Source organism: Camellia sinensis, chromosome 10 (genome assembly GCF_055761805.1).
Source record: "Camellia sinensis isolate YWXY chromosome 10, ASM5576180v1, whole genome shotgun sequence".
NCBI lineage: Eukaryota > Viridiplantae > Streptophyta > Magnoliopsida > Ericales > Theaceae > Camellia > Camellia sinensis.
Genome location: NC_138970.1, coordinates 72681520 through 72753608, shown reverse-complemented (window position 1 = coordinate 72753608; position 72089 = coordinate 72681520). Strand labels below are relative to the sequence as shown.

Below are 72089 nucleotides of genomic sequence, written 5' to 3'. Positions count from 1 at the left end.
GTAACACAAAAGGTGCCCAAGAAATCATAGCAACTAATTTAATGAAATCGGTAGAATGATAACACATAAATATATATATATATATATACTCGGAAATATGTATGGCAGTGAAAAACATTGAAAATCAAGAATTTTACACATATATAGATGAAAAATAGAGTCAATAATGTCTTTGGCAATCTTTGTTTACAATAGTTTCAGTTTTGAAGAAGGAATGAGAGAGAGAGAGAGCATACCAATTGTGACAATAATTAAACCAACACAGACAATATTATTATTATTATTATTATTATTTTTCTTCGTGCGTTTTGAAAATGATAAGACTCTTCTTTTTTTTAATGGATTTTGTTATGATTTTTTAGAAGGAAGATTTTTTTTGGGGTGTGGAGATGTGCATTTAATAGTTAGAATGCTTTAAAATAATGTTAGGCCTCATTTGGCAAGTGATTTTTTTAGTTAAAAAGTTACTAAAAAAATCAAAAAGCCAACAACCTATACCAAAAAGTCAAAAATTCTTTTTTTTTTCTATTTTTTGCATATCTTTTCATAAAAAATTAAAAAATCATCCTAAACATATTAATTTTTTTACATCATATTTTAACTAAAAATTTAAATAATTACTAAAAAAAGCATGTTCACAGAGGAAAGAAATTTTAATTTATAAATAAAAGGGCAAATTACATATACACCCCTCGAGGTTTGGTTAAATTACAGATACTCCCCTGAGGTTTCGGAAATTACATCCCGCCCCCTGAGGTTTGTATTTTCATAACAATTTACCCCCTGAGGTTTATATTTCATAACAAATTACCTCCTAATTTCTTATGCAAATATAGCATTCAGGGGAAATTCGTAATTTCTCAAACCTCAGGGGTATTTGTAATTTAGCCAAACCTCGAGGGGTGTATATGTAATTTGCCCTAAATAAAATCCAAAAAAAAGAGGTGCAAAAAAATTCAGGGCCCTTAATGGCATCACTCTTTTTTAATTTACGGGTGATTTGGTTTCCTCTTTCGCAACCAGTTCTATAATAATAAACCCTCTCTCTCTCTCTCTCATCGTCTGCCTTCTCTCTTCTTCCTTCTCTTTCCAAGCTCTCTTGCTGCTCGGTTGCATCTTTGTTCCCACTGGGGTTTATCAGTAATTCATAAACTCTAACATTTTCACCAATACCCCTCTATAAATCTTCACTCCAACCATTGAAATCTAGATCTCTCCTTCTCCTGTCGCTCTCTCTCTCTCTCTCTCTCTCTCTCTCTAGGGTTTTTCAGCTCCTTACGATGCTCTCATTTCACTTGTTTCATGCCCAATCAACGGTTGTGAGATTCACTTCATAGTCCTTCAAAAATCACTGGTAAGTCTTCATGTTCTTGCATTAACATAGTGTTCTACGTGTCGTTTATATGCAATTCAGTTCTAGGGCTTGTATATTTGTGAATTTTTGTTATGCGAGAGACGGTTTGTGAGGTCAAAATTGGGGTTTTTTTTGCTCAAAGCCCTAAATGATACGCGGGTTTGAATATGAGCGATGGAGGTAAAGTGGAGAGCAAGAGAGAGAAGGAAAATGGAAGCCACGCACTGAAACGAGCCAATGCCGATGAGTTTGGCCGAGCTGTTTCGAGGATTGCCGTGGCTCAGATATGCGAGAGTGTTGGGTTTCAGAGCTTCAATGAGTCTGCTTTGGAGGTTCTCACTGATATTGCGGTCCGATACCTCTGTGACTTAGGAAAAACTGCTAGTTTTTACGCTAATTTAGCTGGTAGGACTGAGTGTAATGTGTTTGATGTTATACAAGGATTGGGGGATTTGGGTTCGGTTAATGGGTTTTCGGGTGCTTCAGAGGTCAGTCATTGCCTAACTGTTTCGGGTACAGTGAGGGAAATTGTTGAGTATGGGGAGAGTGCTGAGGAAATTCCATTTGCTCAACCAATTCCACACTTTCCGATCATGAGAAATCGGAGTATGACCCCGAGTTTTATGCAAATGGGTGAAATTCCAACATTCAAGTACATTCCATCTTGGTTGCCGGCCTTTCCCGATCCTCACACATACATACACACACCCACATGGAATGAGAGGGAAACAGATCCTCGTTCGGACAAAATTGAGCTAGCTAGGCAAAGGAGGAAGGCCGAGAGCTCTTTGTTGAGTTTGCAGCAGCGGTTGTTGTGCAATGGTTCTGCATCGTCTTCCATTTCAGCAGATGTGTGTAATGATGATAAGGTTATACAAGTTTCCGAAACTAAAAACCCATTTCTTGCTACACCTTTACAAGCAGGAGAGAAAGATGTTTCTTCAGTTCCCCTGCCAGTTAAGCTTTCTGATGAAACTGTTGTTGAAAACCATGTTTCTGTGTTAGAAACATTCGCTCCTGCTATTGAAGCAATGAAGGGTGGCTTTTGTGATTCCGGAGACATTGATAAAAATGTTCTTCCAGACAAGAGACCTGCTGTTCATTTGAATTTCAAATCTGGCAAGAAACTATTAGGTGAATCTGTGGATTTGAGACTTTGGAATAAAGGTTCTGGGAAAACGGCACCTTGGATTGGTCGGGATGATGAGAAGGATGACAAGAAACGGAGAGCTGAGTTAATTCTTAGACAGTCTATGGAGAACCCACAGGAACTCACTCAATTGTAACTTGATTCACTGGATCCCTTGCTTGATGGAAGTCATTGCATTCTTCACTACATTAGGGAACTCAAAAGTTTAAGTCCATATTGTCATGCAGTAGTAGTTATAAGAATACAGTTGGAAGACCCTTGTAGTCCCAGATGAATACAATTTTTTAAGGTATGCTAATGCATGTTTCAACCTGGCTATGGCTTTATTCTGCAGATAATTCTTTGACAAATGTAGTTTCTTCTTTTTATCTCACTCACAAATGTTGAACGGATGCTTATGAACTTTATTCTCGGATATCATATATAGCCAATTGATTTTACTTTTTGTCATGCTTTTATTTGATTAGCTCAAAGCTAATTGACTTGGTAGAATATATAACTAATACTATGCACATAAAATAATTATTACTATTTTTTTTAAGAGTATAGTCAGGTACACCAGTGATGAGGTAACTACTGTGTTCTGGCAAAATTTTAATCATTCAACTAGTATGAGAACAAGAAGGAGCACAACTCTGAATAATTTTGGCATGAATGTATATAAGTAAATTGAATTACTTAAATCATTTAACTTTTCCACAAGTCCTAAAAGAAATTCCAACTTACAGCAATAAATCTACATTAAAAGGCTGAGCACCTAATGATGAGCAATGAATTCAGATTCAGTTGACCTCAGTCAACATAATTCAAGGGGTGTAGCAACAAACGGACCAAACATTTTTTACCTAACTTTTTTCATAAAGTAAAAAATCAATTTTGTGGCGGCAAAAATATAATTTTCATCTTATTTCTTTTTTGGTTTGTTTGATAGTACAAGTCATTCAAGTATTTTTTTTGTGCTGTCATTGTATTAATTATTTTTGTGCACTAAGCGGCTGCATGGTATGTTAGCTGATGAGGGTATGGTATGGGTGAGAAACATTGGGAGCAATTGGGACAAATATTGATGGGACCCTTTTAATTGCACTGGAAGCAGCCTAGGTGGTCACCTCTGAGTGAATGTTAAAAATGACATTTATGTCTGTAACGTTTTCAAAGTCATTTATTGGAATCTTTAGACTCCTGTCACAAAATGGTTAATAAGCTATGAAGCACGGGTACGGATACGAGTACTGGTATTGGTACGATACGGGTATGTCGATACGGTAAAATTCAAAAAAAAATAAGGTACGCGTACAGGTACGGCTCGGTATGCTTGTAAAAAAATATTTATTTTTAATTTAGGGTAATGCAAAAATTAATTAAATGGTTTAATTTGTTAAGGTCCAACCTATAATTAACATTTAATATCAAAAGTAAAAGTATAAATCAAAATTAAATGTCAATATATTAAATAACTTACAAATGATAGTTTAATTTTAAAATCATACTAAGCATAAAATAAAAAATAAAAAAAAAATCTAGTGAAATGAGTTTTATCTCTATAGTAGAAGGAAAATATTGTTTCAACTGAAGTATGGTACGGCTTGAATATATACTAAGTACGTCAAAAATTAAGAAGAATTGGGTACGTATTTTGTGTACCCGGTACATATGCAGAAGTACCATACAATGTATGGTACGCCGGTAAGTACTCGGTATGGGTACGGCAAATTTTTCAAAGTACCCATGCTTCATAGTTAATAAGATATTCCAAAGATTTTGATAGCCTTTTCACACATAATTATCTAGTTGGAGAAGGGTAGCACCTAGATGGGAGCTTCTAATATGATTTTTTCACGTGTTACTGTTGAAGTGAACAGGTGATCTACAGTTAATTTTTGTTTCATTCTGAAGTAGTGGTAATCCTTTGGTGGTGTTATTGCTGTTCAAAACAATATATATATTCCTTTGGTGGTTTTTTTTTTATCACCTCTTAAATTTTGTTTCATAGCTTGTTTCAATTTGTTTTGATCTTAATTTCTTATTGCAACTAGTATCATTGTCCAATTCTTTTATGCTCAATTATTGTTGCAACTGTTGCGCATCTCCGCTTGCAGCCATTGGTGAACTATGTTCCAATCTATGTTTCATGGACTTGGGTACGAGTATCGGATGCAGGTGCACATCTATAGGTCGGACGCATCAAATCTCAATTTAAAGGATATGCAGACTTGGCAAAAAATGATCATATTTTTATATTTTTAGTCTATTGTGTGAGATAAAATGGTGTTATATGTCACTTGTAACGTCAAAAAGACATTTTACTCATTTTTTTATAGCAATTACTCAACAATAAATAATTATAACGATAGTGTTAAATACAAATATATAAGAAGTGTCTAATGGAATGTATCAGACACATATCCCTTGTCCTAAGATCGACTGTCTAACACATGTATTTGATTTATTTTGAAGAATCCGTGTAACATAAATTCCAATTTTGTGCTATTTTATCAAATTTGAAATGTATGAAGTTTGACTTTCTCTTAATGATTAATGATGTTTGTAAGGAAAGTCTCGAATGGTATAGAGGTTTTAGGTTCTTCCTAGTATTATCCTGTTGGTATTTATCTTTCAAGTAATGGGTAGACGCAAAGGAAGACTTCCATGGGATATTTCCTTTTAGGTCTTGTTTGGCCTATTTTGAATGGCCAGACTGACTAAACCTTTTATAGGTTGGCCTTCTTATGGACACATTTCACTTGATTTTAAACCCCTTTTTGATTGGTCATAACTTCTCCTTCTGATTCAATCTGTGCATTGCATTATAGATCCACAATCTACTAAGTGGGAGTTTTTTGGTATATATGGGAATTCCAAACTCTCAATGGCACCTTGTTTTTTCTTCTCTAAAGTCTGGACTGGTTGGGACCGGGTGAGTTTTTTGTTTTTTGTTTCAAATAAATATTGAATGTGCTACTTTAGGACTCTGTTAAGGATGTGCTGCTTTTGCATAATGTTTTGGTGGTATTTGTGCCAATGTCAAGGATGTGCTGCTTTTGCACAATGTTTTCGGTGGTATTTATGCCAATGTCATTGATGGTGTACAGATAAGACCTTTCCTGGGAAATTGGGAATTCAGTCACCTTTGATATAATCGATTTATGATTCTATTTTTTCTTCAGTTGTTTCTTCTTTGTTGATACCTGTTCTAGGACTTTCTTTAGTCAAGACAAGGGCTTCTACTTGGGATTGATTTAAATTTGTTGTGACTATTGCCTGTCCAGGAAGTTCTTTTCCTCTTTTCATTGTTGGGTTTCTTTGTTATTGCCTTTTTTGACTTTCAATGTTGATTTTTTTTTTATTCTCATCGTCCTTGATAAGGTTTGATATCCATAATTGACAATCATGCGTTGATGATTAGGCAATTATCTGTGTCTACTGTGCTAAAATTCTCCGGTCTCCATCAAATCCCTACCATTAACCTGACCACCAGTTTCTTCAATTCTAGTTATCTTCGTCACTTCATCGGAACATATTGGCTAGCTTATCTATGGGGTTTTTCTCCTTGATTGTCTCTGTTGCATGCTTATGTTTAAAGTGTTCCCTGTCTTGACATTTACATTGTAGATTTTCCAATTTGGGAGGTAAGGAATGACAGTATGAGAATTCCTTCCTAGATTCATTCAATGCTGGACATTTTGGTGCTTTTGGGGGTTTATACTTCAAATTGAACATTGTTGGGTTAAAGTTACCCCCTTTTCATCTGCATGCATTCATTTCATGAGTGGACTGGAATCCCCCTTTTGAAGCTTTCTTAAAGTCTACTGGTGGTTGTTTGTCTCAGAAACCCAGCCCATTTAAAACTTGGAAGCAGTTGCGAGAAATGTGGGGTTTATAAATTCACCTTCTAGATTTATGGAGCACAGATATTGCTTCAAAGAAAAACTCCTTGTCTTTTTCCAAACCAGACAGTAATTGAAAGGGCTTTTCAGCTGCTATTTTATGTGATAATCAACCAAGTTTTTTTTAGTAATATTTTGATTAGAGGAGCGGATCATTGTGATACCATCACAGCCTTCTCCAAGCTAGTTGGATCTTGACATTCATGCTTGGCAGAACTGTCTGCCTTCAGATGGCAGCTGACGGATGCAATGGTAAGGATTTCCTATTCAATTCCAATGTAGAGAGCTTTTTGGTTTGGTTATTTGATTTACCTTCCTGACTCTCACTCTCACGTTGCAGAGAGCAAGCAAGGCAGCATTTGATTTAAAGACCAAGAATCCATACCTGATAGTTGGGTAATCTCATTGAAGTGTTAGGATAATTCAAAAATACTAGGTGTTTACATCTATCTTCAATGTTACTGCTATTCAAACATAGTCGTAGAGATTTACTTTTCATCCATCCTGCACATATGGAAGGAAAAATAAGGGAGATAATTTGCAGTAACTGATGGTTGCTTCAGGGATCCTCCCTGATGAATGGAGCTGTCTACTGAGCTGGAATCAAGTTCTTGTTAGGATTTTTGAAATGATAATATTGTTTCAAAGATGTTCCTGTGCTTTAGATTGACCAGTGAAGCAATGTCATTTCTGATGGAGCATCATCATCCCAAGCAAGGAAATCTAATTATTATTATTATTATTATTGTTATTTTTGCCGACGATGTTCATTTGATAAGGATTAGTGTGCACTAAAGATGTTAGCTGTAATGATGAATTTGTTCGTCCTTCCATTTATATTTTTTTAAACAAACCCAACCAGTTGAGCTTGACTTGTATTCGGCTTATTAAAAATTTGTTTGAGATTAACATGTTATATAAACAAGTTAAATTTTAACATATTTTAAAGTTCGTTATTAAATTTTTAAATCAAACTTGAACAACCACTGCTCAGCTCGATAAGTTTATATACACTATAAAGGATCATATTACTCCAGCTTGATTTATACTTGACTCATTAAAAATTGTTTGAGATTGGCCCGTTATATAAACAAGTTAAATTTAAATATATTGTGAAGCTCTTTAAGTTTTCAGGTTAAGCTTTAATAATATTATACCCGGTTCGGTTATTGTCCTATTTCCATTAGATTCATTAATTGACACCCCGTTTCAGATCTTAGAATTGACCTTGATATGCTTTCATGACAAGCTTTGTATTTGAAGGTTTGGGCAGTGATTTTTTTGACTAAAATATGAAGCGAAAAAAATTGAATTATTTGATTTTTTTTGTGTTTTATGAAAGAACTTTCAGAAAGTAGGATAACGTGGCAATATGGCTGAATGAAATCGGATTGGCTCATGTCTATCATTTAAGTTTTCCCTGTTTGGCAGGAGGGAGAAAAGAGGTTGAAGTTCTGCTCTTGAAAAATCAAGAGAAATGTTCTTTTTTTTGTCTGTTTCTTCAACATTTTGTAGAATAACGAGTTAAGCATGCATGGTTCTCACTTAGATCTCTTCCTACTGTGCTAGGAAGCAGAGAACACAATTGATTTTTGGAAGCAGAGAACGCAACTGATTTTTTTTTTTTTTGGGGGGGGGGGGAAGAGTTCTTCGTCAGTATAGAAATTATTTATATTATTTTTGTGTATCCCTAATCTAAGGAAATCGTCTTCCCTCCAAACGGAGAGACAGCAATTTTGACATAACTCGTACTGAACGCAATTTCGACTTACAAACAAAATATTATTTTCTGCCCATTTTTTTACTTCTTCATTTAAGAAAGGAAATGAATTAAAAGGGCTAGTATATGAGGACCTCTCTCTTTTGTAATGATTTCTGGAAAATGTTTTTAATTGGGGGTATTTTGTGACGTAATCGGTGGGATATCTTTCTTTACAGAGAGCAAAGAATTGTTCCTCCGTTTCTGCTTCGCCAAGTATTCCCCTCCAGAGTTCGTCTCTGTTTTTCGAAGGGCTTCTCCCCTTAGATGAAAATTCCCCCCATTCGACGAACTCGCCCCCTTTCTGTATATACTGTCGACTTGCTGTTGGCGAGTGGAGTTTTTCTATATTTAGATGGTAGATCCTCCCATTGCTTCCAGTGAAATCGAAAAATCTCGGGTTAGAGGTTTGGATCTTCTTCGTGCATTGAACCATGGCATGAAGGTGAGGGTTTCCATCTTCATGGAGCTCCCTTGCGACAAGTATGTAGTATGGCTGACAGGCTAGTTGGAGGAGAGATTGGAGGAGTTCTAAGAGTTGTTCTTTTGGGCATGGGCATTGTGGGTAGGTGAGGAAAACATTCTTGACATAAAAACGGAAAGAGGCTTGGCGAGGCATTATTTAGCTTATTTAGTGATTAACACTTAACTTACATTGGTATGAATGTTGTTTGTCGAGGCTTTATATAGAGGGAGGTCACACTAGCAGGGGGGGCGCTATATATAATATTACTAGCGCCCCCTGTTGAAATTGTACCCGATAGGCAATTTCATCCGTTGATGGACGTACGAATGGTGACGTGTAAGGTGTAGATTAAATCCGTACTCACACCAAATAGTAATCACTATTTGGTGTGAGTGGTGTGAGTATACGTGGTCGGATCCTGTCCACCCACGTGTCACGATCGTGGTGGTTTTGCTTGGAGAAAAAGCAAAGGTGCACAGAATTCCGCGTGAATGAACAGTAATGGGCGGGAATTCAAATTTTAAATTCCGAATCTCCGTGTTTACAGCTGTCTATATATCTGGGTCCAGCCTCAGATATTTGTCGGTGGAGAGAGATAAGAGAGATATGCTTTTGCAGTTGGAGAGTTATTACACTGAGGTGATTTTCTGGTACCTTGTTTCGTCCCTCCTTTTCTTTCTGCCAATTTTGTCAATTTATTTGGTATACAATGTTGAACTCCTTAGAAGAGTATCCTGAGAATTACGGGCAGTTCACTCAAATGTGTGTAGATCGCTTTTTGACGTGGCAACTAGGACTGTGGGAAGAGAGTCGGTGGAGAGCTCCGGTGAAGTTTGTTCCGGTGTACAAAGATCAGAGGGCAAAAATATCAAAGCTAAGGTGTCTGAACAGAAGGGTTAGCAGAGGTAACAGATCCTGTAGAAGTGTTCATATAAAAGATTTGGAGTTATTTATAAAAAATGGAAGGAATAGGAAGCAGCCATTACCGGACCCCCCTTGCGTACCGGAGGTCAAGGACACCGGCGGCCAGTGGATATAGGTGTAGTTACCGTAGTCGTGCACCTTTTAAAACCCAGTATGTTCACAGGGATCATTAAAAACATTTTCCAGGGATCATTACAAAAGAGAGAGGCCCCCATATACTAGCCCTTTTAATTCATTTCCTTTCTTAAATGAAGAAGTAAAAAAATGGGCAGAAAATAATATTTTGTTTGTAAGTCGAAATTGCGTTCAGTATGAGTTATGTCAAAATTGTTGTCTCTCCATTTGGAGGGAAGACGATTTCCTTAGATTAGGGATACACAAAAATAATATAAACAATTTATATACTGACGAAGAACTCTCCTCCTCCTCTGATAACAGGAACCAGAGCAGAGGCCCATCCGCCCAATCTCCCTCTACCTCGAAGGACCCTCAAGAACAGGCAAAACCGCCTGGGCCAGAAGCCTCGGACGACACAATTACTTCTCCGGCAGAATAAGCTTCAAGGACTACGACCAAGACGCCGTCTACAACGTCATAGACGACATCAAATACTCGACAGTCCCTACCGAATTAATAAAGAATTTAGTAGGCTGCCAGAGAGATTTCCATGTATTTGTTAAGTTCCAACCAGATCTCACTATTAGAGGAGGAATTCCTTGTATTTTATTAACAAATGGGGACAGTAGTTGGCTAGATGCAATGTCCCCAAAAATGAGAGAATGGTTTGATGTTAATGTAACCACTGTCATGATTAATGAAAAATTTTATTAATTTTATTTATGAAACCACTCAAAGTTTTATTTACTTACTACATTTCCCTTATCATCCACTATTACATCTTGAGCCACATCACTATTTTTTACACTGATGATTACATTTCGTAAAACATTAGAAAATTCTGCTGCATCCATAACAACTGATCCTCTACGATCAACTTCCTCTTTGCTAACACCAACCTCTGAAATCGACGGACCAGGATCAACATCACTAGATTCATCACCGCCTCTGCGTACATCAATCTCTGACAAATTCAGACGACCTCTGTGTTCATGAATGACTGAACCACTTTCCCCAAAACCTCCTAACAACAAATCTCTTCGCCTCTCCGGTAAACCAACAGAGTTAGTTCGTGTCAGAATCGGAATGGCCTTCGTTGGAGGACAATGCCAGACATCAACATTATCACTAGTATATTTTTTAGATAACACAACAATAGAGGGGGCCCTCATTTGCGAATCTTCTGGCATGTCACTCGTAGAATACTTCAGATACCCCTTCATTTTACAATACGTAACCCCCCTTTTAATAAAGAATTTAGTAGGCTGCCCCATGCCAGAAGATTTGTTGCCACGTCATTACCGTCTAACCTCCGATCATAAACATTTACTCTGACCAACCCACTAGCATTAGGTGCGCAAAGGGGGGAATATTTTATCAATATTTTATCAACCTTAATACTTTTTTGATTGTATCTTAACCTCAATTGAGAAAATAAATTAGGCAACGCAAGTTCAATACAACTAAAATCACTTGCCGAAATACCTTCAACAACCCCAGTTTTTATATCGTCCACCTCCATTAACCTGAACATTAAAAATAAAAATACATCAAATTACAATTCTAAACAGTTTTAAAGTACATTTGACTCCTTAAAGTAATTTTGCATTCCTTTCCACTAACAGTAGCAGCCACTAAATATATGGCACCCTTTTGAATGCTTCCAACATTTCCCAACAGCATATCTTTGTAGTCCGTCCAAACATCAACTGGGAAGAACCGATCTACAACTTCTATCCCGTGACGAACGTACTATTTGTCCTTGCCACCAACGAGCTTGAATCTCATTTTCTTTAGCATCCGAAAACGGTCGGACTGGTCAGGATCAACAATCCAGGTCTCAGGATTACCCTCACCAACTCCAATAAATATCTTGTCAGGTGTAGGGACGGAATCTGACGGACTATTATCACTGATGACAAAAAACAACACGTGGTGGACCACAGCTTCGTCCTTAGCATCCTGTCCCAATTGAACATTACCAATGAATTTGATACCCTTAACCACGATCTTGTCTGATTGACGGTCAGATCTCTTATTACCCAACTCAATACCATTAAGTAATCTCGCCACGCCTTTATTATCAAACTTAACGTCCCTTAATTGTTCATCGTATAGCTGTAATTTCCTTACTCCTCTCTTAGTCTTCTTAATAAATCGGGGAATATTCTGAACGTACCGTCTGCGAACATGCTGGGTCTTAAAAGGTGCACGACTACGGTAACTACGCCTATATCCACTGGCTACCGGTGTCCTTGACCTCCGGTACGCAAGGGGGGTCCGGTAATGGCTGCTTCCTATTCCTTCCATTTTTTATAAATAACTCCAAATCTTTTAGACGAACACTTCTACGAGATCTGTTACCTCTGCTAACCCTTCTGTTCAGACACCTTAGCTTTGATATTTTTGCCAACTGATCTTCATACACCGGAACAAACTTCACCGGAGCTCTTCGCCGGCTCTCTTCCCACAGTCCTAGTTGTCACGTCAAAAAGCGATCTACACACATTTGAGTGAACTGCCCGTAATTCTCGGGATACTCTTCTAAGGAGTACAACATTGTATACCAAATAAATCGACAAAATTGGCAGAAAGAAAAGGAGGGACGAAACAAGGTACCAGAAAATCACCTCAGTGTAATAACTCTCCAACTGCAAAAGCATATCTCTCTTATCTCTCTCCACCGACAAATATCTGAGGCTGGACCCAGATATATAGACAGCTGTAAATACGGAGATTCGAAATTTAAAATTTGAATTCCCGCCCATTACTGTTCATTCACGCGGAATTCTGTACACCTTTGCTTTATCTCCAAGCAAAACCACCACAATCGTGACACGGGGGTGGACAGGATCCGGCCAGGTTCAGTCATCAGACTCATTTAAGTCTCGTTTGACAACAAGTTATTTTAATAATTTTTTAACTTTTTGATTAAAATATATAGTGAAAAAAAATTAGTATATTTGAAATGATTTTTTGATTTTTTATAAAAAGATATATAAAAATAAAAAGAAGAGAATTTTTAATATAAGTTATTGACTATTTAATTTTTTTTAGGGATATTTTTTAGGGACTTTTTAACTTGTTAGTGTAGCTCCGAACAAGTTAAAAGTTGATATAAAAATTTGAATCTAAAAACACCTTCCATGTTACCTAATAATAAAAAATAAAAAATAAAAAATTATAGGAATTACTTTTGCCTCAGAAGAAGAAGAAGGTCCATTTAAACAATCTAGCACAGATTTTCAAAATGAAAAAAAGTTGCAAGTAGCTTCATAAACTATGCAAACAGCCCATCAAGATTTTCAAAATGAAAAAAGTTGTAAGTAGCTTCATAAACTACAGCCCATCATTATATTAACACAAGTGACTGAAATACCCAGACAAAATTGAAATTAACTTCATTAAAAATTATGACGTTTTCATTGTCAAAATAACAACCATGCAAAGGCCTAGTTCTAGCTTATCAATGGTTTTGATAAGTGGCATTAGAAGGTATCAATGATATTTACTGCCTGAGGTTCAACTCTTAAATATTGAGAAACAGGGCAAAGCCAGTAATCAAAGGACTCCTTTAAGTTTAAAGAAATGTAGAAAATAACAAATATCCCAAACATCAAATACAAGCTTCCCGTGCTTCTGTTTTTGCTTCGAACATAGACAGACCGGTTGTGACCTTCACAAAAAAAAATTGAAATTCATAAAAAATTCTGATAGTTTCAGTCAAAATAACAACCACGAAGGTCCCGTTCTCCGTATTGTGTCTAATATCCATTTGAATCCACAAGTACAGTATTTAGCTCCTTGTGGGTGATGCAACTTCACTAACGGAAAATATCAATCAGATTTATCTGTTAAAACGCCTCTAACTTCCAAAACTACTAGACAAGTGTCATTTTTTTGTTTCACTTCAACTTCATATCAAGGTGTAAAGGAAATGCTTTTCCACGATGGTTGAAGATCATGAAATCCATATTCGCAGGTAAAGATACTACCCTGCACTCAAGAAAACAGGAATTTGAAGTCATTATCCATTCATTTCCAGATCAATAGCAAAGCAAATATAATCATTTCTAAAGTTAAATCATCAGACAAAAAATAAACATAAAGGCTGAGAATTAGTAGTGCAACTCACTATTATAGACCATATACTTAACAGGTTCTACTGGTTTGAAGATTGTATATTAGCTTTCACACATGCAGCTAGGCTTGGTTTAACTTTTGGCTTCAAATACAGTAGATTTATTTTTCTCATATTCTAAAAAGATACAGAGGAAGAACAAAATTGGAAGAAAATAAAAAAAAAACGAGTCATTTGCATTTTAAGGAAACTTATCCTCGATTCCTCTCAATTTGTAATCTAATACACAAATCAATTGGTTCCGTCAAGCTAGCTATGTTGTGTATTATCAACAATTTTCACATAGAACACTCTATGGTCCTTCACAGGTGGCCCTTTTTGCTTAAACAGTTGTTTGGCATAACCTATAAAATATCATCATTCATATTTCATTAGAGTTAGCCGGTTAGCCTAAAATTGTTATCCATCATGCAAAATGACCTGACCATCTTGTGACGCAATTCAGCAGTTCACTCCTTTTGGAGTTTGTACAGTGCACCCTAAAGATGTTTGTGACTTTTTTTTTGTTCTTTTTCATTTTTAGCGGTATTTAAGGAGACTAGTTAAGAAGCAAACCCCCCCTCCCCACAACAATAAAATAAAAATGAGCTATCAATATATGCTAAAGATTGAAAGAGCTACTGGACTTCCATCACTTCCATAGTTTTTATAGTATCTCTAACTATATTCATGAAAAGATCTATCGGGACATGTCGAACAAAAAGCAAAAGCAGGATTTTTCTTTCATATAGTGATGAGCTAGCCCTGACTCTGACCCCTCTATATATAGTCTCCTCCAACTTCGTCTCCAAGCAAGCACAGGTTATAAGTTATCTGAATTTCAAAAACAATGTTGGAATACGTATTACAATATTAACAGGATAGACTATACATAAAAGGCTGGGGTCACCTATGTCGCAAGAAAAGTTTCTCGTAAGTAAAAACTTATTTCCAAACTAGAGAATTTTGTCAAAACACATGTACAGTGATATAGAGCTCTATTTGCTATTCATACAGGGAATTTCAAAAGACACTCTCTCATTAATTAATTCTTCCTAATTTTACTAATAAAAGAGTAAAATTAATTAAAACTTAGGTAAAAATAATGTTAGTAAATAGATGAAAATGTCAGTTCATTTGCCTTTGCTCAATTCACAAAGTAAAACTCATATGATTGTGTCCTGACATCGACAACAATGCCTCAAATGTGAAGATAAAAATATTCTAACAATGATAAGATGCATATAGATTTGCTTGTGACGAATACAAACGTGCTATCTCAACTATTTCAAGAAGTAGAAGCTCAACCTTTGTGGAGAAAATAATTGAGTCTTCATGATTTGAGGAATTTAAGAAACAAACTACCCATCCTATATCCTATGACAGATGAACATAATGAATACAATATAAGGATAGGGGGAAGCACAGAATCAACTTTAGTTATACAATCATCATGTAAAATTTTTAGTTATACAACCATCAAAATCAACTTTTTTCTTCTTTATTTTTTTTGTTGATAAATTACAACCTTCAAAATAAACTTCAACAGAATACATTCAAATTTTATATATTTCTAATCACATCGACAAAAGTAACTAAACTTGTCAAATTACATGTAAAAACAAAAATTAGGACATCAATACTCTTTTTCTTTCTTTTTTTTTAAGTAAAATTTACACTTGTCCTCGACAATTTTCATTTTTGAAAATCGCTAAATGATAACTTCATTATTTAAGTTATCAAACATTTCTTTTATGATATATGTAACCAAAAAATAAAAAATAAAACAATTCAACACTAAAAAACTCCAAAAAGCTCAAAACAAAATGCAAATGATTCTTCATATATCAATATATGAAAATTTGGCTACACATACATTTATAAATACCAACAATAGGTTAAATTGAATATGTTTCTAGGTGTGAGATATTTTGTTTCCCCAAGTCAATTTATAAGACACAAAAAGTTTGATTTTATGTGTTTTCTTTTTTTCCATTGGGGTCAATTTGCGAAACCCGTAAATTTGTTTTTATGTTTTTTTTATTTCACTGGGTTCACTTTGTAAATCTCAAAATTTTTGAATGAAATCTAAAAATATACTTTTTTTTGTTCACCTCAACATTCCCCACGTGCCTGTATCCGTACTTCTTAGTACATCATTATATTATGGGGTTGTTTGGGAAGTGTTAAATTAATAAATTTTTTTACTTTTTACAAAAAATGTGAAATGTGAGTTGAAATTAAAGTAATGTGGCAAAGAGGTAATATGACCCAAATAAGAAGTGATGTGATCCAAATAAGATGTGCTATTTTAGCACATGCCAAACAACATCTATATAAAGAGAGAACACCCCCGAGTTTTTTAAGGCCATGTAAATATTTTTCTTTCCTAAAAAGCCAATACTTCTATACAAGATTATTTGGTATTTTCCTATCCCTTGAGGGCATTATTATGAATTTTATACTACTTCAAACAATTTGAAATCAAATATCCACCTAATATGAAATTTTAAAAAGTATGTAACTGATTTTAGAGTGAAGTTCTAAGTGGGACAGCCTGTGGAGAGGTGGTAAATGAAAGAGATTAGGGCATCTCCAATCTTGACTCAAACTTATAACAAATTATATTTGGATAAAAATACTCAAAACAAACCCCACTTCTTACCCCAAACTTATGCCAAATGGAGTTTTACTCAAATTTTCCCCCAAACCAAGAGAGAGACAAATATTACCCTGTTTGGAAACTGACTATTTTAGTTGGCTTTTTACGAAAATATGTGCAGAGAAATAGAGAGAGTGATGTGATAGTTTATACCAAATGGCTTTCAAGGTATTTTCGTGATTCTCAAATCTACCACTCTGCTCTGCATATCAAATACAGCTTTTACTCAAATTTGAGTAAAATTTTGAGTTAGAAGGTCTGGAGATGGCATTGTACTATACCTAAATTACTGTGAGCCTTCATGGATCTCAATAAAACGCACAAACCCACCTTATTTATTGTTCTAATTGCTAATTGCAACAAAAAAACAACTTATTTATTTGAAAACCAAATTCAATAACCAACAGACATTACATTACCTGTTCTCCTCAGAATCGAGCAGTATCGAGAGAAATTTCCCTGGAACGATCAACGCAGCCCACATACACATAACCAACCCTAAAATCAGCTCACCAACCACCTGTATTACCAGAACCCTAGATTTATAACCATCACAAACCCATGAAAGTAAATCAATACTAGATATGGAACACAGAGAGAGAATTACGTTCATAGGTGGTCCAGAGAACTCGTCCTCGGTGATCTTCAGCAGAGACCTATCTGTAATTAAATCAAACGAGCCAATTGAGACGAAATTGAAACCCTAGTTTTGAATTTGAGAGAGAGAGAGAGAGAGAGGGGTTACACTGGATGGTAGAATAGGCTGAGTGAGAGAGGATCAAGACTCCGAGGACGCCGACGACGAAGCCCAATCCCATTCTCTCTTTGAGCGATTGCCGGAGATTGAACGCCTTCTTCTTGTTGTCGTCGTCACTCTTCAAATCTAACAAAATTGCCAATTGAGATGGTTTTTACAATTTTAACAAATTTTATTTTAATAAAATATATGTTATAGCTTCTCCAACTTTATATATATATATATATATAATTAGCACTCTAATTAGCACTCTATCTATTATTTTAAATTCCTCATTCTTTTAAATTTTTATTTATAAATTTTGAATTTTTTTTAAAAAAAATCTCCCTATAAATAATACTAAAATTATCATTCTAAAGATATTCAATTGAATGGATATCCCACACCCTAAAAAAAATCTCTCTTCCAAAACCTTTAACAAAACCCATAAAGAAGAAGAGCCGAATGTGATCACTGTCTCTGCCGTCTCATTCTTTTTTTCGAGTTGGTATGCTCCCTCTCTCTCTCGCCACATCCTTTTCTTTGATGATTAATATTCGGTAACTTGTTTCCAAACAAATAATAAATGTTCGGTTACCAGTTCCCGAACAAATAAATAATGTTCGGCCTATATTCCCAAATTTCAATCATATGTTCGAGAGTTCAGTCCCAAAAAAATGATGAACAAATTTTATTATATTTGTTATTTTTTTAAGGAACCTATTCTTACAAGGCCAATTTCCTCTAAGAGCACTATCAAAGTTATGAACTTCCTCTAACCTTTTATTGTTGTACTCCTCTCGTCTCATAGAGTTGTGGTCGCCGAAAAAAATTTCACTAATTATCATTGCCAGAGAAGTGCACGTAATCAAATGGTTATTACTATTACCGCTAGAATATTGCCGCCAAAAGGTTTTCAAGATTTTGAGGGTGGATAAGTTTTGAAGGTAGGATTTGAGAAGATGGATGAATGGTGATAGAGGTGGATGCTCTTATAAACCCTAATTCATGATGTAGTGCATGTGTGGGTTTAATTATGAGATGCAGTGTTTCAAAATTAATTATGTCCTTTTTAGTAATTTTATTTAAGGTTATTAGTATAATTAAAAAAGCTAAAAATTGAGGGGTCCAAAATAATTAATGGGTGCTAATGGTAGCACTCTTTTTTTTATCAAATTTAAATTTGATTAAAATATTTTTTAAAAAATCATTTCTAATTAAATCAATGGGAGTCATTTTTTTTTATTATTATCAAATTAAGAATTTATCAATTTGAATTTGATGAAAACTTTAAAAAAAATAATACATTGAAAAAAAAAATTAAAAAAAATTAATAAAAAATAAAATTTGGAGTAACAATGTAATCCTGTATTTTAATTTTTTAATTTTGTCAATTTAAATTCTAATTTTTTAATTTATTTTTAATCTAAATCATTTTCTTATTTGTATTAAATAAAATCAAGGGGAAAAAAAATTATCCATTAAATTCAATTTAAGTGTACATAAAATATATTTTTTCCGTTGAGTATGAATAAAATACAATTTTTTAGTTAGTTTTAGTTAATGAAAATATGCATATAGTTTAAATTGAAAATAAATTAAAAAGTTATGATTTAAATTGATAACATTATAACTTCAAGGCTTATTTTGTTAGAGCATTCGTATCAGGATCATCAAAATAACAAAAAGCTAAAATATAACTAATAAATCATCAAATTCTCTTTCCATCAGTCTCAATAAATTTTTTAAAAATCAACTTCTTGTTAAATTTGCTATAGTATCTCAACAACTTTGTTGAGGCACTTTGTTCATTCGCTATATGTTTTTTTATTATATTTTTCTGGAGCAAGATTGGGCCAAATCTTTAAACCAGATGTCGTCTCGAATGTCCCACTGAATGTCTCGTGAGTGCCTGTAGCAGAAGAAGAAAAATGCCAAAAATTAGACTAACCAGTCCACCGGTCAACAACAAATTTTTTTTTTAGGAATTATTTGGCGATTGCTCATCAAATTAATAAAATAAGAAAGAATAAAAAAAACAATAATAAAATAATATTTTAATAGGATTGAGTTAGAATAGAGAGTTTGATGCTGTGGATAACTAGCTAAAATAGCAAAATAAGTTTTTTAGCTCTAATTTGACTAAAAATTTGAAGAGGCTGGTGTGAAAGCTCTTACAAGGGCAAAATGTTGAGTTTTTTTTTTTTTTTTTTGTGTGTGTGTATGTGTGCAATTTACCAAAAAAGTTATGAATAAACTGGCAAAATTAGTATAAATGATGTGGGTAGTTCTAGAGTAATGATATATGAATAAAAAATTTATACATAATAATGCCGTTCATTGTAGGCTTTTTATTTCAAAACAAAATATCATTGAAAATAGATTTATTTACAATAATAACATTGTCACATCATTCTTGTGAATTTCTTGTATGTATAATTCTTCTTTTACTTGTACCATAAAATTAACTCCTTATACCCTTTTTTTACACCCTTCTTACAAATTTGAAATTTTAATCCCAAATAATTCTACGGGCGTTACACTAATTTTCTCGCTACACCCATTTAAAAAATTCAAAATTTTAATTTGTCTATTTACACTTCTCAATATACCAATCAACTATATCTTTATCCCTAACATTACTTTCCTCTCGTTATACTCATCTTCTTATTTTTCTCTTCTCCATCATTTTTCTTATTCTTGTCACCATTTTAAACTGTCATTGCAATCATCTCAGACCACCATCCCTAACTTTTCCCCACCAACGACACCGTCCAACCATCACCCTATCTACGATACGCTCCAGTGACAACACAAGCAACAACACCATCTTCTAAAATGCGGGTGTTTGAGAAATGAATTTTTTTGTAGGTTTTTTTAGTTGTAGGATATTATTGGAGAAATTTTTTTTTGTGTTTTGGAAGATAGTTAGATTTTTTTATAGTTAGATGTGATATTTGTGAGAGAAAAAGTGAAATGATTATAGGATTTGATGTGATATTTTGTTTGGATTTACTTTTTTTGGTTTTGTAAAACATATGTCCTGTAGTAAAAAAAAAAAAAAAAAAAAAAAAAAAAAAAAAAAACCCAAAAACCAAGTTCCCAAACACCCCCAATGATTGTTTGATATGTTTTTGTTTTTTAATTCATAACCATCTTGATATACTCTAGCGAATTTTTTTTTTTTTAATTTTTTTTATATTTTGTTTTATGTTTTTATTGATCCATATTTTACAAACAGTTACTGGTTCGCCAAACACATGACCTTTGCTCGGTTTTGTAGCTTACTTTTCATGCTCTTTTCAGATACGATAGCCTTACAGTTTGGACTTCCGTAATTCTGAATTTGATTTCACAAGTGCAAATGTGAAATAGATAAACACAAATGAGTCCAATTCCGACAATTCTTTTAAAAAATCGATTTTGAATCAAAATGTCAAAAATAGACTTCTTTGCTAGATTTTAGAGTCGCCACCTAAATATTTTTGAAAAATTAAAGAAACTTGAGACTCGTGCCAAAGGCCACCTATCCGTCATCACCAAAGTGTCTCAGCTTTAGAATTTAGGTATGAGAGAGAAAGGTCATGAATTGAGCACCCCACTCACCCGCTCAAAGATCGGTCTCTACTAATCATGATGTGATTCTTATTTATATTATATGCTCTTGTTCTGATTATTAGGCTATCTTTACTACGTGACGCACACAAGTATAAACTAATTCACAAAAGTTGGAACGCTTTGATTTCATGTTTGTTTTTTGAAAAGTGTTTAAATATGTACCACTTGAAAAAGTGATCTCATTTGTACATTAATTAAATCATCCTAACTTAAGCGAAAAAGCCTTCATCCACTAGCATTCAAACAGGTATGTCACTTAAGCACTTAGTCTTATGGTATGGCAACAATCACACACATGCAATATGCTAAAGTAATAAATGCTCACCTAATACTCCAAGACAAGCCAACAGAAATAAAACAATTAGAAAAATGCATGCTCTAATATACAAGTGACTAATGTAACACATACAAAATGCAACTACTAGGCTCGGCTATTAGCATGGCATGCGAGTCAATTCAAGGCATACGACAAAGCACGTTTTCGAATAAGGAATTTGAAATTGACATTGATTAGTATGATGAGCCGAAATCTTATACATGCAAGACGAATGGATGCAAGTCATGGAAAGTGCCAATTAAAGCATAATAAGCAATTAAATAAAAGGGAGAAAGAAATGAGGGTTGGAAGACATATACAGTATTACATATTTTGCCCTCACGCAAGAGGATCCGAATGAATGTCCTACTTTAAGCTAATTATTACAAATTGAATAATCTAACTAATTAATTACAGCATGAAATTAATTAACTAGGCTATTACAAGTTCAAAGGAATGAATTGATCTAAGTACAATATACTACCATATATTGACATTAACACACTTTAATGAGTCACGGGGAACGAAGAATAGTTCATGCATGAATGAGAGTTCCCATCCGAAAATGCCCTATGTTTGGCTGCCAGAATGTTTCTATCTTGCAGTTAGAAAATTGAACTGTTTTCACCCTAGCCTCTACTCTGTTCTGCTATAAAAATGGCACTATTGATCTAAAATAGATGGCAGGCCGACCACTAGTTCTTGCTACTGCCCTGCTGCAACAGACATGAAACAGAGTACAAACAGAGTATTTTCAGGGGATATTTGTCCACTCTGCTTCTTCTTATCATCAAATAGATCGAAGAAGAGGTAGACTCGATTCGCAAATCATCAATCAACGCAAACTTATTGCGTGATGATCTATGATTCGAGGGACAAAGTTTCAATAAATGATAATAAAAGACCAATAAAACCTCCTCCTTATCATGGAATTGATCAAGAGAAGTGGTTAACATTGATTCTTGAGCCATTATCATCACTAAAAGTATGAAATGACTTAAGACTCAATGGGTTCAATTAACGTCTGATTGAACCCAACTTGCTTTTATTATCTTGTACAATTTTAGTCCAATTTATTGCCTCTTTTAATTACATTTCCATTCTTTAGTCATTTTAGTCCAAAAATGAGAATTGAGTCCACTAAATGGAGAAGAGTGTCAAACAAGAAGTTATTTTGGGCATGAAAGAGATGTAATGCCTTGGTAATAAACCTCCAAAGAGATTAAACTATTAAGTATAGAAGAGTTTATTTCTCAAGTTTAAACAACACTCGTTTGAAACAACTCTCAAAGAAATAAAAAGCCAAGAAATGATGGAGGGTGTAGAGGTGATTATGTATGAACACAAGTATGAAAAACATAAAATAAATGCTATCAACTCAAATACGTTAGTGTCTAAGGCTTAAACTACCAAACCTATTTGGAAACTCTCAAAAACAGTGTTGAAATTATCATGGAAAAGCTAGAAAAAGTGAACTAAAATAATGAGGAAATGAAGCTAGTTAGCAAGCCTAAGGAGGGGTGGCTAACCCCTCTACTTTGGGGACTTTAAAACTACATTTTTAGCCTCTAAAAAACTTTGAAGAATAGTAGGAAAAAGTTGAAAAAAAAAGATGGGAAACACAAGGGCAAAAATTTGGAAAATAAGGTTCAAAGAAGGGTGGTTTACCCTTCTACCTTTGATAGCTTTAAGCCACAAGTTTTAACTCATAAAAATAGTGGAAAAACAATTCAAAAACAGCAAGTAGAGCTAGGAAAGAAGTAGTGTAAAGAACTAGAAGCTATACCTCTTGAAAAGAAGTAACACTTTGATTCACAAACTAACAATTTCTCACCCTCAAATGCTGAAATTCAAGCTCAAGAACCTCAGTAAGGAGCCCTAAAAATTTTGTTTAGAGAGTATAGGTAGGGTGCATATAGGTTGCAAGGTAGAGAGAGAGAGAGATTTTCAAAAATTTTGCACTTCACAAATTTTTCTAATCTAAAAACATAAGGTATGGCTCTCTATATATAGAACAACTGGATGATATCTCTCTGAAATATCTGTAACAACCCTAATCCATGATTACTGATTAATCTATGATCACCTAATTATGCTTAATAAGTAATTAAAATGAAATCTCGAATTAATTACATGTTCGTTACATTATTTGTGTTCCTATCTGTCTATCGTGGAAATATCTATTATGTTTCTATTTTATTATACAAATTTAAGGCCTTATTGGCATCCGATCACGGAATTGACTTGATTTCTGTGCTAGTTAAGATTTTTAGAACCTTATGGTAAGTTTAATTAAAATTCGATTCGGAACGATTAAGTTAGAATGATTATTTTTCATTTGATTAGCCTTAACTAATCAACACTAATCAAGCCTATCTAAGGCTCCTATATGTGTGCCACCAGTCATCTTTCCTCTTCATTACACCCTTGAGCCTACACAAACACAAAACGCGTGAGAGAGAGAAGAGGAGGAAGTTGAGACCAAGCAAGGGAATTGCTAGCATTTGGGAAGGAACCTTGGACATTTGGCCTCCAAGCTACAAGAAATTAGCATTTTAGAGCTTAATTGAACATCTAAGGTAAGAATTCAACCCTTAGGCTTGAGTTTAAGTTATTCAATGCATGAATTCTAGAGAAGTAAGCTACGTTAAGCATGAATTGAGCTAAGGAAGTAGAAAAGAAGAGCATTCCATTACATGCATGTGCATTTTATGGATTTTGATGTTGGTTTTGAAAGAATTTTCTCATACATGTCATATTTCTAGCTTGGTTCTAAGAATTTAGCACATTTCCTACCAATTGATCTTAATTGATCATGTTTTGAAAGGTTTAAGTTCAAGGCATTGCATGCATATCTTGTTTCTTAAGATTCAAGTTGGATTGGTACAATTGGCATGCTTTTAAGCCTTGCTTTTGCAAAAATTGCTTTCAATTTATGAAGTTTTATGAGTTTATATCTGATTTCTCACTTTTGGGTTCAAAAGAATGAGTTTTGGAAGGTTAAAGTTGAGTTTGGAAACTTGGGAGCAAATTTAGAAATTCCATAATTTTGTTTCTCCGCTTAAGCGACGGATCCTGCGCTCGAGCGACCACCTTTGTTTTGTACTTCCGCTCGAGCGACCAAAAGTTGGCTCAAGCGTGAAATACAAGCTCCCAGAAGTTTCATGTTTTGCAGACCGCTCGAGCAGTAGAAGTTGCGCTCGAGCAAAAACCTGAGTCTCACGCTCGAGCGAGAGTCGAGCGAGTGGTAAGCGGAAAAATCAAGCTACCAATACTTTTGCAGAGTTTACGGACTGCTCAAGTGACAGAAGTTGCGCTTGAGCGACCACTCATATTTTGCATGTCCGCTCGAGCGGGACCCTTGTTTTCAGTAAGTTATGTTAAGTGTTTCCAAGTGCATTTTAGCATCTTCATTGTATCTTAGACATTCCTAGGCCGAGATTAAGACATAATAATGAGGATAAAAAGTATAAAAACACCAAGATAAGAAAGAACTAAGTTAATGATTCTGGGTGTGTAATTTAGTACGTATTCATTCTGTATCTGTGTAGGTCACGCTCTACAAAATATCTGATTTGCCTACTCCATTTGTTTGCTTTGAAGCCAATTGTGAGTAATAACTTAGTAAAGTTATGTTCAACTTTATTTATTTTCTGTATATGGAATAAGATTTGTTTTATGACATGTTATATGTTTTGTACAATGAATGATTGTCCAATTTCTGACAAGTATTCGTGGCAACAATTCCGTGGCTCAAGTAAATTATTTGTTCCCGGTACGGAGGTTCCTTTATGAAACTGACAAGTTATCTGTACCCAGCGGGAGGTTCCTTTATGAAACTGACAAGTTATCCATACCTGGTCTGGAAGTTCCTTTATGGAACTAAAAAGTATGATCTTCGATGCTCTGTATGTGATCTGTTAGCGCTAACGGATGTAAGATTAAGTATGAATTCTGATTTCTGTCATTGACTTGAATAAGAATATGAATATGAACCTGTTTCTGTGAATTAATTTAGTTATGGGACATCATTCATTTACCCTTTTACTCTATTGTTATTCATTAAGCTTCGCTCACTATTCATATATGTATGTAGGTGACCAGGCGTGTGACCAAACCCAAAGTTGATGACCTGGAGTCTCTGTTTTGTCAGCCAATTGTTGTGCCTCCCGAAAAGGTTCCCTTTTGTGAACAAGTCGATTTCATGTGGCATACGTTTGAGACTTTGTTTCTTTTGGAACATGAAATGGTTTTTAGTTTATGTGTTACAGGGCTAAGCCCCCATTTTGTCATATTTGTACTGAATTTGATGTGGATACTGTAATTATGACGTCACGCTTATGTAAATGAATTTTTTTTTTTTTTTTTGGAAATTTTCTATCCCATGTATGTCAACACAACTCAATGGACTACATATATATTGTATATTTGCTTTTACAGCCCCTAATTATATATTAATTTGTTCAGAGGCCTTTGGTAATCCAAAGATTACTGGCCGGTTACGACGTTAAACCTATAGGTGCCGGTTTGGATCGTGACAATATCTGTATTGAGCTAATTGGTGCAGTGCATGCACATGGGGGGACAGCTGGCAGTAAATATCTGCTCTACCGGAACACCTGGCCAGCTGGCCACTAATTTTTGGCCAGCCGGCCACTAGTTGACCTTTAGGCCTCTGAGTGGTCAGGCTTGGAAAAATTCTGTTTTGGTCAAAAAGTGGTTCAAGGTTTTAAGGTTTCTGAGACTTAAAACTGAGGCTTCCTGCTGAGAAAATCGAACGTTTGTACAGCGTACAAATTCATCATTGGGTGATCAATCGGAGGCACCTAAGTCTTAAGGCGGTCAAAATAGGGTGTCTATAAGTTGTGAACTACAGAATATACAAGGTATGTCCATTTGTGGGATGCTAAATATAATGGGTCTATATGATTTTGGCAATAGATGTAAAGATGCTTCAATTTTGTTCGGTAGTGGCTATCTGCACGATTTGATTTTGTTTGGCAATAGGGCTCTGAACTATTTGGTTTTCTTTAGTTTTGGTGTACTGAACAAAATCCAAATTCGATTCGAAGACATAATAAAATAAAGAAATTCATTATTTCACTTTTTTGCTAGTTATATTCATCATAATTTCTTTATCCATTGCCTTCTTATGTTGATCAAAATACTAAGATTCACACTTTTGTAATGAAATATGCAATAGAGAAGATAAATTAAGAAAGGAAGAAGAGAAATATGGTTTAAAGTGGAGTGGATGTAAAGAGATATTCAAATCTTTTTGTTTTTTGTCTTTTGCTCTTGAAGGTAATTTTGCACATGGGTAAAATTAGAATAATTTTTTTAAAAAAATGACGGATGTAATAAGTTAGACCTGTTGTGTAAGTATAATTACCCTTTAATCCTTTCTCATTACACTTTCAATAATACCAAACTTACTTTTATCTTTCCAAAACCCAAACCACAGCCTTCACTTCCAGTTACTACCTTCGGTACCACTGCCACTTCTTTTGGCAACCAACCCACAACTTCTTTGTTACTAATGACCACCCTCCCCTCCACGTTTGACCAATGCAACCATCATCACCCTCTCCTCCTTTTTATTTTTCTTATTTATTTTTTCATATATGAAAATCTCTCCAGATCTCTCTTTCGCTTACTTTCAGGGGGCTGAAGGAAGGTAGTGCCGGTTAGCGATTAGGGTAGGTTTGAGAAGTGTAACGGGAGACAGAATTCAAAGCATGACTATGTTGTAATGTGGTAGGGGACAATGACGAGAGATGACATGAGAGCAGAGGGAGAGAGGGTGACAATGGACGATGGGAGACAAGAAGCATAAAGGGCGACGATAAGCTACAAAGGGGGACACTATAGAAAGAAAGGGGTTAGAGAGAGAAATTTCCAGTGGGTTGTGGCACTGGAGGTGGTGGAAGTAGCAAAATGACTTGCCAAGATGACAAATGAGGGTTACACAATTACAATGGTGACAATTGCAAAGATTGTGGTGAATAGATAAGTGTAGTAAAAAATTAGAATTAGTGGTTTGAAACTTTTTTTGATAAATTTGAAAAGAGGCAAAAGTGTAATAGAAAAATTAAAAATTTAGGATGTAACAAACCCTATACATCGCGTAAATAAAATTATCCAATTGACATTTCCTAAAAATTTAGGGGTGTTCGTGTAATTTTAAAAAAGATAAATTACAAATATATCTTTGAAAATTTGTTTAAAATATGAATTGCATTAAAAAAAATTACAAATACCCTCTTATCAAATTTTTTTATTTAATAGAATTAATTGAAAAAAATAAAATTCTTAACCATTTTGCTATATAATAATAAAATTATCAAAATTATTAATTAAAATAAAAATTTAACATTATTAAAAAAATTTGATTAGTTTGATAATTTATTTATAAAGAATAAATGAAATTAAAAACTTTATCTTGAAATGTAATTTCCAAAACGAAGAGACAATTAGGCTCCACCAACAGTTCGGACACCGCTCATCCACTTCTCAGATAGCTGCCGCTCGAAGTCGAAGGTAACATGCTCTCTCTCTCTCTCTCTCTCGATGTTTGGTTGCTCAGAAAAAAACAGGGAAAGTAAAAGAGAAATCAGTTTCGATGTTTGTTTTGTACTGCCTTCGTGCAATGAGTGAGGGAAGATGCTTGAAAATGGCTTAATTTGTTTAGCATTTTCTGCGCATTTTCTTCTATTTTCCAACGAAAAGTCAAGAATCCAAAATGACATAGAGGAGGATGGGGATATGGAAATTCATATAATCTGTTAGCGTACTAAAACCAGGAAAAAAAAGGAGTAAATTTACTTTTATTATTGTGTTTATCTTTCCCTAAGTTTTATTGGCAGGCAAACATAGCATTAAAAGACTAAGAAACTCTAGAGACTTTGTTGAGATTCACACGATAAATACTGATAAGAATTTTTATTTCATAATTCTCAGTTTCTTCCAAAGTGTTGGTTGATTTTCGAATTAATTCCTGTATGCTGATATTAAGACGTTATTTGGAACTTGGGATTGGTGAGAAAAAGGAAGAGAAAAGAAAAGTGAGAAGGACTGTTTTGGCTTTTTATGTAATAAGTGCAAAAACGTAGAGAGAATAGTTGACTTTTTGGTATTGAATTTTTGTCTAAAAAAGCTAGATCCCAAACTTTACTTTGGAAAAAGTTATATTAAAAATAAAATAACATTGTAAGCTTGATAACAATTTACCCCCTCAGCTAGGGTTGTTGTCACTTGACCACTTCAACTAAAATTGTTACATTTTGGCTCCTCAATATTCTGATTTGTTTGAATCTCAACCTTTGTTAACATTTTGTTATGAAAAGAGAATGAAAAAGTAGCCTAGGACCTGTACATGTCAATTTTATGACAACATGTTCATTCAAGAGGTGGTTTTACCTAACCATATATGTGAGAGATAGGTATATATTTTCTCATTTGGTCATAAAATTGGCACGTGCATATATTTTCTCTCACATATTTTTTCATAAGAGAGGAAGATATATACATACAACCACTTACGTATATGTAAAAATAATCAGCCCTTGAATGAGTATTTTGGTTGTAAAATTAGTATGCGCATTGTTTCATATCTCTTACATATATCATTCTGCATTCTTCAACTTTGTTGCATTCTGGAGTTGAGTCCTTAAGTAGAGGGCCAGCAATGGTAGCCATTCTTATTTTCAAGTTAGTGAATTTTTTTATTTTTTATTTATAATAGATCAATATTCATTTGATACAATTGATTATTGCCTAACATTGCTACTTTTGGGGCAAGTGTTTATTTTTCTCCTGATATTGTGTGGTGCGTGCGTGCTTGTGATGAAATGTTGGTTCTATGCAGAGTACTTATTTGACAAATAAGACAAGAAGAAATGAGTCAACTCCTGAATCTATTCCAAGGAACTCTCTTCAGTAATAATTCAAGTTTCTATAGTTGTCCTTCGAGTTCACTTATGTTTCTTCAACATAAACCATGTTTATATGATGGAAAATATGCACCTTTTCGGAGATATCGAAGAAATCATTTTTCGTTGCAAGGTAACTCCTCAAAACTGACTGACCAATTCTTGATTCTTGAAAACTTTATTAATTTTGATTTGTTACCCTTGTTAAGTTTTCTAATTGACTTCTCAGCGCGTTGTTGGGAGATGCTAGATCATGCTGAAACATTTGCACTTCCATATAAGGTGATCTCATTTCGTTCTACTGGTTTACTTCACAATGACATTCTATCCTTTGCTTTTAAAAGCTAATTTACAAGTTGAGTCTAACCTGTTAAAAGTGAACCATCTTCCAAGCCTAACTTGCATAAGGCTCAACTCCTGCTACTTTTTTTTTCTCTTTTGTTTTGGTGATAGATTAAATATATTTGAGAAAAAACACGAATAACTGCAGTATTCAAACCATGTATAATTAAAATATACAAAGAGAAGGTAAAGGAGAACTCCAAAAAAGAAAAGAAAATAAGGAAAATGCTGCACTGAACAATTTGATCCAAATGCATCAATACCTTAAACTATACAGAGGATAGCCCGCTTGCTATTCTTGCTCCCTGACACTAGAGTAAGGGCAGTTAGTTGCGCACTTATTACATATGTAAGGCAAGCTAGTGCACACAACTTTCATCATCTGGTCACCAATTGCCATTGCCATTTATGTGTTTGATGGAAAACATGGTTTTATGTTTAAGTGTTGATAAAATATATGGCTTTGTTCTGATTAATGATTTATGTTTTTATATAATTGACTACAGTTATATCAGGTTTACTATGATTTCAAGTATGTTTAGTTAAAGCAAAGCAATTGATTGATGTTAGTCATTTTTGTGTCTTGACAGTATTCTAATGAAAAAACATTAAGTACCATGCATCGCAATGAAAGAGAATTATACTGGAAATCAATATTATATTTTCAAAGTTTTGTTGTTTGACAGATTATGCTGTTGCATGGGCTGTTCCCTTATGTGCTTGCAACAATTTATGTGCATGTCTGTTCCCTTTTGAAGGGTGGGTTGGGTTGGACCTTTTATTGATTCTTTGAAAGATTGTAATTTTGAGTTTTGGTTTCACGAGTGTATATCCTATTTGTCTGTTGCCTACTCCCTCTTTCTATCTTGCAATAAACTCTTCATGAAGTGAGAATAAATTAATACTTAGAAAATATGAGGAAGAAGAACTCCGAAAAATATGAGGAAGAAGGAATATATTTCTGTTATATTCAAAACTTCTTATCTTACAAGACCAAATGACACTCCTTATATAGGAGATATTACAAACATCATTATAACCCATTATATGCCACTTACATATTATATATTACCACTATCTACCACTAACATATTATATACATGCCACTATCTACCACCAACACCACTATCACATATTCTATACATGCCACTATCTACCACCAACACCACTATCACATATTCTATACATGCCTCTCTACCACCAACACCACTATCATATTATATACATGCCACTATCTTATTATTAACACAAATTTCCAGCACTCCCCCTCAAGCTGGTTTGAAGATATCTTCCATAGCCAGCTTGCTAGTCAGCTTATCAAATTGCTTCTTGTGTAGTCCCTTCGTTAGCACATCAGCTAATTGTTCACCTGTTGGAAGGTAGGTCATACAGATTATGCCAGCATTGATTTTCTCCTTGATGAAATGTTTATCTACTTCTATATGTTTTGTGCGATCATGTAGAACTGGATTATGAGCTATAGATATAGCTGCTTTGTTGTCACAATAGACCTTCATAGGTGTCGGGTGAGAAAGCTTTAATTCTTCAAGAATTCTTTTAATCCACATTACTTCACAGATTCCATGGGCAACAGCTCTGAACTCTGCTTCTGCACTACTTCTAGCTACCACATTCTGTTTTTTACTCCGCCATGTAACTAGGTTCCCACCTACAAAGGAGCAGTATCCGGATGTTGATCTCCTATCTGTAACACTTCCTGCCCAGTCTGCATCTGTGTATACTTCAACTTGAAGATGTCCATGTTTCTTGAACAGTAAGCCTCTCCCTGGAGTTCCTTTCAAATATCTTAAGATCTTATAAACGGCCTCAAAGTGCTCTGCCCCTGGTGAGTGCATGAACTGACTTACCATGCTGACTGCAAAGGCAATATCAAGCCGCGTATGAGACAAGTAAATCAATTTCCCTACAAGTCGTTGATATTGTTCCCTCTCTTTGACTTCTTCAGCCTTAGCAGCTTGTAACTTCAAGTTAGGCTCGATCGGAGTTTCCACCATCTTACAACCAAGCATACCTGTTTCTCCAAGGAGATCAAGAACATATTTTCTCTGATTAACGAATATACCTTCCTTGGATCTTGCAAATTTCATTCCGAGGAAATACTTGAGGGCTCCCAGATCCTTAATGTGAAATTCTTTTGCGAGTTTCTCTTTGAGGGCTGCTAACTCTGCTTCATCATTACCAGTTAAAATGATGTCATCAACATAAACAATCAAAATTGCAATTTTACTGTCTTTTGAATGTTTATAAAATATTGTGTGATCTGCTTGACTCTGCGAGAAGCCACAACTGATAACTGCCTTCCCAAAGCGTTCAAACCACGCTCTTGGTGATTGTTTGAGTCCGTATAATGACTTGTTCAATCTGCATACTCTGTCGCTTCCAAGTCTCTGCTCAAATCCCGGCGGTAGGCTCATGAACACCTCCTCTTCAAGATCACCATTGAGAAATGCATTTTTAATGTCAAGTTGATGTAGAGGCCAATCTGAATTTACTGCAAGAGATAACAGTACTCTGATGGAATTTATTTTAGCAACAGGAGCAAACGTCTCCTGATAGTCGATCCCATAAGTTTGAGTGAAGCCTTTAGCCACCAGTCTCGCCTTGTATCTCTCAATGCTTCCATCTGCGTTACATTTTATCGTAAACACCCATTTACACCCAACTGTTTTCTTGTCTTTGGGTAGATCAACTATCTCCCAAGTACCACTTCTCCTTAAAGCATTCATCTCCTCCATGACTGCTAATTTCCAATTCGGATCATCCAATGCTTCCTGTATATTCCTTGGAACAAACAAGTTTGAAATCCTAGATGTGAAAGCTCTATGGTTTTTAGACAGTCTTTGATAGGAGAGGTAATTTGCAATAGGATGTTTAATGCAATTTCGGACACCTTTCCTAATTGCTATAGGAACATCAAGGTCGGAAATAGAAGGAATAAGATTACCTAAAATTTCAATGCCAGAACTCGGGTGGACATTCGGGTCATTAGGATGGACATTCGGGTCATTATTCCTCAGATGAAATCGCTTCCTAGTATAAACCTGAAGCTCAGGATTTAGATCATTTTGTAGTACTTCTCCCCCTAAACAAGAATCTTCTTGACTAGGCACCATAGAACTTGGTTCTCCTAAGTGATCATTATCAGACAGATGTGGTTTTTGTGTAGGATAAATGACATTGGGGAGCGGGATAGAAATATCCCAAAAACGGTCTTCTACTCCACTTGTCTCCCCCTGAAGAGAAGTGTTGGGGAGATAGGATTTTGTTTCCACAAATGACACATCCATACTCACATGAAATTTCTTGGTTTGAGGATCGAAACACTTATACCCCTTTTTGTTTGAGGAATAACCCAAAAAAACACATTTTATAGCACGGGGGTCAAGTTTTGAACGAAATTGACTGGGAACATGAACATAGGCAGTACATCCAAAAACTTTGGCGGGTAAATCAGAAAACAACCTCGTGTCAGGAAAAAAAGTTTTGAGACAATCAAAAGGTGTTTTGTATGTTAACACCTTTGTAGGCATCCTGTTTATCAAATAAGAGGCTGTTAAAATTGCTTCACCCCATAAATATTTAGGAACATGCATGTAAAACATTATAGCACGTGCTACTTCAAGTAGATGTTTATTTTTTCGTTCTGCAATGCCATTTTGTTGAGGGGTATCCCGACATGTAGATTGATGAAAAATCCCCTTTTTTTCCAAAAACTCACCCAACTGCTCATTGAAATATTCTGTTCCATTATCAGAATGTAAAATACCAATTTTGGTTTGAAATTGGTTTTCAATCATATTGTAAAAATTTGTGAATAAATTTTTTACGTCAGATTTTTTATTCATCAAATAAATCTAACATAAGCGGGTATGGTCATCAATAAATGTAACAAACCATCTTTTACCAGAAAGAGTAGTGATTTTAGAAGGGCCCCAAACATCACTATGAATCAAATAAAAAGGTTTGGAAGCCTGGTAAGGTTTTGGCAAATAAGTAGAGCGATGAAATTTTGCAAAAATGCAACTTTCACAATGAAAAGAAGAACAATCAATCCCTTTAAATAATTTTGGAAATAAATGTTTCAGATAAAGAAAACTAGGATGTCCTAGCCTATAGTGCCTTAGCATTATTTTTTCTCGAACAGAGATTGAATTAGTACTATTAAAGCTCTGAGCTTTTTTATTACTAACAGGTACTTCATCAAAGTAGTAAAGACCTTCAAGCATCCTAGCACGCCCAATCATCATCCCCACGTTCTGGTCCTGAAATTCACAATGGGATTCAAAAAATGTAACACGACAATTAGAATCCTTAGATAGTTTACTGACAGACAAAAGGTTACAGGCTAAGTTGGGGACGTGAAGAACAACATTGAGATTAATTTTCTCAGTTAGTTTAATAAATCCTTTTCCTGCAATAGGTGAAAAACTACCATCGGCTATTCTGATTTTGTCATGACCAGAACAAGGGAAATAGGTACTAAATAAATGGAAAAAACTAGTCATGTGATCGGAGGCACCGGAATCTATGATCCACGGAGAGAAGTTTAGGCAAGAGAAGGCTTTAGGATTTCTACCTGTTTGTGCCAACAAAACACTAGGAGTACCGGATGAGGAGTTGGATTTTATCAGCTTTAAGAGTTGATCAATCTGCTCTTTGTTGAAGGGACCTGAATCGGCTTCATTAGCGGTAGGAAAGCCACGATTCTTCTCTCCTTGTTTGCTGCTTTTCCAGTTGACAGGTTTGCCATGGATCTTCCAACACGTTTCGCGTGTATGGCGAGGCTTGTTGCAAAAATCACACCAGACCCGTGGCTTATCATCAAACCTGCGCTGGTAATTTGCAGCCTTGTTGACCGCAGCATCGCTAATTAAAGCAGAAATTTCAATTGATTCACCAGTACCTTTTTTCTTAAGCATGACGCTCCTTCGGCTCTCTTCCCTTCTGACTTCGGCAAATACTTCGCCAATGGATGGGAGAGGAGGTCTGCCAATAATTCTTCCTCGCACTTCATCGAACTCAATGTTGAGGCCGGCAAGAAACTTGTAAATACGGCTGTCTTCCACAGTTTTCTTGTGGTGGTTGCAGTCGTCAACCGATTTCCATTCTTATGTGTTGAAGATGTCAAGATCCTGCCACAACCTTTTCAACGAATTGAAATATTTGGTGACGGAATCATCTCCTTGACGAATCTCTCCCAACTTCAAAGTTAATTCGAAAACTTGAAATTGATTTCCTAGGTCAGAATACATCTGACTAACATTATCCCACAACTCTTGTGCAGTAGTATAGCACATGTAATTAGAGCTTATATCCTCCTCCATGGAATTGACCAACCATGTCATAACCATGGAGTTTTCAGCGTCCCAACTGTCGAATAGCGGATCATTAATAGCAGGAGCCTTCTTGTCACCAGTGATGTAACCGATCTTTCCTTGCCCACGGATATACATCCGGACAGATTGTGACCAGCGGAGAAAATTATCACCATTTAGGCGGATGGTGGTGATTTGGACAGAGTGAGAGTTGGACGTTTTCACCGGAATGGTAGCGGCAGGGGTTGAAGTGGTTTCGGACGTGACTTCCGACATGGCTATGACGGTTTTAGGGCTGCTGTGTTTTTTGTTGCTCTGATACCAACTTAGAAAATATGAGGAAGAAGAACTCCGAAAAATATGAGGAAGAAGGAATATATTTCTGTTATATTCAAAACTTCTTATCTTACAAGACCAAATGACACTCCTTATATAGGAGATATTACAAACATCATTATAACCCATTATATGCCACTTACATATTATATATTACCACTATCTACCACTAACATATTATATACATGCCACTATCTACCACCAACACCACTATCACATATTCTATACATGCCACTATCTACCACCAACACCACTATCATATTATATATATGCCACTATCTTATTATTAACACAAATTTCCAGCATTAATGTGCATAGTCTATTCCCTCCATGGGTACACACGACTGTTTGATTCGGAATCAACAGCACTATTCCTTTGTTTTTGATGGACCCAAAACTGTCAGGTCACTTAATAGTTATTACTACAATGTGCAATTAGGTTTTTGTGTTCATGTTTTATTGGTTGTTGGATCGATCACCTTAGTCCATCACAATCAATGATGCTTTATGCCGGTTGTTTGTTACTTGTGATATTGGCTCTTCTATTTTATTAATTCTCATCCAGGTCCCCTTTTTCTGAAGGAAAAAGCTTGTGATGACGCAGAATTGGATGCCTTTCCAGATGTACAAACTCTTAGAAATTTTCCTAAGGAAGAGCTTCTTGGAAAAGTTGTATTGGTCAGATTTGATTCTAGAATCCTACTTCGTGAAGAGCTGGACCAGCAGTCTCCATCTGTCAGCAGTGCACTTTTCACTATTAAATACTTATATGATGCTGGGGCTAAAGTAATTTTAGTTAGTAATTGGAGTGTGAAAAACAATACAAAGCTTCTTGCAGCAGAATCTGTTGCAGGTACATTTGTGTAAAACCATTCCTGCTTCTGGATTGTTAGTTCATGGTGGTTTTTCGAATAGATTATTCACTTGAAGTTTACTTAACATGGTTTTTAACGAAATAGGTTGTTGATTATTGAGTAATACCAAGAAACTGAAAAATAAAAACTCACATCAGATAGGTACTTTTTTTTTTGGGGATAGGTTCACATCAGACAGGTAATATTCGAATTGTCAAAATTTATTTCAGGCTTCCAGCATATATGATCTTCTTGTTTTTGTTTACCTAATACTATAACTGTAATGTCAATGGGAAAATTAAAGAGAAGAAAGTGATGAAGCATGTCTTTTGCATCTGACCTCTACATGAAGAGTTGTGAGCTGTCTTACTATTGCTATGCACTTAATGTCTCAGAGTTTCTGTCTGCGGTTCTCCATCTTACAGTTGCACCAGCAAAACTTGTCTCTGGCAGCGTGCAGTCCAAAATGGAAGACAAAGAGAAAACTGATATTCTTCTTCTTGAAAGTCTCTCTGAGTTCAGAGAGGAACTTGCCAATTGTTCAAAGTTTGCTGAACTATTATCAGCAGGAATCGATATCTTTGTTAATGATGCATTTTCCCAATCTCATAGAATTTATGCCTCAACTGTTGCTATTACTCGCTTCTGCTATGCATGTGTTGCTGGTTTTCATTTTGAAGAGGGCCTGTATCAAGTAAAGAAGGCCATCAAAACCAACAAAAAACAATTTATTGCCATTGTATGTCTCTAGCATTTTAATGCATTAAAGTTGATTTTTTTTAAAAGTCTATATTTTCACTATATGAATCTTTGGGCTTATATTCATTGACTTTGTCAGTCTCTCATGACTAATACTCTGCAATGGATGCCAGATTGGAGGGGGTAAACTGTTAGAAAAAGCAGCTGCCTTACATTTTTTAGCTGCTAGATGTGATGGTTTGGTGTTTGTTGGAATGATGGCATTTCAAATAATGCATGCCCAAGGATTGCCTGTTCCTAAGAAGTTGGTAGAACGCGGAGCAATTAAAGAAGCTTTAAATTTAACTCAGTTTGCAAAGTTCAGAAGTATGCCAATTTTATTTCCAAAAGATTTTTGGTGCATCAATGATCCTCTCCCAAAACGAATCGAACTATTTCCTGCTCATAATATTTTGGATGGTAAGGTTGGATCTTTTCAACTTTTAATGTGACAAACACTGTCCTTCATTTTGATGAATTAATTATCAAGCATCAATGGTTCTTTTGAAACTTTTCTGTGTGCTAGGAATTTAATTACTTTTTGTGTTAAATTATTAAAATTGCACGTCTTAATCTGATTGGTTGAGCAACCTTGAGCTACTACCATGTGGCTTTGATTATCATAAAATGTGTAGGTTTTGTGGTTTTTACACTAATCATACACCAGTGTTTTATTGTTAAGTAGAAGATTAATAGCTATCCTCTTTACTATTTTTGTTTTTATTAATATTATTCTAGCAATTGAATTTGGGTTGGATATTTTGATTTGATAAAATCGGTCTATTCATTGAAATTGCATTAATAAAGAAGTTTGACAAATCCAATAATGGTGAAGGTAGTTTACTTAGACTATAGTGTTGAATAATCACGGTTGTATTCCACATAAAATGGTAAAAGGGACAGAGGTTTTGGGTTTTAAACGTGCATTTTTTGTGGCTGTGAACAGTAACTTGATAACACTTCTAAGATTTCTTGTTAAATGAAGAGAAGAAAGAGAGGAAGAAGAAGTGGTTTGCCCTTACAAGGGTTAAGCAAATTCACACAAGGACACAAACATAATCGCAAATGTTCATAAACTCAACTCCATAGAATAGAAGAATTACATGGATATTTATAGGCCACTAGATTTTTCATAATTCTACTAGGAATACAACTCAAAATAACGAAATTAAAAAAATTAACTTACTAGATTAATATTGGTCTAATAAAGATTCCCTGTAAAACCCAATAACATAATGTGTGTGGTAATTTGACCTATGGGTGACCTCGACAACCATGTCTAGAAAATTTAAAGTTAACAAAATAATGTTGATTGCTAAGACCAATAATATGTAAAAATATTTTTCCAGCAGCATACTAAATTAAAATAAACACGAATAAGGACGCAATATTACCCAAAACATGATAATATAAAGCCCTAAATGTGCTCCATGTAATATTCCAGATTTTCCCTTTTTTGTTGTCATGCTCTACTTCACATTGTTTTATGATTACAGACTAGTTAACCAATGGATAGCCCCTTGGATAGTTGAATTTTTAATTTATAGTTCAAGAAACTCATTTTTCTTGTGGTGTCCTGTGTATGAAATTATGCAAATATCCATGTCCCTTCTGGTTTCTATTTCTTTCTTGGCATGCCATATTTGCTCACATGAGCTTTCTGGTCATTGTTTGACCTTGTTGCCTGTATCGGTCATCTCAATTGTTTTTCTTATTTATAATTTTATCTCCTGTTAGATTATTCTAGGATTTTTCAGATGGTTTATCTCTAGTACCTTATTCCCTAGTTTTATTTAGTTTTCTTATAGGAATTGTAACTGCTTCTCTAAAATTAAATGGTGTGTGACCTCTGGAAATGCACTCTTGTTCTTGTCCCTCACCTCAACTTCTATTTGCAAGCATTCACCTACTGGCTCACTGCTCATGTCTGATCAAGATGAAGTACCAAAATGAATGAGTCATATGACAGCTGGTCCACTAGTGAGCACGGTCCAAAAAGTCTGTTAATGCAATCGTTTGTGATGCTTGATCTTGCTATTTTGGGTTCCTTAATAATATTCCAAGAGTTTGTATCCAATTATCAAATGTCATGTATTTCACTTATTTTGCCTGGATAGTAATACTTGTGTTTCTCTCTTCTTTTGTGGCATTATTAAAATATGCTTGATGATGTACTTATATTTCTAAATGCACTAACTAGTCAATGACCTGTGTGAAGCTTGGATATAACACAACAAAACTAACTAAAAAGCTTTTGTGAGGGTGAATCATCAGATTGTTACTAATTCCTTGCATTTGATATTACCATTCCTTTTTGTCTTCTGACATTGTATAGTTTCAATAGATATTAATTAGTTTCTTTGATATCCATATTCTTTCCTTTAGGGTGGGTACCTGTTGATATTGGGCCAAAGTCTTTGGATGAAATTTCTTCCTTGCTTTCAGAATGCAAGGTAAGCTATGAACTTAAAATGTATAGGTTATGGCATAAAAATTACTATCAGCTGAACTATGTTCTTCATTTGATTTTGGTATGTTATGCAACATTGCCAACATGTCAGAAGATTTAGTAGTTTAGTATTTTATGTGTAAAACAAATAATTCATCCTTGAACAATCAAAGAATTAAGGTTCTTGCTACTGGAAATAATATCTCTATCTCAAAATAGTAGTTACAACTTTAGCTTAGCTGAACATTTTTTTTCATTTGATTTTTTATGCAGCATTGGCAACATTTCAGAAGGATTAGTATTTATGTGTAAAACAATTAATTCATTCATGAACAATCAAATAATTAAGGTTCTTTTAACTGGAAATAATATCACTATCTCAAGATAATACTTACAACTTTAGCTTCTCTGTATCGTTATACTGGAGCCTGTAATCTTTTGAATTCATGCTCATCGTCTGTCACTATGATTCCTCAGTTGACGGTTGACATGCATGCAATGAAAAATGATCATCATTTCCCCCTTCTAAATGATAAAGTTCATTTTCTATTCACTCTGTTTCTGTTACAACATATGATTAAATATAATTTATTGTTTTCTTTGAAATGGTAAAAGCTGAAAAACGAAATTATAGGCTGTAGAAAAGATAATAATAATGAGTTCAACAATAGTAATATTAAATGTATATTTGTTATTTATTTATGGGGTGCAGAAAAATGTAATGCACCATCTACTTGTGGAACTTTTTCTATGCTCTCTCTCCTTGATGTGCTCTTTTTATTTATATTTTTATATGATCTGTGTTTTGAAGTCAATTAAATCTTAGCTAGAATCATTCTTTGTTTTTTTGTTTAAGGGAATATTGAAATTTAAATTCTTTGATTTCTTTTCTTATGGACATATATTGTTTGTTGATAACATGTTCTTCGGATATCTTTGGCCACACAAATTTATAACAAATGTGAACTCATGATGTCTTAAAAAAAACTTCTTGGACTCCTTTGGCTGCATTCATTTCTAACTAATGTGAACCCATGATGTCTTCCAGAAAATTTTATGGATTGGTCCAGTGAAATTTGGTTTGTTAAGTCAGGACACCAGTGGAGCATCTAAATTGGCGACAATGCTTGATAAACTAAATCGAAGAAATTGTGATATTACTGTTGTTGGGAATATGGCTTGTGAAGCTCTTACAAGTGTGTCTACTTCTTTCTCAAGTCATAATATGGTTGACAATGCTTCAGTCTTGTGGGAGATTCTCAAAGGAAGAAAGCTTCCAGGGCTCATGGCCTTAGATAGAGTATGCTTTTTATATTTTCGATTAAGCTGCAGCAGAAAAAAATGAAAATATATTTCTTAAATCAGGATAATGTTTATTTTTTATTTTTTTATTTTTTTATAAATAATAGAGGATATTATGTTATTTTTATACTTCTTGATATGATTATTGTGAGCCCAAGTGTTGAGCCCACCATCTCCCAAATTTCACCAATGGGATTTGTAGGATCAAGTTTGGGATTTCCAAGCGATTTAGCTTCCAAATTGTGATATTACTGTTGTTGGACCCACCATCTCCCAAATTTCCCAAAGATAGTTTTGGTAACAAGGACTCAAATAATCTCTTTTTACACTAATGGCCTCACTTCTATGTCGTTATCATTTTCGTGATGTCTTCATTTTACTCTACTAATTTGCTTATTCAATTGTTATCTAAATCGATGGACTAGTGTAAGTTTGTTGAAGTAGTAAGTGTGCATGTTTTAAAGAGTCAATCAACTTCACGCACGTGATAAATCCCTTGCACCCCTGTTTTTTCTTCAAAAAGTCATACTTAATGCAAAAGGCTTCTGCTTACAACAGAGTCTAGAGGAGATGGAAGGCAGCTTTACTCCCACTTCAACTTCTTCTCCTTTATATTTTATTTTCGAGACACTGATTCTCATGACTTGAACCTGTGCTCTTGGGCTATGGGAAGATAGCACTTTCGATCATGCCAGGTCACTACCTCTATTTTTTTATATTTTATAAATTGATATTATGTAAGACTTGCTACATTTTTGTGGAAACTGATGACACTACCTGCCTACCTAGTTAAACTGTTCATTCTGGACAGGAGAAAATATAAATATGAAAAATCTTTGGGGGAAGGACTATTATAATTGGAGTTACATGCTATTAATAAGTCTTGCATCTCTCTGAGTCTGCTGAAGGCTGATAAATGTTATCTGATGTAATTTTTTACAATCTGATAACTATATGATCTAAGTTTTATACACTGTTGCCTAATATCTATTTTGGATACTGATCAAAATATTAATTTTACTATTGTTGGCATTGGATTACCTTTTAGTAATCGATTGTGCAGGCATATCCGTTTGCGATTGATTGGAATGCTACTTATACTGATCCAGCTCATCCTTTGGTCGTGGACATTGGAAGTGGTATTTCTTGTGATTTGTCTACGTATTGTATTTTTCTATAACAATCTATTCAATATTTACATGTTAGTTCTGCTATTTCAAGTTAATTTATCCTTGTTTATGATGAGAGAGAGATAGAGAGGTTAACTATGCTCTGACAATTTATCTGGTTGCCATTTTCCAAGGACACTCTTTTTTGTGTTTATTGTTGTTATTCATTTTCTAACTAGACATAGACCATGTATTGCTTGCACCTATAAATAGCAGTTCAGTCATTGGCAACTTCCTAAGATTTTGAGTTGTAAATGACAGGGAATGGATTATTTCTGTTCAGAATGGCTAGGAGGAGGAAGGATCTGAATTTTCTCGGCTTAGAGATAAATGAAAAGGTTGTTTGGTTTTATACATATATTTTTCCATCCTTGGCTATCTTAAGTTTTGGAGTTAATTGTTTTCTTAATGCTCACCATCTTTTCAGCTTGTAAGTCGTTGTCTAGCCTATGTTCATCAATCTGGCATGAAGAATGGGTATGTGTTCTGTTGCCTTTTTTAATGCTGCTAACAGATTATGAACTCATGACATAGCATAATTTTTTCAGTTGCTGTTACTTTTCATTTGTTCCTGACTTGGATAAATCCATTTGGGTATCTTGAAATGAATGTCTTGTACCGAAGTCCAAATTGTAATCATTTGGCTAATATTTTTATGTGATTTGTAAATGATTGTTTATAAATGCCTAGCTGTTGATCCAACTTTTGCTTCTCTTCTAGCGTCCCTCCCCCCTCTCTCTGCCCCTTCCTCTTGTTTTGTTGTTCTTTTTTTTTTTTTCCTCCTCTGGGCAGGGAAAAGTAGCAAGGTGGATAAAAAGTAGTAATAGAGTTGTCTCTCAGTTGGGTTCTTAGGTTATAGCTGATCACAAGTTTTTTGTTTTTTTGTTTTTGGCTTTATCACGGGTTTGTTGTATCATGGTCTTCCTCTTAAATGTTGTTGGTTGAAATAAGAAGCATGGTGACAGAATTTGTTGGTAATTTGTTAACCGCTCCTGTCTGTTTTACCCAGAAAGGACTGCATGTTTCTTGAAGTAATACGACTTTTGAGTTTGTATTCTATGTGATTGTTTTCATCAACTTCCTAGGGTATTTAATAATGCTTATGATTTTCATTGTTCAGTTAAGGACTAGTCTTGTTTCTGTTGGTCAGCAATGCATCTTAGTCATCTTAGTCATGTCATTCTGTGTTTGTCTTTTTTAGATATTTCATTGCAGCAAACGCAACATCAACTTTTCGATCGATAGTTTCCAGTTACCCAGGGAAGCTGGTTCTTGTATCAATACAGGTAATGGTACAGAAGTGCCACATATGTTCTCAATTTTCTATACATGCCTCTTTTGATGGTAGTCCTGGATTCATGTTGTTGTGCCTATTAGATGCTTCCTACATGTTAGAGCATGGGGAGATTGTTGGAGCATGTGTGAAGGTAGAGTCTCACATTGGATAAAGAGTAAAAATAGATAGGTTTAAATATACATTAGATGGGCTCTCCACATATAGACTTAAGCTTTTAAATGGGTATGAGTTTCAAATAATGTATGTTGGGTCCTGATGTTAACCATGTGGGCTCTGGAATTTATCCCTGATGAATTGGGCTGGTGTTGTTGTGCGCTTGTGAGCTTCCTAATTCCCTAACAACTAGTATCAGAGCCGATGGTAGACGATTTATGGGCGGACTCTCTTGGAGCATTGATGTTGGTGGACTTGGGCTTGCATGGAAAACTCTTCTTGATGGAGCAAAGTTCCTGGTGCATGTGGAGGTTGGACGACAAGGTGACTCTCAATGGAGTATGGTGGCTTACGATGGAGTGCGTGTGGGTGGTCCAAGCTGGACTCGATATTGGAGAGTTATAGCCTTATAGATCAATATTAAAGGAGAGTGTGTATGATCTATGATGAATCTGATAATAGATCAAACCAAAAGTCGAGCAAGGCAAGACCTAATGTTTGGTTCACACATGAAGGGGAGATTGTTAGAGCATGGGGAGATTGCTGGAGTATGTGTGAAGGTAGAGTCCCACATTGGATAAAGAGTAAAACATATGGGTCTTAATATACATTAGATGGGCTCTCCAGTTATAGGCTTAATATTTTAAGTAGGTATGAGTTCCAAATGATGTATGTTGGGCCTTGATGTTAAGCATGTGGGCTTTGGAATTTATCCATGATGAATTGGGCCGGTATTGTTGTGCGCTTGTGGGCTCCCTAATTCCCTAACAATACACACTGTTGCCCACTCAACAAATACTTTGGCTGCTCTTTGTTAGTTGTATAGGAGATTGATCAGATTTATGGCTTAGATTTATGTACAGGAGATCAATCTAAAATCTCATCATTATGTATACTGGATTAGTAACTAGTGAAACACCAAAAAAAAAAAAAAAAACTACACAATTTTCAAATTTATGAATCGCTTCATAGTATTACAACTTTGACTTGTGATCTGATTCTGATCTAAAAGCTATCCTTCCAAATTATACTAAAAAGTTGATCATCTGTGAATATTTTTCCAAATGTACCAAATAAAATGTTGCATTTACACCATAATTTTATCCATCTATTCAAACTGCCAAAATATGCCAGAAGAAGAATCTGGTCAAGTCACTCTGATGGCCCATCTAAGTTGGTTGAAGTAGCTGTGATATTTTCTGACCTCTCTTAATCCAAACTCACCATTGAATTCCTAGCAGCTTAATCTACTGATCAATTTGTTGGCTAGTCGGGGAGAATTGGCCTCATTCTTCTTCTGGCATTTTGTTTGGGTTATTGACTAGATGGGTGACATGTACTATTAATCAAAAATATCTGTTCAATTATTGCTTAACAGGAGACTAAAAAGTAGAATGTGATGTTGATGAATTTATATATCAAGAACAACAAGGTTTACTCACGCTAAATATTTTGCATACTTTTTCTTTGTAAATGAATTTCAAAAATGCTTTACAGTGTTCTTTCAATCTGGTTGTGATTCTGGATTTCTGCCCATGAAAGATAATGTATAATCTACAAATGATGATAGGAACAAGGGAGCTTGGTAACTGACTGTTAGCCTTTTTCTTCTCCCCCCCCCCCCCCCCCCTTGCGGAAGTAGTCATTCTAAGGGTTGTCATAGTTTTTCTGGTAGGTTGAGGTTTTTGTGATCTTACATCTAGAGCCTGGCATCTTCTTTTTTCTTTTTAGAAAAAGATAAAAGGGCCAATTCAGTAGTTGAAAGAGTTCTGTTCTGTTTGAGTTGCATTCTTTTTCGCTTTGAATTCTTTTTCCCTCGGATTAGGTCTTTTCTTTTTCAAGGTTTTCAGCAGTTTAACCAACTAGGCCTAGTTTAGTTGGCCACTATGACTCTCCTAAGGGCTTAGTCCCAAGGGGGAGGTCATGGATTCAACTCTCTCTAAGGGGGAGTTGAATTAGGAGGCAAGCACTTGGTGCTTTGCAAAGGTGGGGAGGCTTACTCCCATTGGTGCTAATCTAACAACTGACTTTCACTGATAAAAAAAAGAAGGTTTTCAGCAGTTTAAAACTGATCTAAAGACAAATAGAAGTATGCTTCGTTGATATTTTCTTTTCAGCCTGTTTTCACCTAGTCATGTCTGATTTCTTCTCTTTATCATTATTGCGCTCTCTCTCTCTCCCCTTCGCTTTTTTGGGTATATTCCCTGTTCATTGGGCATTAAGACTTACAATGTGTCTTAATGGAAGCAAAGTAAGCACAGTTCTTTTTAATGCAGTGCCCAAATCCTGATTTCAACAAACCAGAACATAGGTGGAGCATGCTGCAAAGGTTATTAATTGAAGCAATAGCAGATCTTCTTGCATCTGATGGGAAGGTAAGAAACTATCACTGCTGCTTCGGATAAAAAAAAAATTATATATATATATTTTAAAATTTGAACCATGGTTATGTTCTTGTATCAACTCTATTGTTGTGGAGCTTAAAATCGTAATATTTAGTAGATGCACAATTTCTAGTCCAATATATTTCAGAAGATGCAATTTTGAAGAAGCAGAATTGCACTTCATTTTATGTGTGAACCACTGTTGAGAAGGGGCTTCCATTTTGATCAGGAACATGCGTCCGAATGAGAATGGATTGTGGGTGTCCTTGCCCTTCCTGATCCTTCTTTTTAGGAATCTCCATGCCGCACTTCAATTCAACATGCTGAGAACTTAGTTATACTTTGACCAGGATGTGGATAAAATACTTTGACCATTATGTGGATAACTTTAGATTCTACTTTCTCTTTTTTTTTTTTTCTTGGTGAGCAACAGTATTACATGCAGTGACATGGCTTCTGTGATTGTTAAAAATTTAATCAGTCAAAAAGGGAGAAGCAATGATCAGGTCATAGGCCAGCAAAAGCATATGCCTAATTTGGGTTACTTACACTTACTGTTTCTTGGAATCCAGGTCTTTCTTCAGTCTGACATAGAAGCAGTAGCAGTGAGAATGAAAGAGCAATTTGTGCAATACGGAAAAGGAAAGCTCGCTGTTATGCAGGATCATGGCGATGCCAACATTGGTCAAGGCGGATGGCTGACAGAGAACCCCTTTGGAGTGTGGTCAGACTGGGAACAGCATGTTATAGATCGTGGGGCTCTGATGTACAGATTATTGCTTTATAAATCAACCAGCAATGAGTGAAGTCACTGGTGTGGTTGATTCATAAAAATTGGCTTCTCTATTTCCAGCCGAAGGGGATATCCTCATGCTTATTATTTCAGAAGCTATTTGTTCCACTGGGGAAGAGGTCTGCACTCTCTACGAGGTATTTGTCTCTTCAAGCCATTTTATTTCTAAGGAAATGTTCTCCTCACTAAGAGATATTACTGGCACTTTTGAATTAATGCCATTGCCACTACACATCATTCTGGAAGAGTTTTCTGCATACACTTTTTTTTTGCAAATCATTTTCCATTCTGTGTTGGCATTTTTAGGAAGGGGTAGTGATATTCACGCACTTCCTTTTGCAGCTTGAATTACAGTTACTTGAAGGGATTATGGAAGGACATTTATTTATAAACATCGGCAAACATCAGGTAGATGAGTAGTATAGCCACATTCGATTCTCGGATAAAGGGGGCAGATTTGGATTAAATAATACTGGGATAAAATAATCCCACATTTGGTTCAAACTTTTTAACGTAGGATAACTAATCCTGAGGGAGCCTATTATCTTGTATGATGCAGGATTATTTTTTCCTAGGGGAGAGGTGGGACAACTTATCCTGAGATAAGACTTTCATTGCAAAATTTTAAAAATGTCTTCCTTGGTCAAGTGACATGAGATGAGCAAGAATCCTACTTGTTCTTCTCTCCCGCCATGCCTATGAATCTTCTAAATTCAGAGCTATCATGACATGGGTATGAATCCAGTTTTCTTACCTATGCATTGCTGAGAGACATGAATCTGTGTAAATTGTTGCAAATTAATTTGATCAACAGTCTAATTCAAACTTATAAATGCCTCTAGCATGGTTGACCTAGTGTTACTGTGTCAATGATTTGGGAAATCCGGCCTATCCTCTCAGGCATGTGAAAAATTCTATTTGTTGAAGTGTTAGATTTCAATAAAACTACTCACATAACTTTGTGAACAATTTGGTGAATGTGTAGACCACATTCATCCTCACCAAAGTTGTGCACAAGGCAGTGCATGTGGAATAGTTATTAGATTTTAGCTAATTATATCCTTCAGTTGGTCTTCTTTTTAAGTTGTCCTCATATCTGTGTGCATATATCCTCACCCAACCTTGCAACTTATCTTCCTTTAGCAAGTTGAAACCATCTCAATGAACTTAAATTTATTCTTATCGGCAACATGAGTAATTGGATATTCTGTTCTTTTCACTACAGCGTTTTTATTAGCTGATTTTCTTTCGCATTTATTTATTTAAATTGTCAGTTTTTTGCTTATATCATAGTCTTCTAACCTCCGGTTGATATTGCTATTTCTTTTAAATATCCTCTAGGCTCTATTTACATAGACCGTGAGAAACTTCATCTAATTTTGGGTAGGTGATGATGAGTTATAGATGAGAGTAATCAGAAGTACTTGACAAATACTCTCTTTATGTTGGATATAAATTGTTCATTTGTTCTTTTCATATCTTTTACTCCCTCCATCCCACAATACTAGTCTCTTATTCCATTTTTCGTTGTCCCAAAATATTAGTCCCTTTTCAAAAGTTAAGGTTTAAAATAATATGAATTTCTTATTTTGCCATTCTTTTAAATTCATGAACAATGCAAAAAGTACAATTATGACAATTGATATTCTCAAAAAAATGTACTATCAAAGGGTAATTTTGTAAAACTAATACTTTTAAAGTGTAATAGTTGTACTATAAAAAAAAGTTATATTCCCCAAAAGGGATTATTATTTTGGGACGGAGGTATTATAAGGATATACTAATCTTAAAATGATAGTTCGTGAGAAGGTCCAAGGCACATCCACCCCTTCTTCATCAGAGTCCTGCAAGCAGATTAGTAGAAGGAGTTCTGTGGGATATGGCTAATACTGTTGAGGTTTTATATCTTGATTCACATTATTATCACCTCACTGCTTGGTAGAAGTCGTAATTTCTTGCAAAGTGAAACTAAATGCAGCATTCTCAAATTTTCTGCAGGAATTGTGAATTGGAAGGGCCTATGGATGGCAATCCTTCTAATGGAGATCCAATGGATGACAGTCCGTGTGAACCTCCTATGCTGGAAAATTCTTCGAAGGATCTTAATGCGCTTACAGTCACGTATTGGGTATATCTACTGTTGAACATTTGATAGTTAATTTTCCTGTTTATATACTGTTTGGGCTTTTGTTGTCAACAAATCCTAGAATTATGAACCTTAAGTATACGTTCCACATTTTACACTGTATTACAGGTGACCTAATTCCACATTTTGCAATCCATATTGCAGCTCAATTCTTTAGGTCCGTTGGATTTGGATATACGTTCTTCTAGATATCATAGAAGATCGTCTCAAGTAATAGTTTTAGCAGCTTGAACTGCATGTTAGCCGGCAATCTGGATGCATTTCAGAATTGGTCCTTCGGGTTGGACAAGAAAGAAGTGGTGTCGACAGTTGAAGCTGAAAAAACTGCTTCCTTTTTCAGATTTTCAAGTTGGTGGTGGGGTCTAAGATTATGCCAAAAATAGACCCGAGAGACATCTTTAGAAGTTTCGGGGCAAACCAGGAGTGTGAGTTGGAAACTTGTGACTGGAATTGTATCGTGGTTTAGTTGACTGGGGCATGGGAAAGGGCATTTGGAAGCTGAGAAAATTCTGGCATTTTTGTGTTTGCCTTTATTGAATTTTCCCCTTTTGATAATTATGTTAAATTTCTGTATGTTGTGTTTCAGAAGTTGCAAAACACAGAAATGACATGATCATCTGAGCTTCAAAGTCTTATGTTTGGTGGAGAAAGTGGATCCATTTGGTCTGTTGATCATAGGTGTGGGCATGGTGTAGGGTCATTTATGTTCATTTTGGGTTCGTGTTAGAATTATTTCACTACTAATTAATTCGTTTATTATTTTGTGTTACCGTTTCGTATTAATATATCATGTCAAAAATTTTCACTCTTAAAAATAGAAAGTATATAGAAAAATTATAAATTTTCTTCATCCATTAATGAATATTTTATGCTGAATGAAATTATTCATAAAAATACTTGTTTTGAAGTCAATTCTATTTTCTTAATTTACAAAAGTTAATATTCTTTTATTAAAGTCGACGGATGAAAGTTGAAATTGTGACATTATGACAGTCCAAAAATACATTTTTTAACCAAAGTTACTCTAAAATAGTAGACAAAAATTACGTTATCATCAACTAATTTTTTTATACAAGTCTTTAAATTTTATTTTACATACCTTTTAATAAGTTTGATCGATTTGGAAGTGGGATTCAAAAATGTAATGGCATTTCCAGTGCTGCTCAATTCTGTCGCTACTATTATTACCTTTTTGTAGATCAATCATCATCGGAAGTCAAAATTGAAGAAGAATATACCAACAATAGTAAGGAAGGATGATTGAAAAAATTATAGTAGAAATTGGGAGAGACTCTCATAACCCTATTTCAAAGCATAAAAAAATTTAGATCTACATTTTGAAAGTATTTTTACATCTTATCAAAGGTCACAGGGAAATTACCGGCGTTCCGAAATTGCCAGAGCGAAAGCAGTGCCCATTTTTTATTTTATTTTAATCAAGTCTTTTGCTTTCATTTGTAAGTTTGTGTAGTTGTGATTTATATTGCATTTGATCTCATTATAATTACTAATCGTTTGAAAAAATTTATTTACAACTTATTTAACTCGAAAATTAAAATTCAGTGTTTTAAGCAGTGTTACATTTATTTTTTATTTTTTCCTTTTAACTTTATTGAGCTAACTAATGTTAAAGTGGGATCACTTATTTAATCATGTTTATTTTATTTTATTTTATTTTATTTTATTTTATTTTATTTTCATCTAAAGTTCCACCTTTCTGCATTTGTAACTTTAACTTTAAATTTGATGAAAAAGTGTTAAAAAATTATCTTAAATTGTTTCATTAAATGTTCATCAAATCAAGGTAGAAATATTTTTTTTTCATCAAATTATAATTTGATAAACATTTAAAAACTGAAATATTTAAAATATTTTTTTTCACCAAATTTGTCGAAAAAATAAATTTGAGATAATAGGGTATTTTTTAAAAAGGTTTTGATGAAAATTTGATGAAGGAATTGAAGTAGTTTATATTAAATTAATTTTTTTACTTAAATTTAAAATTAAATTAAATAAAAAAATTGATAAAAAATTAGAGATGCTCTTAGTTAATTGTAATTTTTACACACTTGAGTATGTGAGTAAATTTATACTTCTTGTTTATGTTGGGATTTCTTTTTGGTCAATATAAAATGATAAATAAATTATAAATTGGATTTGTCTTCTTGGAAGTTGTAGGTGGGATTGGGTGTTTTGGATTATCGTACTGTTGGAAACTATAGTAACCGTTCGTTTGGAAATTGATTAATTTTAGTTGATTTTTTAATTTTTATCATAGGATGTATATATATATATATATATAAATTAATAACAATTACTATGTTTGTTTCCAGTTTTTTTAAAATACTTTTCAGAAAATTCTACTTTCTTATTTTTTTTATTTTTTTTTATTTCTACTGAATTTTTTTAATATTATAAGTAATTTTTTTTAATTTTTAAACACACATAACATAAATATACTTGGAAAATATAATTTTCGTGAAATTGTTTTTAAAAAATTCACTAAATACCAAAAATATATTAATATTTTTGTATTTTTGGTATTTAGTAAATTTTTAAAAGATTTTTTCACAAATATTTTACTTTTTAGATACATCTAACTAATGTGCATCTAAAAAAGTAAAAAAAAAATGCTTAAAATTTTAAAAGTATTCATTAAAAACAAAAAAAATACGAAAAATAAAAAATTCAGTTTTCAAAAAATTGAATTCTGAAAAATTGAAACCAAATTTTTAAATCATCCCTAATGATATGATATTGAGATTAAATTTCACATGATAAAATGTTTGACAAATGAAAATTTAACATTTGTCAAATACTTCATTAAGAATGATTTTTAAATATGATAAATTAAGTATTTCAAATATTTTTTAAAAAATAATATAATAATTTGTATCAACTTTTTTATTATTTTAACCGCTTTCCAAATAAAGCCTAAAATATGATTCCAAGGATCTAAGGTGTGTTTGTTTTGACGGATTGGATAAGAGGAGATTATAATCTATCGGACTGTTAGTCTTGAGATACATTATCACCGGACTATTTGGTTGGATTGAATTTATATTCTATGTTTGTTTAGTTATGAGATTAGATATCTGGATTGGACTATTTGTAGTGAATCTAATGTTTGGTTAGATGAACTGGATAAGGATAAATATTCAAAAGACTATTTTACCCTTGTAATTTATAATTTTTATTTAATATATAATTTAAAATTTGTAATCTATAATTTATAATTTATAATTTAACAACACTAAAATTTTTTAATTTATAAGGCCATAATTTTTAATTTATTATTTTCAATTAAATTAAATTTATAATTTTTATTTTTTATTTAATATATAATTTTAAATTAACATCACTAAAAAAATAATTTTATTTAATATATAAATTTAAGTTTTTAACAACACTAAAAAAATTTAATTTATGAGGCCATAATTTTTAATTTATTATTTTTAATTAAATTTATAATTTATAATTTATATTTAATATATAATTTTAAATTAACAACACTAAAAAAAAATTTATGAGTATTTAAAAGACTATTTTACATTTTTTCAATTGTTTATTAAGTAATAGCATAAGGATAAAATAGACATTTCACACATTAGTCTCATGGATACCAATTCCATAAAAATAATCTCACCCCTCCCCTTAGAATACAATAATCCTTCCTATGCAGGACTAATAGTCGCGAGAAACTATTAATTCAAAACAAAAAAATTGAACTAAATAATAAATTATTAATCCGAATAAATTAATAATCTAATCTCAAAAATAATCCCTCAAAATAAAGGCACTTTTTTAAGTGTCGCTACCTAATATCCGTGAAGGACTTTTCAAGGTTTGGTCGCTACCTAATATCCGTGAAGGACTTTTCAAGGTTTGGAGCAATGATTGAGTTATTTCAATATTCCATTTGGAGATGAAGATGGGCTGTCGCGTCGAAATTATAAAGGCGGCTTATAGTGCATGATATGGGTAGACAGAGAGAGTCTCCCTAATGTGTGGTGAGAAAGAAAGCAAGAGAAAGAGCACGAAAATAGGAGAAATTATATCTCAATCAAACAGATAAAAAAGATTATACAATAATGGAAGGAAGCAATTTTCACAAATCTTGAATTGTACTTCACCACACAAAGAGTTGCATCTCTCATATTTTACTATATATATATATATATATTTTTCCCCTCTTATACCATGTATTGTTATTTCTCCAAGGTTTCATTTGATTAAAAAAAATAAAATAAAGTACAATGAAAGTGTCTCCAATCAAGAGAATTAAAGGACCAAAGTACACTGCTAATTAAAGTGAGCAACTCTAAGTTGGAGTGTCAAGGCACAACGTGATCCTGACACAGATCATGTGAGCTCGGGTGCACCTACAAATGTGAAATTTTGAAACTTTTGCAAAATATGAGATGCGTGAGAATTCGTATTTAATTATTTAAAAAAAAATAATAATTTTGTATTATAAGACATGAATAATAAATTAATTTTATCTACAATCTATTTAAAATATATATTAATGTATAAATTAGTTTTAAATCAATTCAATTCAATCACTAAGAAAAAATATTGTTAGGAATAATAATTTTGTGGATATTTAATATTTATTGTTTATAATTTAATTTAACGATGATTCAACATAATAATTATCTTTACTAAATAAATAAAAAAAAGAAATTTGGTGGCAGTGTGGGTGATAATCACCTAACACTTGTCTGCATGCATGTAATAGTAGAGAAATAGGATCTGTTGGAAAATTTATAAAGACAGTGGTGAATTGAAATAGATTCTATTTGAATGAAAGGGTGCAACCTTTCATGGTGTCTCTTTGTTTTAAAGAAAGGGTCAACCCTCCATTTGAATGAAAAGGTACCACCTTTTCATGTTGTCTCTTTATTTTAAAGAAAGGGTCATGTCTCTTTTTTATACATTTTTTATTCAAACTGAATAGGTGCCAACAAAATCTATATAAAGGCAACCCTATTCCAATTTTATTTATTCCAAATTTTTTCAAATTCTAGCGTTCTTTTTATATTCTTCATACTACTTCATAGAGATTTCAGAGAGTTGCAGAACATATGTTTGATTCGCCTAGCAGATTATTTGTAGTGCTGCTATAATCTGTATTTTCTGATCATTGTATCTTGAAAAATAGATGCCAATAACCCGTAAGCACCTGTGCGGTGGCGAATTTATCTTAAGAATAGAGTGTCACACACTTGACTTGATCAAAAGTTTATGTTCTAACTTTCTGGTACAAGAATATTATGTAAGAATATCCATAAAGTGGCCCATATGCCACATGTTTGTTTTATATATTTATTTATATTATATATATTTATTATATATATTTAATTGGTTTAATGACTAATGGGTAACTAATGTCTGTTCACTATCCCATATGGTGGTTTCATGAGACTTTACAACTTTCCTGATGGTGAGAAGTTATAAGGAGTTACACTTGGATATGGGTCCAAGCCTATCTATATATGTGTCTGTGATAGCCATCAAACATAAAAGTTGTTTTGTGAATAGAATAGGCTTGAAACTCTGTCCCTTTCACTTTTCCCATATGGTTATGTAAAAGTGTTCTGTGAGTAGGCTTCTTTATACATTCAAGATTTGATCATTCAAGGATAAAGATTTAAAGGCTTGAGCATCATGGCAGGAGGTATTCTTCTTTCTGAATTAAAATTATTTTAATTCTCACAATTGGTATCAGAGCCAACCTTCTGTTATGTTGTTTAGTTTTTATTTCAAATTCTTACTTCAAACTATTATCAATTTTGCGAATCGAATCAAGCCTATTCTATACATGTGATATTTGTATATTAATTCACACCATAAAATTTAACAATTCAGAATCATTGTAGAATCAGAATGAGTAATTCATATTGCATAACTTTTGAATATCACTATTAAAGAAAAAGGAAGCACCGTTGCAATAGTAAAGTCCATCGTGATTTGTGCTAGTGGTATTTACATTTATTTAGAATTTTCTCCTACTTTGAATCTATTTTATTTAGGAGACTTGTTGTGTGTCCTTAACTTTTATTTTTGACACACACATTAAAGAGCAAAATATTTAATCTGATTCTGTATAAAATCTAGAAATTCTCATACTTTTATTTGGATTTATTTGGTTTATTTTAAAAAGGCATGAAAGACTTGAATTTATTTCTAGAATTTTCATAAAGAATTTTAACATGCTGTTAAGGATGTTTTGTGTATTATCGTTGCATGTTTAAATAGTAAGCAAATTCAATTGAATCTCATACAGTGAATTATAACATGTTCTTTTAGTTTTTATAATTTTTGAGATCCATTGGCATGTTATCTAAAATAATGTAATATTATATTACATGCATTAAGGTAATTATTTATGCATTGAAAATTCATGTGAAATAAGAGTATGAATACACTATGTGTTGGGCTTATGGAATTTCTTTTGGTCCAATTTTTAAGCAAAATCTAGTATAAGGTTGAATTACATGTGTTTGGTCTTTGGATTTTTCATGTGATATTACTCTGATTGTATGTATTATACATTATGTGCATTGAAAGATTATGTATTTGTTGTGACTATAAGGATTTGCTCACATTAATAAATTATGCCATATTTAAAAATTTATTCTGTTTTAAGAGTAGCCACTGCATCTTAAGACATAAAGATGTAATCCTCAGTATTTTGATCACATAAAGTTAAAAATTAATTTGCCATTTTTACATTGCAATTATGTTTTATAAATAATTTCTTGGTCCCACAGGAAAGTAATTATTTATGAAATTTAATTGGAATAAGATAATGGATTGGGTATTAAAGGGATTGAACACTCTAAACCCACAGGTATGAGTTTTATTTTCCTTAAATATTTGGAACCCATTAGTCTTATTATAAAGTAGTAGCAAATCTAATACAGTTTAGTGACCTCTACCCACAGGAAGGTTTAGATTTGTTACTGAATTTGACATTGGTTGATTCAGACTATAGTTATTGTTTCAAAGTATTAATGATGTTCTTGGTAATTACAGTGATTTCTACCTCTGTACTGTCTAACGAGTCTTCTCGTATTCCATTCTTGAACGGTGATAATTTTTCGGACTGGAAGCACAAAATCTTTCTAACATTAGGGTGCATGGACCTCGATCTGGCACTCTGTGTGGATGAATCTCCTGAACCCACGAACGAGAGTTCCGCTGCAGAAAAGAGTTCTTATGATAAGTGGGAGCGATCTAATCGCTTAAGCCTAATGCTCATAAAGTCACATATTAGCCAGAGCATTAGGGGCTCAATCCCATCATCTAATAAGGTCAAAAACTACATGAGGGCTATTGAAGAGCAATTTGTTAATTCTGACAAAGCATTGGCAAGCACCCTAATGAACAAACTATCAGGAAAGAAGCATAACAATTCTAGGAGTGTGCGTGAGCACATTATGGAAATGAGGGACATTGCAGCTCGTCTTAAGTCTTTAGAGATTGAGATTTCTGAGTCATTCATTGTCAATTTCATACTCAATTCTCTTCCTGTGGAATATGGAGCATTCCAAATTTCTTACAACACATAGAAGGAAAAATGGTCTATCAATGAACTTTTGACCATGTGTGTTCAAGAGGAGGAGAGATTGAAGCATGAAAAAATGGAAAGTGCTCATTTAGCAACACATAAAGGAGAGCAATGGAAAAAAGGCAAAGGTGATCAGAAATGGAAGAAGCTTGGTAAAGTGCCATTTAAAAATCATGGCAATAAGGATGCATGCTTCTTCTGCAAGAAAAAGGGTCACCTGAAGAAAGACTGCCCCAAGTATAAGAAATGGCTTGAGAAAAAAGGTAATCTCATATCTCTTGTGTGTTATGAATCTAATTTTGTTAATACTCATCAATATGATTGGTGGATTGATTTGGGTTCTACAATTCACATTGCTAATACCATGCAGGGCTTCCTTAGCCTAAGGAAACTGATGGGAAGTGAACAAGGCATCTATTCGGGCAATGGGATGCATTCGCACGTCGAAACTGTTGGAATTTTCTGACTTGTTTTAAAAAATAGCTTTGTTTTGGATCTTGAAAACGCATTTTACATTCCATCTTTTTCAAAAAACTTAATTTTTGTTACTAGACTAGTACCGTTTGGATTTGAATTTCAGTTTGTTGGTGCAAATTTTAGTTTGTTTAAAGACTCTGTTTCTGTAGGATTTGGTACGTTAATTAATGGTTTGTACAAATTAAATCTGGATCCTATTGTTGAACAAAATCTTTTAACCTTGCATGGTGATATTGGCATTAAGCGTAATATTGTTGATGAGTCCTCCTCTATTCTTTGGCATAGGAGATTGGGACATATCTCCATTGAGAGAATAAAAAGGTTGGTTAATGATGAAGTCCTTCTGACTCTTGATTTTACCAACTTTGGTATTTGTGTAGACTGCATAAAGGGAAAGCAGACCAACAAGACTAGTAAAGGTGCCAAAAGGAGTGAGGAAATTCTTGGAATCATACACATTGATATTTGTGGACCATTTACCCTACCTTGTCTGAATGGTTAGAGATATTTTATCTCATTTATTGATGACTTCACACGATACATGTATCTCTACCTCTTGTTTGATAAGGCCAAGGCACTTGATGCCTTTAAAGTTTATAAAGCAGAGGTAGATAAACAAACAGAAAAGAAAATTAAAATTGTGAGGTCAGACAGGAGTAGAGAATATTATGGGAGGTACACAGAATTGGGACAATTACCAGGTCCATTTGCTAAGTTCCTTGAGGAAGAAGGCATTATTGCACAATATTCAATGCCTGGCACACCACAACAAAATGGTGTTGCTGAAAGAAGGAACCGAACACTTATGGACATGGTAAGGAGCATGCTTAGTTATTCTAATGTGTCTATAAATTTATGAAGTGAAGCTTTGAAAACCGTTGTGTATATCTTAAACAGGGTTCCATCCAAGGTTGTTCGTAAAACACCGTTTGAGTTAATGAGCATGCTTAGTTATTCTAATGTGTCTATAAATTTATGGAGTGAAGCTTTGAAAACCGCTGTGTATATCTTAAACAGGGTTCCGTCCAAGGTTGTTCGCAAAAAACCGTTTGAGTTTTGGAAAGGATGGAAGCCAAGTTTAAGACACTTACACGTTTGGGGTTGTCCAGTTGAAGTGAGGGTGTATAACCCACATTTAAAGAAATTAGACCCCAGAGCAGTAAGTGGTTTTTTCATAGGCTATGGGGAAAACCCCAACAGATTTTATTGTCCTTCAAATTCACTTAGAATTGTTGAAGCCAGAAATGCTAAGTTTATTGAGGAAGTTGACCCTAGTGGGAGTTACCCTCGAAAGATAGAGTGAAAGGAATCACGGGATCCGGATACAACACCCATGAATATAGGTGAATTGGTTGTCTTTCAAGATAATCAACCCGATATTCTTGAAAATCAACAAATTCAAGAACTTTCACCACAAGAGGAACAAGTCAACATAGAGCCTGTAGCTCAAGTCCCAATTAAGACTACAGAATTAAGGAGATCCTCACGAGCTAGAAAGTCAGCAATTTCTGGTGATTATTTTGCATACTCAATGGAGTCTGATTTTGACATCGAACCTAAAGATGATCCTATTTCGTTTTCCAATGCCATGAATAGGGATGATTCTAAATTATGGTATGATGCCATGAAGGAAGAGTTGGAATCTATGGCTAAGAATCAAGTTTGGGAAATTGTCGAGTTGCCTAAAGGAGTTAAAGCGGTTGGCTGTAAATGGGTCTATAAGACCAAGAAATACTCAAATGGTAATGTCGAACGATATAAGGCCAGACTTGTAGCCAAGGGTTTTACTTAAAAAGAAGGCATCGATTATCATAATACATTCTCTTCGGTTTCTAAGAAGGATTCATTTCGAATTATCATGGCATTAGTAGCTCATTTTGATTTAGAGCTACATCAAATGGATGTGAAAATGACATTTTTAAATGGGGATCTTGAGGAAAAAGTATACATGAACCAACCTAAAGGTTTTTGTTCTGATCAAGATAGTCACTTAGTTTGCAAGCTCAAGAAATCCATATATGGACTAAAACAAGCTTCCCGCCAGTGGTATTTAAAGTTCCACAATGTTATTACTTCATATGGTTTTACGGAGAATGTTGTGGACAACTGTATATACCTTAAGGTTAGTGGGAGAAAATACATTTTTCTAGTTCTATATGTGGATGACATTTTACTTGCATCTAATGATTTGGGATTGTTGCATGATACTAAACAACTTTTTTCCCAAAATTTTGAAATGAAGGATATGGGTGAAGCTTCTTATGTTATTGGCATAGAGATTCACAAAGATAGGTCCAAAAGGACATTAGGACTGTCTCATAAAGCCTACATTGAAAGAGTTTTGGAGAAATTTAAGATGAGTGATTGCACTCCTAATGCAGCGCCCATTTTAAAGGGTGACTAATTCAGTTTAAGTCAATGTTCGAAGAATGATTTGGAAAAGGAACAAATGGTTAGCATTCTCTATGCGTCTGCCGTAGGTAGTTTAATGCATGCTTTGGTTTGTACACGACCTGACATTGCATTTGCAGTTGGGATGCTTGGAAGATACCAAAGTAATCCACGAATGGAACATTGGAAGGCTGCAAAGAAAATCACGAGGTACTTAAAGGGAACCAAGGACTACATGCTTACTTACAAGCATGTTGACTGTCTTGAGGTGGTTGGATATTCAGACTCGGATTTTGTGGGTTGTTAAGATTCTAGAAAATCCACTTTAGGATATGTCTATCTGCTAGCAGGCAGTGTTGTTTCATGGAAGAGCGCCAAAGAGACGATAATTGCATCGTCAACAATGGAAGCAGAGTTTATAGCATGCTTTGAAGCAACCTCACAGGCTATTTGGTTAAGGAATTTTATCACAGGGTTTCGAATTGTGCATTCAATTTCTAGGCCATTAAAGGTTTACTGTGATAATTCGGCTGCGATTTTCTTCTCTAACAATAACAAAAGTAGTAGCCGAAGCAAGCATATTGACATAAAGTATCTTGCTATTTGAGACCGTGTTAAGAAGCAAGAAGTCAGCATTGAGCATATTAGTACCGATATGATGGTTGTAGTTCCCATGACCAAAGGTCTTTCTGTAAAGGTGTTTTCAAAACACGTTGAGGGTATGAGACAGATTGGTTAGCTCAATAGTTTTTTTAGTTGTTGTTTTATTTTGTTTTGTCATGACATTTTGATTATTATTAGAGAAAAGCATCATTTTGTGCACCTAAAGTATTTGTGATGCTATGCAGCCCATTAGGACTATTGATCCATAGGGATCATTGGACCCATAATAACTTATTAGAAGTTATTCATAAAGAATGACACCATATAAAGTTGAGAGTGTGATACAATGTAATACATGGAAGGAAATACTTAATTGATAGAGTATAACCGCCATGATTCGTGTATTATACCTCTACGGTTTGGGTATTTTTATTTAATGGCCATTATCAGTTTGTTAGTTACCCGACAGTCAACAACGTGTGTTATATGTGCCAAGTGGGAGAAAGTAAGAATATTTATAAAGTGGCCCATATGCCACATGTTTGTTTTATTTATTTATTTATATTTTATATATTTATTATATATATTTAATTGGTTTAATGACTAATGGGTAACTAATGTCTGTTCACTATCCCATATGGTGGTTTCATGAGACTTTACAACTTCCCTAATGGTGGGAAGTTATAAGGAGTTACACTTAGATATGGGTCCAAGCCTATCTATATATATGCCTGTGATAGCCATCAAACACAGACGTTGTTTTGTGAATAGAATATGCTTGAAACTCTGTCCCTTTCACTTTTGTCATATGGTTCTGTAAAAGTGTTCTATGAGTGGGCTTCTTTATACATTCAAGATTTGATCATTCAAGGATAAAGATTCAAAGGCTTGAACATCATGGCAGAAGGTATTCTTCTTTCTGAATTAAAATTATTTTAATTCTCACATATTATAGTAAGTATTTTATTTTTTTTATTTCAAGTTTCATTTCTCTATATAGAAGATTGTTCCAACAATTTTAAGACAGATTCAAATTATTTTGTTTATATAGAATTTTTCGTTTGTTTCCTTTTCTCCGTTCTTTACAGAATTTATTTTTTGTGTGGGTTTTTTCGGAATTCAAATTCTGATTTTTTTGAAAATAAAATTCTGGGTTTGTTCAATAATTAAAATTATGATTTTCAATTTTCTAAATTATTGACATTGGATTTGGTTTTATAGAATTTATATTCTACAAAGTAATATTCTAGTCGGAAAATATAAATAGTAGTGATATGCTATTTGATAGATAGTAGTAATATACTGTTTATTTTCTTTGACAAATAGTAGTAATATACTCTTTATCATTGGTTTTTTTTCCAGAATATTAATTTGTGATTATTTTGTTTTGTGTAAATTTGGTCAGAAATTAATTCAGTTTTTTAGAAATAATATTATGAGTTTTCATTAATTAAAATTTGTTTGAAGTATTTTAATTTTTGAAGTTTACAGAAATAATTTTCTGTGTGGAATTAATTTGCTTAAATAAAAATTTATTTTCAAATTACTTTGAAATAAAAGTTACAATTTTGTTTCTTTTATTTTTTACAGAATTAAATTCTGTGTTTTATGGTTTAATTTTCTGTGTAGTATAAAATTCTAATTCTAATTCTAATTTTGTTTTATAATTTAGAATTCATGGCTATAGAAATTGCTCAAATCTCTAATACGACTGGTGTTGCGACTGCGCAGATCCTTCTTGCTGTTGTGACAGTCTTGGTAAATCCTGAGGAAAAGCCAGAAAAGTTCTAAGGAACTAACTTTAAAAGATGGTAGCGAAAGATGCTATTTTATCTTATTACATTGAATCTGACACATTTATTTCCTAAGGATGCTCCTGTGTTAAAAGATGATAAAACCGATTAGCAAGTGGTTGCTGCAGTCGTTGCTTGGAAACATTCAGATTTCCTTTGCGCAACTATATCTTGAATGGGCTTGATAATACACTGTGTAATGTGTATAGCCCCATCAAAACAGCAAAGGAATTATTGGATTCATTGGAGAAAAAGTACAAAACAAAAAATTCTAGCTCGGAGAAATTCATAGTGGGCAAATTTCTAGATTTTGTGATGGTTGATTCAATGATTGTGATCAACCAAGTTCAAGATCTCCAACTCATTCTACATAACATCCATGCAAAAGGCATGTCACTAAGCGAGTCCTTCCAAGTGACTGCTCTAATTGAAAAATTACCACAAGGATGGAAGGAATTAAAGAACTATCTCAAGCACAAACGCAAAGAAATGACTTTGGAAGAATTAATTGTGAGATTGAGAATTGAGGAAGACAACCAGACTTTTGAGAGGTTGGCAAGCATCCTATGGAGTTGAAAGCTAATGTGGTGGAACATGCTCCAAAAGCAAAGAAACGAAAATTTTTCAAAGAAAGTTCATCACAAGGTTCTAAGGGGAGGAGGGATATCAAGAAATTTAAGTTTAATGGCAAATGCTACATTTGTGACAAAGAGGGACACCGGGCCAAATATTATCGTAACAAGCGCAAAGGTAAAGGAAAGTCAAGTAAGAAACCTGCTCAAGCCAATGTCACTGAAGTGGATAGAATCTCTAATGGTGTTGATGACATAAACCTTTAAGTCACTGTTTCCAAGGTTAACCTTGTCGAAAATCTCAACGAATGATGGGTGGACACTGAAGCCACTCGTCACATCTGTGCTGACAAAAAGATGTTCTCCTCTTATTCAATGGTGGACAATGGAGAACAACTATTCATGGGCAACTCCTCGACTTCTAAAGTTGAAGGACAAGGAAAGGTAATTCTGAAGATGACATTTGGAAAGGAACTCACCCTCAACAATGTACTACATATACCGAACATTCGCAATAATCTTGTTTTCGGATCTTTGTTGAGCAAGAATGGGTTTAGGCTAGTTTTTGAAAGTGACAAATTTGTACCTACCAAAAATGGGATGTACGTAGAAAGAGCTTACATGAATGATGGCCTTTTCAAAATGAATGTAATGAAAATTATTTCTCCTATGATTAATAAAAATACATCTTCTTTTTACTTGCTTGAGTCTTTTAATTTATGGCATGGTAGATTAGGATATGTTAATTATGGATCTTTGCATAGATTAATTAATATGGAATGTTTGCCTCAATTTGAAATTGATCCAAATCATAAATGTGAAATTTGTGTTGAGGCAAAATTATCCAAAACTCATTTTCATTCAATTTGAAAGAAGTATGGAACTACTTGAATTAATTCATAGTGACATTTGTGATTTTAAATCAATTCAAACCAGAGGTGGGAAAAAATATTTTTCACTTTCATAGATGACTACACTAGATATAGTTATGTTTATTTAATTCGAATCAAGGATGAAGCTTTGGAAATTTTTATTCAATATAAGAATGAAGTTGAAAATCAACTTGGTAAGAAAATTAAAATTCTAAGAAGTGATAGAGGTGGTGAATATGAATTACCTTTTGGTGAGTTTTGTAAAGAACATGGAATAATTCATCAAATCACTGCTTCTTACTTACCTCAGCAAAATGGAACTGCTGAAAGGAAAAATGGGACTTTAAAAGAAATGTTGAATGCCATGTTAAAAAGTTCTGGATTACCTCAGAACTTGGGGGGGGGGGGAAGCAACATTTTCTGCTAATTATATTTTTAATAAAATACTCCGAAAGAAAGTGAATCAAACACCTTATGAAATGTGTCATGGGAGAGTACCATCCCAAAAATACGTAAAAGTGTGAGGGTGTTTAGCTATAGTGGCTATTCCTAGTCTTGAAAAGACTAAGATAGGTCCTAAAACTGTTGATTGCATATTCATTAGTTATGCCGAGAATAGTAGTACATATCGATTTTTTATTCATAAGTCAGAACATTCAAAAATGTATGTAAATACTATTATTGAATCAAGGAATGCATCATTCTTTGAACATGTGTTTCCTAATAAAACTGGACAAAAGACTAGTATTAACAAAAGATCTTATTACTAGTCATAATTAAGAACAAGATCAAGAACAAGAGCAAGAGTCAGATCAAAATGAGGAAGAGGAACCTAGGCATAGCAAACGTGCTAGAACCTTAAAATCTTTTGGTCTAGATTTTTAAAAATTTTTGTTAGAAAATAAGCTTTTAACTTTTAAAGAAGCTATGCCCAGTCTTGAGGCTCATTTATGGAAAGAGGCTGTAAATAGCAAAGTTGAATCCATCTTGCAAAATCACACATGGAAATTGGTGGATTTGCCACCAAGATGTAAACCACTTGGGTACAAGTGGATTTTCAAGAGAAAAATGAAAGCATATGGATCAATTGACAAATACAAGGCAAGACTTGTGGCTAAAGGATATAGACAAAAAAAAGGTCTTGATTATTTTGACACATACTCATCAGTTACTAGAATAACATTCATTAGAATGCTAATTGCCATTGCATTTTTGTACAATCTAGAAATTCATCTAATAGATGTGAAAACAACTTTCTTAAATGGTGAATTAAATGAAGAAGTTTACATCGAACAACCAGAAGGATTTTCTGTTCCAGGAAAATAAAAGAAAGGGTGTAAATTGGTTAAATTATTATATGATTTAAAACAAGCGCCAAAGTAATGACATGAAAAATTTGACAGGACAATGATGCCAAATGGATTTAAAATTAATGAATCTGACAAATGTATTTATATTAAAAACACAAACAAAGGTTATGTTGTAGTATGTCTTTATGTGGATGATATGCTCATATAAGTAGTAATAATGACATGATTAAAACTACCAAGAAAATGTTGAATAAACATTTTGACATGAAGGATATGGGGATTGCAGATGCAATTCTTGGTATGAAAATTACCAAAACATCAGAAGGATATGCTTTGTCATAATCACATTACATTGAGAAAATACTTAACAAATCTAGAAAAGATGATTATCATCTTGCTAGAACTCCTGTGGATGCTAATTTGTTTCTTTCTAAGAATGTACATGAAAGTATTTCTCAATTAGAGTATTCCCAAATTATTGGAAGCTTAATGTACTTGATGAACTGCACTCGCCCAGATAAAGCCTATGCTGTATGTAAATTAAGTAGATATATGAGTAATCCATGAGTAGAACACTGGAAAGCTATTATAAGGGTTTTAAGATATCTTTGATTTACTCGTAACATTGGGCTAAATTATACTAGATATCCAACAGTATTTGAAGGATATTATGATGCAAATTGGATATTAGATGCTAGAGACTCAAAATCTACCAGTAGGTATGTCTTTAAATCTACCAGTAGGTATGTCTTTACTCTTAGTGGTGCGGTTGTATCTTGGAAATTTTCCAAACAGACTTGCATTGCTAGGTCTACTATAGAATCAGAGTTGACAGCTTTAGATAAAGTTAGGGAGGAAGTAGAATGGCTTCATCACTTCCTTGAAGATATTCCAATGTGGCCAAACTAGTGCCTGTTATATGCATACATTGTGATAGTCAATCAACAATAGGTAGAGCACAGAGTCATATGTATAACGGATGTATAATGGCAAGTCACGACACATTTTTCATCAACATAACACCTTAAGACAACTACTTTATAACGGAATTATTTCCATTGAATATGTGAAGTCTAAAGACAACATAGCGGATCCACTAACCAAAGGGTTAGCAAGAGAGTTAGTTGAAAATTCATCGAGGGGAATGGGACTTAAACCTATTAAATAAGAGTTACCACAACGGTAACCCAACCTAATTCATTGGAGATCCCAAGATCTAGGTTCAAAGGGACAACTGGTATGACTCAAGAGAGTTGGTTGAAAGTTTATCAAGGGGAATGGGACTTAAGCCTATTAAATAAGAGTTACCACAACAGAAACCAAACCTAGTTGACTGGAGATCCCAAGATCTAGGTTCAAAGGGACAACCGAGTTGTGTATGACTCATAAGGATCACTGGAGAGTCAAGCTCTTACCCATTTCTATGATGAATTAGTGATGTTTGCAGTGTTTTAGGTTAAGTAATACTTTTAATGATTCTTTTATCTAGGAATACCTAGTGGAGTATGGCAGGATACTCTTCATAAGAATCATTATATGATTGTGGACTGGACTGATTCTATGAAATTTGTGAAGGGCTATAATTCTCTAGAGTACTCATGAAAAACCAGGTTATTCAACGCCAAAATGAACACAATAATGAGAACCAAACTGTGTCTCAAAATATTATGTGTAAGTTCTATTGTCTTGGTTTACACAAATGGCTGAATAATTCTAGACATCATGTTCACTAAATAACTAATAAATCCGATAGTGTCTCACAAGGGAAGGTTCAAAGCCAAAAGCTTTCATTCATGTGGAATATCTCTATTTGCAGAATATCTCCGTTTTCAAAGCCAGAATATCTCCGTTTGCAAATTTGCATCCTTTGCAGAATATCCCTGTTTTCTGTACTCTCTGTAAAAACATCATGTTGTTGCATTTTCTCTCTGTCAATTTCATTCATGTAGGGGATTGTTGGAAAATTTATAAAGGCAGTGGTGAATTGAAATAGACTCCATTTGAATGAAAGGGTGCAACCTTTCATGGTGTCTTTTTGTTTTAAAGAAGGGCTAACCCTCCATTTGAATGAAAAAGTGCCACATTTTCATGGTGTCTCTTTATTTTAAAGAAAGGGTCATGTCCCTTCTTCATGCCTTTTCTATTCAAACTGAATAGGTGCTAACAAAATCTTTATAAAGGCAACTCCATTCCAATTTTATTCATTCCAAAATTTCTTAAATTCTAGCGTTCTTTTATATTCTTTATACTAGTTCATAGAGATTTTAGAGAGTTACAGAACGTTGGTTTGGTTCGCCTGGTAGATTATTTGTAGTGCTGCTATAATCTGCGTTTTCTGATAATTGTATCTTGGAAGATAGACACCAATAACTCGTAAGCACCTATGCGGTAGAAAATTTGTCTTAAGGACAGAGTGTCACACACTCGAGTTGATCAAAAGTTTCAGTTCTAACTTTCCGGTACAAGAATATTAAAGTAAGTATTTGATTTTTGTTATTTCAAGTTTCATTTCTCTACACAGAAGATTGTTCCAATTGGATCATTATTTGTGTTGGATTTAGAAGATATGATGGGACGTAATAAAATGATGTGTGTGTGTGAGAGAGAGAGAGAGAGAGCCTCAGGTGACAAGCTTCTATATATACATATGGTTTGCATCCTTCTCCTCAACTGATCGGAGAAGAGTTTAAAAAAATAAGAAAAAATTCTGTAAGCAAAGCTAAGCCAAAATATGAAGAATAGAAGATCAGGAAGCTTATAATTTTCCATACCATTTCATCAACCCATTTCAATCCTACTATTAAGTAAGAAAGCTCTCTCAACCCTTTCATTTTTTTATTTGTTGAAATTTTCAGATTTGTGTTCATATAATTGTAGATAGAATTTTATTTATAGTTGTATGTAAATTTTGTGATTTGTATATCAAATATGTGAACGTTGTTTAATATTAGTAGCCTTAAAATCATGGTGCAATTTTGGAATTAGACTTGCATGTGTAGTTTGTGGCATTAAAGATTTTATTTGATTTGATTATATGACTCTTAGATCTGCCAGAAACTTGTACGAAATTTTAGACAATTTTATACTTAAAATTTTGAGATGATTTCTTCTACAAAGTTGTTAATAATGATGTTTAGTTCATTTAGGAATTTTTTTAACAATTATTCTAGTTTTGCACGAATTTATACAAAATTTTAATTAAATCTAAAACTGTAGACAAATTTTACTGCATGTTTGAATTTTTTTTAAAAAATCCTATATTAAACTATATCTGGTAATTTCTACATAAAAAATGAAATTTGAGAAGTTTAGTTTCATAATAAACCTTCATATTATGGAATTGATTTATAAATTTAAGTGTGGAATTATTTTAAGAAAATGTGATGAATCTGTGTCATGGAATTTCTTGAAATATTACAGAATTATTTATAACTTATTTTTGGGAATTTCTTTCTGGAAAATGACCATACCATGTTTATTGAATATTTCATGTAATTTTATGAATTTTAGAATTGTATAAATAATTTATTTATAATTTTAATTATGAAAAGTATGTTCTGAAATGGGCAGATTGAGAAGGAACCAAGATTATTACTTCAATTATTTATTAGGACTAAAAATAAATATTGTGCTGGTCTAATTAATTAAATCCTGTAAATTAGTAGTCCATGCATGTGTGTGGTTGTGGTTCACTTTTAAGTATCTAAAATGATCATTTCATACCATGGTTTAATTTAATTATTTATTATAATTTTGTACATTGATTGATTATTGTATAACATATGTGTAATATTTTATGTTGGGAATTTTAATGAAATGGTATAACACTTATGGTGATTGAAATTTGTAATTATTTGTGATTAATATAAAAACTAACTAAAATGATTAACGGCATGTACAAAATTTACGATTGAGGGTTAATACCAATAGTTCAGGGTGAGCCATTGTTTTTGATAATTTTTACATAATTGTGTCGTGAAATCCTAAGATGGCACGAGACTTATTTGAACCCTTATCGGTATTACGTTTTGGGATAAGGGTGGATATGTGGGTGACACACAGGGAGATTACGTACCCTTGGCAGGCCGTTCTCTTGGGGCAGACCACGGATGTCACGACTTGGGTATATAACTCTGGGTGTGGGCATCCTTGGTAGTTACAGTTGGTAACGCTTGAATATTTAACCAAGGGAGGGTTTTTCAAATTAACCATGTCCATGACTTAGTGGTTGGTAAGAAAATCTCTTTGGTGAGATTTTGAGTGTCACCTAAACAATTAAAATTATTAAAATTATTTTAATGGTTGTTATATTGTTATTTTATTAATTTTGTTATTTTCTCTTAATTGTTATGATTATTAATTCGATTATTTTCTCTTCAAAAGAATGGTAGGTTTGTTATATTTTCTTACTGTGCTGCAAAATTCATAGCATATGGTTGCCCTGGCCTTTTATGCCAGATTTTGACGAGGAAAGAGTGGAAGCTGAAATTGGAGCCGCTGCTAATATAGAGCCTTGGCTAACTTGAAGCCATGGCTTTAGCAAAATAAAATTTTACTATCTTATGTATTAATGATTAAGAATGTTATTGTTAGTAATGGGCGCCCATGTGGCATGACCATTTAAATTTAAATTTGATCATTATCCAAATAGGTTTTGAATTTGAATTTAAACCTATTTAGGATAACCACTCAAGATACAGATGTTATCAGTTTTAACTGATATGGATAGATATTATAATATATTATATATCTGATATATGGTTATGGGTAATCCAAGTGAGAAACAACGTATAGTCTGTTTCTACCCATATACTGACTCTCTCCAAAAAATACAACGATCAAGTCTTTGACACTGTGGTTTGTGTGGGTGATATTCAATCTGTGATATCACTCCACTGCTGGGTTGGTTCATCAAGAAGTTCCCTGGAAGCACGTGATTTATCCAAGAAGGTTTTATCATTGAAGAAGGTATGATCTGATTATTTTATCCGCTGCATATTCTGTGTTTTTAGTTTACATTGGTATCAGAGCATGTTTATGGATATTTTCGTGTTTCCTTTAATCATGTGTATACTTTTATATGTATATGTATATATTATACACATGAATATTTGTAGAGGAAGAAAAAAATTTTATCAGATTAGGAGCATAAAAATATTTTTTTTATGTTCATTAATGTCTTTTTTCATATCATAAATAGTTTTATTTTGAAAAAAGGAGTCCGGCAGTACAAAAATCGGACCAGAAAACACCCTGGAAGGCGGCGCGTGGTCTGCACGTGCCACCTGACGCCGTGGGCCGTTTCCACGCGCCCCCACGTGCAGCCACGCGCCCCCACGCGCAGCCACGCGCCCCCACGCGCCAGCTGCTCAACCGACGCGCTTGCACGCCCTCTCACGCGCGCGCCCTCCGCGCCATGCACGCGCGCTGTGCTCTGAGCCGCGGACTGAGCCGCGCACTGAGCCGCGAGCCGAGCTGCCGCCGAGCCGCGAGCTGAGCCACGCGCTGAGCCGCGAGCCGAGCCAAGAGCCGAGCCGCGATCTGGGCCGCGTGCTGAGCCGCGCCGTTTTCCTCGGCTGGCTTGGCTGTTGGCGATTAGGCACTGTTTGTTTTGTTTTTAATTCTGAATTGCGTTAAATGGTCATAATTAATTCATTACATATTTGTTTTATGCGTGGCTTATACTGTTAGACTCAGAATTAATTTTTCTACATTCTGTAAAATTTTGAAAATTTTCAGAAAATATAAATTATTTTTCCTGTGTTAATAATTCATGTTTTATGCTTTAAACTGCTTCTGGTGTTGCATAAATAATTTTCTGGGGCTGAAATATTTATTGTAGACTTCTGAAAGGTTTTATTATTTACTGGTAATATTGTCTCATGTTATCAGTTTCTGGATTTTTTATTTCTAATTTTATGTGTATTTATTAGTCATTTAAAATTCCAGAATATTTCAGAAATATTTCAGAATATTTCAGAACAATGTACATTTTAATTATGGCATAATCTGAATATTGTTTCTGTTTACTAGTTTCTGGATTTTTTATTCCTAATTTTATGTGTGTTTAATTAGTTATTTAAAATTCCAGAAAATTTCAGAAAATTCCAGAAAATTTCAAAAATGATGTACACTTTAATTATGGCATAATCTGCATATTAAATACAACTTTTTTTTTTTTGGTTTTTTAATATGTTGCAATTAAAGAAGCATGATTAATTATTTATTTGAATTCCATCATTAAATAAATATAGCATGAGTTGTTTGTAAATTTATATTGAGATGCTATTGTATGGAATTTATCATGCTTTGTATATGCCATAAATAGTGGGAGATTGTTTGATTATTTTTTGCGCATGGAATGAAATTAAATTTTGATAATTATCACTAGAGGCGCAAGAGATGATTACGAGCATAGCAAATTTTCGATCTTGAGACATGTGTAAAATTATCATTATTTAATTTAGATTCTTTTTTGCTGCAAAATATTTGGTTTTGTGTTGCTATCATTAATATCCCCTGCGCATTTATTTACTCTGTATGTAGAAATGGCTGCTAAGACAGTGGTGGCAGACTTAACTAAGGGAGAGAAATTGGATGGTGACAATTATGACATATGGTGCCGTAAGATCCAATACCTCCTCAATGAGCAAGAAGTGTTGACCACACTTGAACAAGTGATGGTTGAGCCAGAGCAGGGCAATACAGCTCAACATCGTCGTGATCTTGAAGCCTTTCAGACTTGGCGTAACAAAGATCGGTGTGCGCGCTTTACTATGTTAAGCAGCATGCACAACGACTTGATTAGTGAGTTTGAGCATTGCCCGACTGCATTTGAGATGTGGGAAGCTCTCAAGCAAAAGTTTGGTATTACCTCTTTGGCAAAGCTACGTGGGCTGACTATGAAGTTTGACTCATATCAGAAAAGGGCGCATCACTCGATGAAGCAGCATTTGAGAGTCATGTCAGCCATGATACGTGAGCTTGCGGCTGCTGGGCATAATTTGACTCAAGAGCAGCAAGTACAGGCTGTGATACGCTCTCTGCCAAATTCTTGGGAGCAGATGAAGCAGAACATGATGCATAATGAGAGTGTGAAAACATTCGAAGACATATCGCGTCATTTGGAGCTAGAGGCTGAGCGCCTTGAGGCGGCTAAGTCTGATGGTTCTGCTATGGTGGTTGAGTCAAGCTCACGTAGGACTTCTCAGTTCAAACGTGGAAAAGCAAAAGGTGCCCCTAAGAAGCAAGCAGCGGCTGCGCTTAAGCCCAATGGCGCTAGAAATTTCAAGCGTAGGGGCAAGAGAGGTGGTAAGAAGGCAAAGGCTAAATTGACATGCTTTAACTGTAACAAAGAAGGACACTTCGCTCGGGATTGCCCTGAGCAGAAGAAGGTACTCCCTTACTTAATTTCTCGCATTCAATGCTTTGTGTCTAGTCAAGCATTAATTGCTCATTCTCCTCATTTTTGGGTTGTAGACTCCGGAGCAACAGACCACATCGCGAGGGACAGAGTAGGGTTCGTTGAGTATCGTCGAGTACCTGCTGGGAGCAGAAAAGTTTACATGGGGAACGAGTCCAGTGTGGAGGTGCTTGGCATTGGCACATTCAAGCTGGAAATGCGACGAGGGCGCACCTTGTATCTTCATGATATTCTTTATGCTCCGGATATTCGTCGAAACTTAGTTTCAGTTATTAGCATGATGAGCCTTGGTTTTAGCTTTTGTTTTGAGAATAATGGTGTTAGCATTTATTTGGGAACAATTTTTTATGGTTTTGGTTATCTTTCAGATGGTTTTTTAGTTTTGGATGTGGATGATTCTAGTATTAATAAAAATGCCAATGGCTCTATTTCTAATATTGCATCTTTTTGTGATAATGATTCTATGAGATGGCATGCTAGATTAGGCCACATAGGGCAAGACAGGATGACTAGATTGGCTAGAGAAGGTCTTTTAGGCCCACTCGCTAGAGTCACTTTGCCTACTTGTGAGCACTGTCTTGCTGGAAAGGCAACAAGAAAACCATTTGGGAAAGCCATAAGGGCATCTATCCCACTGCAACTTATTCATTCTGATATATGTGGACCAATGAATGTGAGGGCAAGGCATGGAGCCCCTTATTTCATCACATTTATAGATGATTGCACACGTTTT

The 72089-nt window shown here is 34.1% G+C and overlaps 3 protein-coding genes across 25 annotated transcripts; 2 read left to right on the top strand and 1 right to left on the bottom strand.

Moving 5' to 3' along the window:
* The first annotated feature begins 999 nt into the window (after positions 1 to 999).
* LOC114258889 (transcription initiation factor TFIID subunit 8) lies at positions 1000 to 7269 on the top strand. 3 transcript variants are annotated; one of them, XM_082891633.1, is made up of 4 exons: positions 1024 to 2793; positions 6334 to 6643; positions 6732 to 6827; positions 6955 to 7269. In XM_082891633.1, exon 1 carries the CDS (start codon positions 1522 to 1524, stop codon positions 2638 to 2640), a length of 1119 nt encoding a protein of 372 aa, XP_082747759.1. In that variant the 5' UTR covers positions 1024 to 1521; the 3' UTR covers positions 2641 to 2793; positions 6334 to 6643; positions 6732 to 6827; positions 6955 to 7269. The 3 variants fall into 3 exon arrangements, with proteins under 3 accessions (XP_028054693.2, XP_082747759.1, XP_082747758.1); XM_082891632.1 differs by having other exon boundaries at positions 6732 to 7269; XM_028198892.2 differs by lacking the exons at positions 6334 to 6643; positions 6732 to 6827; positions 6955 to 7269 and adding an exon at positions 4604 to 5015 and having other exon boundaries at positions 1000 to 2793.
* Positions 7270 to 13215: 5946 nt separating this feature from the next.
* LOC114258888 (membrane magnesium transporter) lies at positions 13216 to 17405 on the bottom strand. The gene is made up of 4 exons (XM_028198891.2): positions 17185 to 17405; positions 17047 to 17099; positions 16859 to 16959; positions 13216 to 13653 (listed from the first exon to the last, which is right to left on the bottom strand). The coding sequence occupies exons 1-4, from the start codon at positions 17255 to 17257 to the stop codon at positions 13563 to 13565; spliced, it is 318 nt and encodes a 105-aa protein (XP_028054692.2). The 5' UTR covers positions 17258 to 17405; the 3' UTR covers positions 13216 to 13562.
* Positions 17406 to 27539: 10134 nt separating this feature from the next.
* LOC114257383 (uncharacterized) lies at positions 27540 to 49108 on the top strand. Of its 21 annotated transcripts, XM_082891623.1 has the most exons (18): positions 27540 to 27649; positions 28977 to 29173; positions 29270 to 29322; positions 35637 to 35907; positions 36304 to 36647; positions 36781 to 37066; positions 39032 to 39099; positions 40144 to 40395; positions 41461 to 41536; positions 41828 to 41904; positions 41994 to 42043; positions 42768 to 42852; positions 45293 to 45391; positions 45973 to 46330; positions 46548 to 46601; positions 46753 to 46926; positions 47992 to 48090; positions 48192 to 49108. In XM_082891623.1, the coding sequence occupies exons 2-14, from the start codon at positions 29008 to 29010 to the stop codon at positions 46204 to 46206; spliced, it is 2061 nt and encodes a 686-aa protein (XP_082747749.1). In that variant the 5' UTR covers positions 27540 to 27649; positions 28977 to 29007; the 3' UTR covers positions 46207 to 46330; positions 46548 to 46601; positions 46753 to 46926; positions 47992 to 48090; positions 48192 to 49108. The 21 variants fall into 21 exon arrangements, with proteins under 21 accessions (XP_082747749.1, XP_082747750.1, XP_082747744.1 ...); XM_082891624.1 differs by lacking the exon at positions 46753 to 46926 and having other exon boundaries at positions 46536 to 46601; XM_082891618.1 differs by having other exon boundaries at positions 46536 to 46926.
* Positions 49109 to 72089: the final 22981 nt, after the last annotated feature.

What these genes read in the sequence shown, in the direction of transcription:
- LOC114258889 (XM_082891633.1), top strand. Translation starts at nt 1,522, where the DNA reads ATGAGCGATGGAGGTAAAGTGGAGAGCAAGAGAGAGAAGGAAAATGGA.
- LOC114258888 (XM_028198891.2), bottom strand. Translation starts at nt 17,257, where the DNA reads ATGGGATTGGGCTTCGTCGTCGGCGTCCTCGGAGTCTTGATCCTCTCT. An exon ending in AGCCTATTCTACCATCCAGT is followed by an intron (nt 17,100 to 17,184) that starts GTAACCCCTCTC and finishes ATTTAATTACAG; the next exon opens with ATAGGTCTCTGCTGAAGATC. An exon ending in CTCGATTCTGAGGAGAACAG is followed by an intron (nt 13,654 to 16,858) that starts GTAATGTAATGT and finishes TCTTGAGTGCAG; the next exon opens with GGTAGTATCTTTACCTGCGA.
- LOC114257383 (XM_082891629.1), top strand. Translation starts at nt 29,008, where the DNA reads ATGAGTCAACTCCTGAATCTATTCCAAGGAACTCTCTTCAGTAATAAT. An exon ending in GGTCGTGGACATTGGAAGTG is followed by an intron (nt 41,537 to 41,827) that starts GTATTTCTTGTG and finishes TGTAAATGACAG; the next exon opens with GGAATGGATTATTTCTGTTC. An exon ending in GCTTAGAGATAAATGAAAAG is followed by an intron (nt 41,905 to 41,993) that starts GTTGTTTGGTTT and finishes CCATCTTTTCAG; the next exon opens with CTTGTAAGTCGTTGTCTAGC.